We start from the raw sequence: 72089 nt of genomic DNA, 5'->3' as shown, positions 1-72089 counted from the left end.
TAAATATTATTATTTGATATTTATCTAGGTTAGAAAAAAACTATAGGAAAGAGGTTTCAATAAATATATTGGCATCTAAAGATTTGCCACATAAAGTGTTTACATTCAATCCTGTCCTAATACAGACTCATGTTTCTTCTACTTACGTCACCTTCTCACAGACAATATTTATTTAAAGCCTTCCTATAAAGAGATTTCAACGTGTATTATGTTGTAACTTACAAATCTGAATACTGCACATGAGTAAATATTGTGAAATGACTACAGAAGTTCTAAGGGGAAAAGGCACTCTCACCATCCTTGGGGTGCCCAGTTAGCTGATTTATAGTACCCTAGAAGCTGAATTGCCTGCAGCTGGGGTTCTGAATTCAGCATCCGCCAGTGGCCATGGAGTCAGTTCTGACTTATGGTGACCCCATGTGTGTCACAGTAGAACTGTGCGCCATAGGGGTTTCAATGGCTAATTTTTCAGAAGTAGATTGCCAGGCCTTTTTTCCTAGTCACCCCTGAGTGGACTTAAACCTCCAACATTTCAGTTAGCAGTTAACTATTTGCACTACCCAGGGACTCCTAATTCGGCATCACAGCCTTGACTTCTCAGCATCCCTACAGCGAAGCCTCTTCTGAAGAGTGAACTCAGAGCAGCCAAGTTCCCAGACGATGTATAAACTAGATTCTATTTTACTAACTTATAGTGAGAAGTATTACTGCCAAAGGGAGCAGCTCATCCTTGCTCTAGAAATTTTATGGAAATTCGGCCTAGGGTTCCTTGGCGAGCACCAAATCAGAAAGACAGGGTTTAAAAGATGAAAAGAATGTCTCATGGAATATTCTGATGTGTCTGTGTCAAGGTTGGGTCTATCATCAAGTCTGGACAGGCCAGTTTCGCAGCTCTGGCACTCTCTCCCCTAGAAAGTGCTTGGAATGAACATCGTCAGCGACTACTTTTTTCTACTTTCCCATAACTGATCAACATTCTACCATATTTTCTTTACATGTATAACTACTTTCAAACTATAGAGTCAAACATCAATGGTCCAGATACAATTTTATACTTCGAAGGTGATTTTGCATTTCTCTGCCTTGACAGATTAACTAAGGAGCCCTGGTGGCATAGCGGTTAAGAGCTTAGCTGCTAACCGAAAGGTCAGTAGTTAGAACCCACCAGCCACTGCACAGGAGAAAGGTGTGGCAGTCTGCTTTTGTAAGATTACAGCCGTGGAAACCCTAGGGGGCAGTTCTACTCTGTCTAATAGAGTTGCTAGGAGGAGGAATGAACTCCACAGCAACAGGTTTGGTTTTTGGTTTTAACAGACTAATTCGTTGATATTAGCATTTACTCTAAGGTGGGGGTTAAAGGGATTTCTCTTAGGAATACAAATACATCAAACCCATCAAATGTATACCTATAGGCAACACACCTGGGGTTACCATGAGTAGAAATCTACACCATGGCAACTGTTTTTTTGTTGTTTTGTTTTTCAGGTAACAAAATATAGCCCAGAGTATTTTTGCAGAAACACACCAAGGATGATGCATTTAGAAGCTAGGGCACTCTGAGAAAGACTAACTCCTGGTTCCACCATATACCACTTGTGTGAGCATTGGTCCTATTATTCTATCAGATTCTAGTTCCATCATCTATACACTGACAATAGCATCTCCTCACAGGTTGTGTGGGGAAGACCTGAGTGACCTGTAAAGAGCCCAGGGCATAAGAGGCTATGACACATTCCTCACTTGGTTTTTCTCTCATTATCCTCTCTCCCCTCCAAAAAATAAACCGTTGTGTCATTTCCCATTGTATCGCTAACAAATCAAGCAACTTTATGCAGCCATTAGGTTTGCCCCTCATTTGCATGCCCACAACCTTCCTCTCCAATAATTGCTGGGACATCTTGACAGGCGGCGGCAAAACCACCTTCAGCTTTAACCATCTCCTCTCACGTATATTATCCTTTCTCAGGATTTGCTTTCTTAATCTGTCCTATGTCAATTTGCACTTGGTGACACCTTGCTCGATTTCATTCCTTTCTATGTGCCTTGCTGTTCCAATAGTTTAACTTCTTGAGTGTAAAGATTTTGCTTTCTACTTCTTTAAAACTGACCCCTTCACTCACCTAAACTCCCACTCCCAACCCTAGTTAATGCTACAGTGGCATCACTTTTGTGGTGACTGGCTAATGAGAAATTATTTTAGCACTACAGAAGGAGGAAGTCTACAGAGGAGCTGTTAGATATATCAAAGGAGCAGAAAAAAAGAGGGGAATCAAAGAAAATGAGGACATTGCTTAGCTTTCTCTCCTCCTCAAAAAGGCAAATGGTTTATTTGCTTCAATCTCATAGGAAATAGAGGTACCTTCCCTGTAGTTACTTTCTACGATTACTAATAAGTACTAGCAAAGAAAAGTCAGAAATGCAAGTATTAAAGCAGAGATAACAGAAACACTTGAAGAAAAAAGGCTCAATAAATCAATAGGTACTTAGCGTTACGCAGAAATTAAGAAATGCAAATGCGAACAATTTTCTCAACCCTGATGGCACAGTGGTTAAGAGCTATGGCTGCTAACTAAAAGGTCAGCAGTTTAAATCTACCAGGCGCTCCTTGGAAACTGTATGGGGTAGTTCTACTCTGTCCTATAGGGTTGCTATGAGTCGGAAGAGACTCGACGGCAACAGGTTTGATCTTATGCTACTACCTCAAAACATCTACTATAAAAGAAGTTATATTAAAAAAAAAAAAAATCAGTCTACAGTGCTATCTAAAACTGAATATATGTGGACTGGAAGTATAAATAATTAAACCTATGCACAACCTCGGAGTAAATCCTCTGTTAACAGAAGTAAAGCTGAAGAACTTCATTATACACAAAAGGTAAAGTTCTGCACTGATTAAAACTGGCTTTAAAGAGAAAAAGCAAGTTTAGTAAAAGGTTATTATCTCAGTTTTTCCGACTCTCATGAAAAGCTTCGAAGAACTTTTTCCCTCCTACCATTTCCCAAAGGAGAGCCATTTATTCCAGGAATGTGCTTCTACCAGGATGGAGAACTGCAGCTTTGTTAAAAGTGAATTACACGTAAGAATGAGTGTTTAAACTGTGGCCAGGTTTGGAAGGAATTAGTAGAATCCAAATCAGAACAAAATTGAATCATAAGAGACAAATAGGAAAACAGATCCCATCTGGATGTGTGGTAGTCAGAATTGTACTATAACTAAAATTGGAAAAATAGATTCAAGATTTATATCTCCCCATTTAATTGCAGCCCCATTAAAACTTTATAATTCCAGTGGATGTGATAAAATTAATATTGTACAACCTATATAAGATTTTGATGAGCATGACCTGATGCATATAGGAGAATTTTTTCTTCAAAAATATTTCAGAAGATTTACCAAAGTAGCTACGTCAATACTAGATATCAAGATTATTTTTAAATGTTTTATTATAAGTTAAAAAAAAAAAAAACTTCCTGAGAAACACATTTAATTTCTTAATACTTCCTTCCTAAAAAGCACCAGGACCAACATTTCCTATTAACGTTAAAGTGCAATTATATTGATGTTTTGAAACCTCTAAGGGGCTTCATGACATTGAGATAATTCTTTAAACTTGGGAGTCACAAAACATAGAGAGTAAATTTCTTATCTGTAAGAATACCACAATACCCTTCAATTAAGAGGAGTTTATGAAGAAATTTCTGTGGCATGAAGAGTGCTAAACCTCATGGAACTTATTTGAAAAATAAAGTAGAGGAAATCCTTGGGCTTGAAAAATGCTTATCATTAAGTGTCTTTTGAAGAATGAGTTTTAGTTAACACTTAAGGAATATCAGACAGATGGATAGGAGAGAATGGCAGCAGGTTATGAGACTTCTGGAATAAGCTTTGATAGGTTAAAGTAGCTCAGAGTAATCATTGCCTTGGGGTTGCTCCAAGATTGAAGTACATAGATGCCTTTGCCATAAATGAGGTGATATTGGTCAGAAGTCTTTGGAAAAAGCAAGGTGTCTGTATATACACGTTTTGTATGCTTGAATGACTAGAGACTACTGTCTTGAATGAATCTCGTTGGGGCTTATGTGTTGCTGTGTTGCTTGAAGCTATGCCACCAGTATTCAACTACCAGCAGGGTTACCCACAAGGGACAGCATTCAGCTGAGCTTCCACACTAAGGCTAGGAAGAAAGAACTGGCGGTCTACTTCTGAAAAGAATTAGCAAGTGAAAACCTTATGAGTAGCAGCAAAACATTATCTGATATAGTGCTAGAAGATGAGCTCCCCAGGTTGGAAGGCACTCAAAATATGACTGGGGGGAGAGCTGCCTCCTCAAAGTAAAGTGAAGCTTAATGATACAGGTGGAGTCAAGCCTTTGGGACCTTCATTTGCTGATATGCACGACTCAAAATGAGAAGAAACACATGCAAACATCAGTTAATAATCAGAACAGGTGGAACAGACCATCAATTGCCCATATACAAGTTCAAGTTGAAACTGAAGAAAGTTAGAACAAGTTCACAAGAGCCAAAATATGACCTTAAGTATATCCCACCTGAATTTAGAGACCACCTCAAGAATAGATTTGATGCCTTGGCCACAAACGACCAAAGAACAAACAAGTTGTGGAATGACATCAAGGATATCATACATGAAGAAAGCAAGAGATCATTAAAAGGACAGGAGAGAAAGAAAAGACCAAAATGGATGTCGAAAGAGACTCTAAAACTTGTTCTTGAACGTTGAGTAGCTAAAGCAAAAGGGAGAAACAAAAGAGCTGAACAGAAGATTTTGAAGGGCAACTTGAGAAGACAAAGTAAAGTATTATAATGACATGTGCAAAGAGCTGGAGATAGAAAACCAAAGGGGAAGAACACACTCAGCACTTCTCAAGCTGAAAGAACTGAAGAAAAAATTCAAGCTTTGGGTTGCAATGGTACAGGATTCTACAAGGAAAATATTAAATGACGCAGGAAGCATCAAAGGAAGATGGAAGGAATACACAGTCAGTTTACCAAAAAGAATTGGTTGACGTTCAACCAATTCAGGAGGTAGCATATGATCAGGAACCGATGGTACTGAAGGAAGAAGTCCAAGCTGCACTGAAACCAAAAAACCTACTGCCGTCAAGTCAATTCCGACTCATACCTACCATGCCATGTCCCAGACCCCAGACAGATTTCTGGTGTATTCACGGTGTTGGTCCTTTGAGGCCTTCCAGCTGGCGGGCAGTAGCTAGAGAAACAGTAAACCTTTATCTGTTTATACAGTAGGCAGTAATGTCATCTTTTTTCTAAATAAATCATGATCCTAAAAATTTGGGAAGCACTGCTGTATGTCTTACTACATTTCAGATTGGCTTATTGAAAACATTCACAAATTCTATTTCCTACACATGAATACACATATCTCAGTTTAAACATCGATTTGTGCGATAGTGATTTTCAAGGATTTTAGTGATAGAAGTCATTTTTCATATACCCAGGATAAGCAACTTCATCAACGTAAGGTAGAAATATAATCATTAAAAAAAAAACAATTAATTTTTTTATGGTTGTTGTTAAAAATAAACCCCCAAACATATATCAATTTCTACATGTACAGTTCCATGACATTAATTACATTCTTCAATTTGTGCAACCATTTTCACTGTCTTTTTCTGAATTGTTCCTCCACGATTAACATAAACTCACTGTCCTCTAAGCTTCTTGTCTAACCTTTTGAGTTGCAGATGTCATTTTGATTTCATATAGATAGTTCTTCAAAGGAGCATGATGTTCAAGGCAGACATTCTTTAGTCACTAAACTAAACTATTGTTTGGTTTAAAGAAGACTTCTGGGGGTAATTTGGTTTAAGGTTTAAGGATTAAAGATTATCTCAGGGCAATAGTTTCAGGGGTTCATGCAGCCTCCGTGGCTCTAGCAAATCTGGATTCTATGAGAATTTTAAATTCTGTTCTACATTTTTCTCCCTTTTAATCTGAATTCTTCTATAGAATCTTTGATAAAAAAAAGTCAGTAGCAGTAGAAATATAATCATTTTTCAAAAACATTTTCAATTAATTTCTTAAACTAACACATCCTTGTTATTAGCAAGTCCATTATCGCCCTCCCCATTTATACATTTTCTGAGAATCCTTAGGCCTTATTGTTGTTGTTGTTAGGCACCATGGAGTCAGTTCTGACTCATACAGACTCTAGGCATAACAGAACAAAACGCTGGGCCATCCTCACAATTGTTACTATGCTTGAGCCCATTGTTGCAGCCACCCTGTCAATCCATCTTGTTCAGGGTCTTCCTCTTTTTCACTGACCCGCTCTTCAGGGACTGATCCCATCTGACAAAGGCTTAGGCCTTAAAAAAATTGAGTTCATAATTTTTTTTTAATTTTTAGTGCATTGAGAAATAGACATCAGACTGTTGTTGCTGATGTTTTTGCTACTACACTATATTGACTTCAAGACTGACTCTACACTGTGTCATTAACTTGAATTGCCCCCATGATTATAGGCCCTGTATGGGCTACAGACCCCACGTGTCTGTCAGTTTGTTGTACTCTGGGGGCTCGTGTGTTGCCGTGATGCTGGAAGCTATGCCACCAGTATTCAGATATCAGCAGGGTCACCCATGGAGGACAGGTTTCAGCTGAGCTTCAAGACTAAGACTAGGAAGAAGGACCTGGCAGTCTACTTCTGAAAAGCATTAAAACATCCAGTGCCGTTGAGTTGATTCCGACTCATAGTGGCCCTATAGGACAGAGTAGAAAAGCATTAGCCAGTGAAAACCTTATGAATAGCAGCAGAACATTGTCTGATATAGTCCTGGAGGATGAGCCCCCCAGGTTGGAAGGCACTCAAGAGATGACTGGGGAAGAGCTGCCTCCTCAAAGTAGAGTCGACCTTAATGAGGTGGATGCAGTAAAGCTTTCGGGACCTTCATTTGCTGATGTGGCATGACTCAAAATGAGAAGAAACAGCTGCAAACATCCATTAATAATCGGAACCTGGAATGTACGAAGTATAAATTTAGGAAAATTGGTAATTGTCAAAAATGAAATGGAACACATAAACATCAATATCCCAGGCATTAGTGAGCTGAAATGGACTGGTATTGGCCATTTGGAATCGGACAATCATATAGTCTACTATGCTGGGGGTGACAACTTGAAGAGGAATGGTGTTGCATTCATCATCAAAAAGAATGTTTCAAGATCTATCCTGAAGTACAACGCTGTCAGTGATAGGATAATATCCATACGTCTACAAGGAAGACCAGTTAACATGACTGTTATTCAAATATACTCACCAACCACTAGGGCCAAAGATGAAGAAATAGAAGATTTTTATCAGCTGCACATCCTGAAATTGATCAAACATGCAATCAAGATGCATTGATAATTACTGGTGATTGGAATGCAAAAGTTGGAAACAAAGAAGAAGGATCAGTAGTTGGAAAATATGGCCTTGGTGATAGAAACAATGCTGGAGATCAAATGGTAGAATTTTGCAAGACCAACGACTTCTTCATTGCAAATACCTTCTTTCACCAATATAAATGGTGACTATATTTTTTTTTTATACACATGGACCTTGTCAGACAGAACACACAGAAATCAAATTGACTACATCTGTGGAAAGAGACGATGGAAAAGCTCAATATCATCAGCCAGAACAAGGCCGGGGCCCACTGTGGAACAGACCATCAATCGCTCATAAGCAATTTCAAGCTGAAACTAAAGAAGATCAGAACAAGTCCACAAAAGCCAAAATATGACTTTGAGTAAATCCCACCTGAATTTAGAGACCACATCAAGAATAGATTTGACGCATTGAACACTAGTGACCGCAGACCAGACGAGATGTGGAAGGACATCATTCATGAAGAAAGCAAGAGGTCAGTGAAAAGACAGGAAAGAAAGAAAAGACCAAGATGGATGTCAGAGGAGACTCTGAAACTTGCTCTTGAGTGTCGAGCAGCTAAAGCAAAAGGAAGAATTGATGAAGTAAAAGAGCTGAATAGATTTCAAAGGGCCTCTCGAGAAGACAAAGTAAAGTATTATAATGACATGTGCAAAGAGCTGCAGATGGAAAACCAAAAGGGAGGAACACGCTCGGCGTTTCTCAAGCTGAAAGAACTGAAGAAAAAATTCAAGCCTCGAGTTGCAATAGTGAAGGATTCCATGGGGAAAATATTGAATGACACAGGAAGCATCAAAGGAAGATGGAAGGAATACACAGAGTCATTATACCAAAAAGAATTAGTCGATATTCAACCATTTCAAGAGGAGGCATATGATCAGGAACCGAAGGTACTGAAGGAAGAAGTCCAAGCTGCTCTGAAGATATTGGTGAAAAACAAGGCTCCAGAAATTGATGGAATATCAATTGAGATGCTTCAACAAACAGATGCAGTGCTGGAGGTGCTCACTCGTCTATGCCAAGATATATGGAAGACAGCTTCCTGACCAACTGATTGGAAGAGATCCATATTTAGGCCTATTCCCAAGAAAGGTGATCCAACCGATTGTGGAAATTATAGAACAATATCATTAATATCGCATTCAAGCAAAATTTTGCTGAAGATCATTCAAAAATGGCTGCAGCAGTATATCAACAGGGACCTGCCAGAAATTCAGGCTGGTTTCAGAAGAGGACGTGGAACCAGGGATATCATTGCTGATGTCAGATGGATCCTGGCTGAAAGCAGAGAATACCAGAAAGATGTTTACCTGTGTTTTATTGACTATGCAAAGGCATTCGACTGTGTGGATCATAACAAACTATGGATAACACTGGGAAGAATGGGAATTCCAGAACACTGAATTGTGCTCATGAGAAACCTTTACATAGATCAAGAGGCAGTTGTTCGGACAGAACAAGCGGATACTGATCGGTTTAAAGTCAGGAAAGGTGTGCGTCAGGGTTGTATTCTTTCACCATACCTATTTAATATGTATGCTGAATAAATAATCCAAGAAGCTGGACTATATGAAGAAGGATGGGGCATCAGGATTAGAGGAAGACTCATTAACAACCTGTGTTATGCAGATGACACAACCTTGCTTGCTGAAAGTGAAGAGGACTTGAAGCACTTACTAATGAAGATCAAAGACCACAGCCTTCAGTATGGATTACACCTCAACGTAAAGAAAACAAAAACCCTCACAACTGGACCAATGAGCAACATCATGATAAACGGAGAAAAGATTGAAGTTGTCAAGGATTTCATTTTACTTGGATCCACAATCAACAGCCATGGAAGCAGCAGCCAAGAAATCAAAAGATGCATTGCATTGGGCAAACCTGCTCTAAAGGACCTCTTCAAGTGTTGAAGAGCAAAGGTATCACCCTGAAGACTAACGTGCGCCTGACTCAAGCCATGGTACTTTCAATCACATCATATGCATGTGAAAGCTGGACAATGAATAAGGAAGACCGAAGAAGAGTTGACTCCTTTGAATTGTGGTGTTGGGGAAGAATATTGAATATACCATGGACTGCCAAAAGAACAAACAAATCTGTCTTGGAAGAAGTGCGGCCAGAGTGCTCCTTAGAGGCAAGGATGGCGAGACTGCGTCTTACACACTTTGGACATGTTGTCAGGAGGAATCAGTCCCTGGAGAAGGACATCATGCTTGACAGAGTACAGGGTCAGCAGAAAAGAGGAAGACCCTCAACGAGGTGGATTGACACAGTGGCTGCAACAATGAGGTCAAGCATAACAACTATTCTGAGGATGGCGCAGGACCGGGCAGTGTTTCGTTCTGTTGTGCATAGGGTCGCTATAAGTTGGAACCAACTCGACGGCACCTAACAACAACATGGGCTCCTGTGATTAGTTCTACTTGGGCACCATAGATGTCAGGACTCTTGGTTTATGCTCACATGTTTAGTTTTGTTACCCAAAGCACCATATAATGCCAATGTGGCTGGCTGCTAAGAAGATTCCAACTTTTTAAAATTTGTATGTAGCTCCCAAATCATTACTACCCATTCTCTTCTTTTCCTTTGGATGAGTTTCCTTTTTGGAGAAACCCTGTGTCGTTTTTTGCCTTCTGACCTTGATAAGTACCACCACGGCCCACCCAAAAAAGTTTCTGGACATCATGTGAATATGAATATGTGTGGTCAATTCCATGTTGGAGGAACCATACCAAAACCTATTGCCATTGAGTCTATTTCAACTCATAGCGACCCTAGAGGACAGAGTAGAACTGCCCTGTAAGGTTTGCAAGGAGCAGCTGGTGGATTCGAACTGCCAACCTTTTTTGGTTAGCAGCCATAGCTCTTAACCACTGAACCACCAAGGTTCCATAGATAAAGGTAATGTCTAGACGTTGTTCTTAACTTGAAGATTCTTATCCTTAACTTACTGGCAACTGCACTGATACTGGCAGTTACCCTAAAACCCTATGAAACAACTTAGACAGGAATTCAACACCTTGAATGGAATTTTTTGCCAGTGGGCTAGATCTCATGTCTGTCAGAGAATTCTTAAAGGAAAATGATTCAGCTTGGTGTATAAACATGATTTTTTTTTTGTCAACCCTCCTGGGCTTTAAATGACAAGACTTAAAGTCAAACTTAGATTGCACACTGAAGGCAAAATGTGCCTCCCTGCATCCCCTCCATCTCTACCTCCTAATAGATTTGTTTTAAGCTGAGTTTACCTTTCTTGATTTAAACAACAAGAGACAATAAAAACAAGCTAATATTTTAAATGTTTCCCAACCATTCCTCAAATCATTTTGACAGGATGTGGTCTCCAAGTTGTAGAAGGCAACAACTTGACCAAATGCTTTGTAACCACATAACACGGTTATCATTTTTCCAGTTTTCAAATTTGAGTATTTAATGCCATTTTTTTTTTTTTCACCAACCTCACTTAGTCAATTTCATATTTTAAGTTCTGTTTTGCAACAACCCACTTCCTGGTATCAAATTCATTATGACTTGGTTTGGCTGGTACAGCAGTACCACAAATAACAGTGGCTTAGACAAGGTAAGATCACTATGAGCTGTACTCAAATCGAATCCAATGAGTTTTTTTGGTTTTAAACCAGATAATTTATCTCTTTTGCATATAAAAGAACTCTAAAAGGCAGGTAAGTATCCAAGGGCAAGTAAAGCAGCTTCATGGTTAAATGAAGTGTTCTCTCTTTTTCTGATTCTGTCATCTTTAGCACATTACTTACATTCTTAGGATTGTCTTGGGCTAGAGCTCCAGGCAAAACATTCATATTCTAAGTAGCAAGGAAAAAAAAAGGGGGGACGAAAAAGGAACCCAATCTTTTTAAGGAGACTTTACAGAAATACAATATACGACACTTCTACTGAATACTCACTAGATATAAACTAGTCACATGGCCACACTCAGATACAAAGGAGGCTGGGAAATACCGTCTTTAATCTGGGTGGCACCATGACAGCTAAGAACATCAGGCTATTTTTCTTTGCTTATTTGTTTACAAAGGAGGAAGAGGAAAATCAATGTCTGAGATATTTCTTATAAATTGTTTCTCATGGATGTTTTTGTGAAACCTTATAATTTTTGATAGAAGAATTAAGTTAATTTTATGTGTCTGCATTTTGTATAAAACATGTTTATTTTTTATGCTTAGCTATTGTGATGGTTAGGATTGTGTCATCTTGGCTGGGCCACGATTCTCAGTGTTTTGACAGTTGTATAAGTTCTGATCGCTTCCCTGCTGAAATTTGATATGTGATCACCCCCACAATGGAATCTGCTGAGTGGTACTGGAGGGAGCAGGGCCTGTGGGAGCTCAATGCACCCTTGGCCTTCGTCTCTCCACCCTCCACCACTTACTTCCTGCCTGCTTGCCTTGCCAAGGCTTTTGGCTTGTTCTGGATCCCGTAGCTGCCTCTTGTTCATCTGACCTCCAGATCTTGGGACTTGAGCTAACAGCTTACCTGCCAATCTTGGGTTCACCAGCCCCTGTGGCTATGTGAATCAAGAGAAGCAGACTTGGGACTGCTCCATGGACTTGGGGTGTTCCAACCTCTACAGTCACATGAGCTATTTCCTTAAAATAAGTCTTCTCTCTCTACATATATATTTATACGCTTTACTTCTCTAGAGAACCCAGTCTAAGACATTTGGTACTGAGAGTGGTTCTAGGGAAACAAAATTGTAAGAATGAGTTTCTAAATTGGTTCTCAAGTGTGATTAGTCTTAAAGATGATAATGGCTCTGCTTCAAGTAGTAAAGAGGGCAATGCTAATCCACGGCATGAAGTGGCAATTCACATATGCAAAATATCACCACCGATAGATCAGGTATTGGCAAAAGGCAGGGCTCTTAATGATTGCATATATGATACCTTTCTACAGTTTTTTCATAATGAGAAGTATAAGGAAGCTAGATGGTTGGTCCTACTTTCGCTAGACAAACCAGTGAAAGAAAGAGATGCACTCAGGGCTTCAGAGTCAAAGCTCAATAGCTGCATAAAAAACTTCAAAGTTTCCACTTGTACTTTGAAACAAAGCCTTTTTTCCTGTAGTAACAGAGCGGATATTGCCGAAAGCCAAACCCAGAGTCTTATTGTAAAAGTGGCTGAATTACAATGCCAGCTCAATTGCCAACATCCAGAGGTGTCTGAAGTTAAAGTGAGAGCATTAATTGGGAAGAAATAGGATCCTGAAACTTGGAATGGGGACCTATGGGCAGACAATCAGGAAGCTGGAGACACTGAGCACCTAAATTCCGTTGAATCACTCCTGTTAACAGAACCACTTCTATCTGAAGAGATCACTTCATGTTTGCCTGCTACACCACCCTGCCTAGGAAAACCATTAGCCTCTCCACTCTCATCTAATAAGATCAGCCCTAGTCCAGCTGCCTCTAAAGAGCCCTTGTCTGAGTCATTGCCTGAGGCAGATGCTTTACAAAACAAGGTTGAGTGTTCTGAAAACAATTCCACTCTACTGATTCTGGCATCTAGACTTATAAGTTGACTTAAGTCCCAGGGAGCCCCAAAAGGTGAAGTACAAAGTGTGACCCAGGAGGAGTTACATTACACTCCAAAAGAACTGCTTGAATTTTCTATTACATACAAAGAGAAACCTGCAGAATATGTTTGGGATCATTGTTCAAGGAACATAAAGATGGATCAGTCTGAATTTATTGATATGGATCCACTAAGCATAGATTCTTCGTTCAGTGTTTCAGCTAGGGAAGTTAGGAAAGGATCTAATAGTTTACTTGGTTGGGTTCCTGAAGCATGGATTATGCAGTGGCCTACACTGAATTAAGTTGAAGTACCAGACCTGCATTAGTATACAGTAGAAGAAGGTATACAAAGGCTTAGGGAAATGGGTTTGCTAGAGCGGATTTAACAGGTTAGACCCACAGACCCACACATGGAACCCCCAGAGGACACACCTTTTACCACAACTGTGAGGAACATATTTGTGAAGGGAGCTCCAGCATCCTTGAAGACTACTGTGATTGCTATTTTATGTAAATCAGATTTGACAGTGGGAACTGCCCTAACCAAATTAAGATGCCTAAATACAATGGGGTTGATTGGACCCCATGGCGGTAGTGGCCAAGTGGCAGCACTCAATCAGCAAAGACAAGGTGGGCGTGGTTACAGCAATGGACAGCAGAGTCAAAACAGTAATCAGAATAACCTGACTCATATGGACTTATGGCATTGGCTACTTCGTCAAGGTGTCCTTAGAAGTGAAATAGATAGAAAAGCTACTAAATTTTTACCTGATCTGTACACATGGGTGAATTCTAGGTCGGGTGAACAACAGTCTAACTCAAATCACCACAATAGACAGTCATCCCCCCTCAGTCAATTCACAGACTTGGGCGAGTTTAAAAACCTACAACCCCTTGAAATGAAGGGCTTCAAAACACTGCCAAAAATTTATACCGTTAATCTTTCTCCCAGCCTTCCCTAAAGGGATCTATGGCCTTTTACTAGAGTGACTGTTCATTGGGGAAAAGGAAATAATCAGACTTTTGGGAGATTACTGGATACTGCCTCTGAACTGACACTAATTCCAGGAGACTCAAAATGTCACTGTGGCCCTTCAGTCGGGGGGAGGGTATATGGAGGTCAGCTAATTAATGGAGTCTTGGCTCATGTCTGCCTCACAGTAGGTCCAGTGATTCACTGAACCCACCCTAAAGTGATTTCCCTATTTCCAGAATACTTTTTAATTGGAATAGATATACTGAGCAACTGGCAGAACTCCCACATTGGATACCCGAAATATGGAGTAGGGGCTATTATGGTAGGAAAAGCCAAGTGGAAGCCATTAGAACTGTTCCTAACCAGGAAAATAGTAAACCAGAAGCAAGACCATATTCCTGGAGGAATTGCAGAGATCACTGCCTCCATCAAGGACTTGAAGGATGCAGGGGTGGTGATCTCCATCACAAATGCATTCAACTCGTCTATTTGGCCTGCGCAAAAAACAGACAGATCTTGCACAGTAAAAAACTTAACCAGGCGATGACTCTATCTGCAGCTGCTGTTCCAGATGTAGTTTCATTGCTTGAGCAAGTTAATACATCTCCTGGTACCTGGTATCCAGCTATTGATCTGATCAATGCCTTTTTCTCCATACCTGTTTCAAAAGACCTCCAGAAGCAGTTTGCCTTCAGCTGACAAGGCCAGTAATACACTTTCACTTGCCTGCTTCAGGGCTACATCAACTATCTAGTCCTATGACATAATTTAGTCTGCAGGGAACTTGATCACCTTTCCTTTCCACAATATGTCACACTGGTCCATTACATTGATGACATTATGCTGATTGGACCTACCCAGTGCCATCGAGTCAATTCTGACTCACAGCGACCCTATATGCCTAGTACAGAAGAAGTGTCAATGATTCTGGACTTGCTGGTAAACCATTTGCTTGCTAGATGGTGGAAAATTGATCCTACAAAAATTCGGGCACCCTCTACCTCAGTGAAATTTCTAGGGGTCCAGTGGTATGCAGCGTATTGAGATATTCCTCCTAAAGTGTAGGATAAGCTATTGGATCTGGCTGCTCCCACAGCTAAAAAGGAGGCACAACACATAGCAGGCCTCTTTGGATTTTGGAAGCAACATATTCATTTGTGTGTTCTACTCCAGCCTATTTATCAAGTGACTCAAAAACTTTTAGTTTTGAGTGGGACCCAGAACAAAAGAAGGCTCTGCAACAGATTGAGGTTGCTGTGCAAGCCACTCTGCCAATTGGGCCATATGATCCAGCTGATCCAATGGTGCTTGACTTATCCATGGCAGAAAGAGCCGCTCTTTGGAGTCTTTTGTTACCGTTCTTAGGTGCTGTTGAGTTGGTTCCAACTCATAGCGACCCTGTGCACAACAGAATGAAACACTGACCAGTCCTGTGCCATCCTTACAATCGTTGTTATGCTTGAGTTCATTGTTGCAGTCACTGTGTCAATCTACCTCATTGAGGGTCTTCATCTTTTCCGCTGACCCTGTACTCTGCCAAGCATGATGTCCTTCTCCAGGGACTGATCCTTTCTGACAACATGTCTGAAGTATGTAAGACGCAGTCTCACCATCCTTGCTTCTAAGGAGCATTCTGGTTGTACTTCTCTCAAGAAAGATTTCTTTGTTCTTTTGGCAGTCCACGGTATATTTAATATTCTTCGCCAACACCACAATTCAAAGGCATCAATTCTTCAGACTTCCTTATTCATTGCCCAGCTTTCACATGCATATGCTGCGATTGAAAATACCATGGCTTGGGGCAGGTGCACCTTAGTCTTTAAGGTGACATCTTTGCTTTTCAACACTTTAAAGAGATCCTTTGCAGCAAATTTACCCAATGCAATGCATCTTTTGATTTCTTAACCCCTGCTTCCATGGGTGTTGATTGTGGATCCAAGTAAAATGAAATCCTTGACATCAATCTTTTCTCCGGTTATCATAATGTTGTTCATTGGTCCATTTGTGAGGATTTTTGTTTTCTTTATGTTGAGGTGCAATCCATACTAAAGGCTGTGGTCTTTGATCTTCATTAGTAAGTGATTCAAGTCTTTTTCACTTTCAGCAAGAACGGTTGTATCATCTGCATAAAGCAGGTTGTTAGTGAGTCTTCCTTCAATCCTGAAGCCCCATTCTTCTTCATATAGTACAGCTTCTCAGATTCTTTGCTCAGCATAAAGATTGGATGGGTATGGTGAAGGAATACAACCCTGACACACACCTTTCCTGACTTTAAACCAATCAGTATCCCCTTGTTCTGTCCGAACAACTGCCTCTTGATCTATGTAAAGGTTCCTCATGAGCACAACTAAGTGTTCTGGAATTCCCATTTCTTGCAATATTATCCATAATTTGTTATGATGCACACAGTCGAATGCCTTTGCATAGTCAATAAAACACAGGTAAACATACTCCTGGTATTCTCTGCTTTCAGCCAGCACCCATCTGACATCAGCAATGATATCCCTGGTTCCACATCCTCTTCTGAAACCAGCCTGAATTTCTGGAAGTTCCCTGTCCACATACTGCTGCAGCTGTTTTTGAATGATCTTCAGCAAAATTTTGCTTGAGTGTGATATTAATGATATTGTTGGATAATTTCTGCAGTTGATTGGATCACCTTTCTTGAGAATAGGCATAAATATGGATCTCTTCCAGTCAGTTGGCCAGGAAACTGTCTTCTATATTTCTTGGAATAGATGAGTGAGCACCTCCAGCGCTGCATCTGTTTTTTGAAACATCTCAATTCATATTTCGTCAATTCCTGGAGCCTTGTTTTTTGCCAGTGCCTTCAGGGCAGCTTGGACTTCTTCCTTCAGTACCATTGGTTCCTGATCATATGCTACCTCTTGAAATGGTTGAACATCGACTAATTCTTTTTGATATAATGACCCTGTGTATTCCTTCCATCTCCTTTTAATGCTTCCTGCATCATTTAATATTCTCCCCATAGAATCCTTCACTATTGCAACTCAAGGCTTGAATTTTTTCTTCAGTTCTTTCAGCTTGAGAAACGCTGAGCATGTTCTTCCTTTTTGGTTTTCTATCTCCAGCTCTTTACACATGCCATTATAACACTTTACTTTGTCTTCTGGAGTTGCCTTTTGAAACCTTCCATTTAACTCTTTCACTTCAGCATTTCTTCCTTTTGCTTTAGCTGCTTGACTCTTGGAGCAAGTTTCAGAGTCTCCTCTGACATTCACTTTGGTCTTTTCAATGACCTTTTGCTTTCTTCATGCATGATGTTCTTGATGTCATGCCACAACTCCTCTGGTCTTTGGTTGCTAGTGTTCAGTACATCAAATCTATTCTTCAAATGGTCTCTAAAATCAGGTAGGATATACTCGAGGTCATATTTTGGCTCTCATGGACTTGCTCTGATTTTCTTCAGTTTCAGCTTGAACTTGCATATGAGCAATTGATAGTCTCTTTCACAGTCGACCCCTGGTGTTGTTCTGACTGATGATATTGAGCTTTTCCATCGTCTCTTTCCACAGATGTAGTCAATTTGATTCCAGTGTTTTCCATCTGGTGAGGTCCATGTGTATAGTCACCATTTATGTTGGCAAAAGAAGGTATTTGCAATGAAGAAATTGCTGGTCTTGCAAAATTCTATCATTCAATCTGTGGCATTGTTTCTATCACCAAGGCCACATTTTCCAACTACCGATCTGTCTTCTTTGTTTCCGACTTTTGCGTTCCAATCGCCAGTAATTATCAATGCATCTTGATTGCATGTTCAATCAATTTCAGACTGCAACAGCTGATAAAAATCTTCTATTTCTTCATCTTTGTCCTTAGTGGTTGGTGCATAAATTTGAATAATAGTCATATTAACTGGTCTTCCTTGTAGGCATAGGGATATTATCCTATCACTGACAGCATTGTACTTCAGGATAGATCTTGAAATGTTCTTTTTGACGATGAACGAAACACCATTCCTTTTCAAGTTGTCATTCCCAACTTAGTAGGCTATATGAGTGTCCAGTTCAAAATGACCAATACCAGTCCATTTTAGCTCACTAATGACTTTTTTTTTTAATGACTAGGATATTAATATCTTTGTGTTCCATTTCATTTTTGACAATTTCCAATTTTTCTAGATTCATACTTCATACATTCCAGGTTCTGATTATTTACTAATGGATGTTTGCAGCTGTTTCTTCTCATTATGAGTCATGCCACATTAGCAAATGAAGGTCCTGAAAGCTTTACTCCTTCCACATCATGAAGGTTGACTCTACTTTGAGGAGGCAGCTCTTCCCCAGTCATCTTTTGAGTGCCTTCCAACCTGGGGGCTCATCTTCCAGCACTATATCAGACAATGTTCCACTGCTATTCATAAGGCTTTCACCAGCTAATGCTTTTCAGAAGTAGACTGCTGGATCCTTCTTTCTAGCCTGTCTTAGTCTGGAAGCTCAGCTGAAACCTGTCCTCCATGGGTGACCCTGCTGGTATCTGAATACTGGTGGGATAGCTTCCAGCATCACACCAACATGCAAGCCCCCCCTCAAACTGACAGACAGAGTCTTCGGCAAGCCCCTATTTGTGAATCACAGCACAGACCCATAGGATTTTGGAGCAAAGCACTGCCAGCCTCTGCAGATAACTACTCTCCTTTTGAGAAACAGGTTTTGGCTTGCTACTGTGCCTTAGTAGAGTATGAATGCTTAACCGTTGGACATTAAGTCACCATGTGTCCTGAACTTCCTGTAATGAACAGGGTGTTTTCTGACCTACAGAGTCATAAAGTTGGACATGCACAGCAGCACTCCATCATTAAATGGAAGTGGTATATATGAGATTGGGTCCAAGCAGGACCTGAAGTTACAAATAAGTGGCCCAGATTCCCATGGTCTCCACTCCTGTCACATTACTGTCCATCTCCCAGTCTGCACCTATGGCCTAATGGGGAGTTCCTTATGATCTGTTGATTAAAGAAGAGAAAACTCATGCCTGATTTATAGATGGTTCTAGGCAACATGCAAGCACCACTAGAAAGTGGACAGTGGCAGCACTACAGCCCCTTTCTGGGACAAACCTGAAGGGCAATGGTGAAGGGAAATCCTCCCACTGGGAAGAATTTCAGGCAGTGCACTTTGCTTGGAAGGAGAATTGGCCAGACGTGCATTTGTGTACTGATTCATGGGCTACGGCCAATGGTTCAGCTGGATCGTCAGGGACTTGGAAGGAACATGATTGGAAAATTAAAGACAAGGATTTATGGGGAAGAGGTATGCAGATAGACTTCTCTGAATGGGCCAAAGGAACGAAGATATTTGTGTCTCATGTGAATGCTCACAAAAAGGCAACCTCAGCAGACGATGATTTTAACAATCAAGTGGCTAAAATGATGTGTTCTATGGAAACCAGTCATCCTCTTTAGCAAGCTACTCCCATCATCACTCAATGTATTCATGAACAAAGTTGCCATTGTAGCTGAGATGGAGGTTATACACAGGCCCAGCAACACGGACTTCCACTCACCAAGGCTGACTTGGCTACAGCCACTGCTGAGTGCCCAATCTGCCAGCAGCTGAGACTAACACTGAGTCCCTGATATGGCACCATTCCTCAAGGTGATCAGCTAACAACCTGGTAGCAAGTTGATTACATTGGACCACTTTCATCATGAAAAGGGCAGTGTTTTGTCCTTACTGGAACAGGCACTTACTCTGGGTATGGATTTGCCTCCCCTGCAAAAGATGCTTCTGCTAGAACTACCATCTGTGGACTTACGGAATGTCTTATCTACCATAATGTTATCCTGTACAGCATTGCCTCTGATCAAGAGACTCACTTCACAGCAAATATAGTGTGGCAGTGGGCCCATGCTCATTGAATTCACTGGTTTTACCATGCTTCCCATCATCCTGAAATAGCTGGCTTGACAGAACGATAGAACAGCTCCTAAAGACACAATTATGGTGTCAGCTAGGTGGAAATACCTTGCGGGGTTGGGAGAATGCTCTCCAGGAGGTTATATATGGTATATGTTCTAAACCAGCATCTAAAACATGGTGCTGTTTGTCCCATAGCCGGGATTCATGCGTCCAGAAATCAAGGGATGAAAATGAGAGTGGCATCACTCACTATTACTCCTAGTGACTCAACTGTAAGATTTTTGCTTCCTGTCCCTGTGACCTTATGCTCTGCAGATCTAGAGGTCTTAGTTCCACAGGGAGGAGTGCTCCCACCTGGAGACACATCACTGATTCCATTGAACTGGAAACTAAGAATGCCACCTGGCCACTTTGGGCTCCTTATGCCTCCGGATCAACAGACAAAGAAGGGAGTTACCACTCTGACTGGTGCGATTGATCCTGATTACCAAGAGGAACTTGGATTGATATTACATAATGGAGGTAAAGAAGAGTATGTCTGAAATACAGGAGATCCCTTAGGGCATCTCTTAGTACTACCATGCCCTGTGATTAAAGTTAATGGAAAACTATAGCAACCAAATTCCAACATGACTACTAACGGCCCAGACCCATCAGGAATGAAGGTTTGGGTCACCCCACGAGGCAAAAAACCACAAACAGATGAGGTGCTTGCTGAGGGCAAAGGGAAGATGGAATGGGTGGTGGAAGAAGGTAGTTCTAAATACCAGTTATGGCCACATGACCAGTTGCAGGAAAGAGGACTCTAATAGTTATGAGTCTTTCTGCTTTGTGTGTGTGCATCAGATATTTTTGTTTCCTTTACATATAAAATATAAGATGTAAACAGGCTAGTGCATTTTTGGTTGTACTTGTGTTGGTTGCATCATGGTAGGCACAAGTACGACCTATTGAGAGATTATGTATTATTTGGGGAGATGTGTGCAGGTGCCAAGTTGACAACAGGTGGACCTTGATGGTTAAGATTGTGTGTCAACTTGGCTAGGCCGTGATTCTCAGTGTTTTGGAAGTGAATAATGTGATAACCTCCTTGTTGAAATTTGATATGTGACCACCCCCATGATGGAATGTGCTGAGTAATACCAGTGGGGGTAGGGCCTGTGGTGGCTCACCATACCCTCAGCCTTCATCCCTCTACCCTCCACCACCTGCTCCCTGCCTGCTCACCTTGCCAAGTCTTTTGGCTTGTTCTGGATCCTGCAGCTTCCTCTTGTTCGTCTGACCTCTGGTTCTTGGAACTTGAGCTAGCAGCTTACCTGCCAATCCTGGGTTCACCAGCCCCTGCGGCCATGTGAATCAGCAGAAGCCTCTATTGGGAATGGGCTTAGGATGTTCCAGACTCTACAATTGCATGAGCTGTTTCCTTGATATAAATCTATATCTATACATATATAATAGATAGGCTTTATTGGTTTTGCTTCTCTAGAGGACCCAGCCTAAGACAGCTATCAAAACATTAGCAAATGGTTTGTTTCTGTTTGCCTTTGTTTTTCATTTGTACACAGTACAGAAACATCTGAAAATTCAGATCTTTTCTGAAAATTAAACACATATATATACATGTATATGTATAATTGACATGGAGTATAATATGCCCTCATCTATGATAAAAAATTCTACCACCACAAGAATTTATTTGCCATCATTTACTGGAGAGAATAATATTTTATTGTTAAGAAAATACTGGCCACACTTATAACTAATAGAAAAAAAGGAATTATTCCAAAAATACATATTCCTGAGATGAATCTTTGGTGGAAATTTAAACTGAAGGAAATTTATAAGTTTACAAAATAAATAAACAAGTCAATTTTCACATGCCTATAAATTTCTTGAATTCAGTTAGTACTAGACATAACATATTGCAAAAAAGGCAGCTTATTTTGCTGTTTACAGCCCAGAAAGTACTGGATATCTCCCAGGAAATTCCAGTCTTAGGAGGACTCCGACAAACATGAAAAACTGAGTGGTTCAGATTTAAGCACAGATTGGAATCAGAATGTGGACAGTATTCCAAGTCCAATGTGTCTGATTTTTAAGATTCAGCCTTCATTCACACAGGCTTCTATAGTGAGACAATGATGAATAAAATCTGAAGATAAAGTCAATATGTCAATACATATGATCTTAATTACAAGAACAATAAAATTTTAAATTTACCACTTTAACATAGCCTATCATTTCTTCTGATTCAGATAATAATTGCATACAGTTGTGTTTTTTTCTTTAATGCTGACTCATAGGATACAAAGTTGCTGTAAAGAAATGCTTAAAATCTTGAGTGATATAAATGTTATAAGATCATTTATGTCTACCAAAAATGCACTTACTTTCATAAAACGAGTTGTTCTTATGTGTGTTTAAAATAGGCTTTGGTAATCATCCATGTGTTTTTTTAGTAAAATTTTCATTGCAATATACAGTAAGTACATTTATTTAATAAGGGTACTTGTGATCCTAAAAGCAAGTAATACTCATGGAACCATATATTAGTGGCATAGTTCTTTAACATCAAGTTCAACATTCATGTAAAGTATTGCCCTTTCTCCTTTTCACTCTATGCCCTTAGTTCTCTTAATTTCTTTCTCTAGTAAAATATCCTGCACATGGAAGGTATTCAGTAAATGAGGTTAAGTAATAGGTAGGTCAGTGGTAATATTAGAATTACCTTTTCACAAAGAGATGCATTAAGAAGCAATGTAGGTCAGTCCTGCTGAGCCTGAGTAACTGGTTCCAACACTGGCAAATGGTTCATTTTGACTAATCTTAATGATCACTTATTACCAACACATGCAATTTTAACCACTGGAGTCAATATCTGACATAAAAATGACAAAATGATTAAATCAGTGTTGCTACACTTCAATAATTGCATAGAGACAAGCCCTTTTTAAGGTTTCCAAAGATTACAAAATCCCTATGTGCCCAGTAGTTAGAATAACCTGTTAACAAGTAAAAATTACCATCAACCTGGATTTCCCTTAGTGTTACCCATTGATCTTTGTAGGGGAAATTACTTATTACTTTGTGGGGGGAATTATTTATTTTATTTGACAATTTATGTATATGATCCTACAGAATCTGTGATAGCATGAGAAGAATTATCTTGAGACCATCAAGAACTGTTTCATTAATTTTCCAGTAAATAATATTTTTACCCTTTTCGTTATTCTCTTTCAACACAGCAAGATGTATTTTTCCTTGTCTTTGGTATTTGATAGATGTATACCCAATTTAATTTTTTGATTAACTGTCAGAAAGAAATACAATACGGACAGAGAAACAAAAATGGACAGAAAAAAATATAGATACATTACATACATATTATTAAATGTTTATTTTTTTAATATAAAAAATTTAAACAGCCTGAATGTAGAAATGAGGAGGCCTGGATTCTCGTTCTAACTTGGTTCTTTCTTTCTGGGTAACATTGGATAAGGCAGTTACTTTCCTAAGCAATCATTTTCTTGTCTATAAAATGGGAATGATGGTGCCTATGTCAAATTACATAAAACAATTTATATCAAACACTTTTAAAGTATAAAGAAACATGTAGTAAAATGTTACTTTATTAAAAACCAAGTCAAATATGAAATGCCAGACTCATCAAAGAGATAAATTAGAACATCATTTTTGGCATTTCAAAGTGATTATTTGCTTTATAAACAAATTTGCCCCAGGTTTCCTGTTTTCACCATTTAAAAGAGAGGATAAAAGAGGAGAAGCCAGAAAATTCTGGATATCTCTGGAGATAAATTATTATTCAATTTCTTGGCTCCTGGAATAAAATGCTTAGGAAAAGTCTTTCTTTCAATTATTCAGATTATATTAAGAAGAAGGTCTCAATTTACTACCAACAAGAATTTCATACCACTCTACCTAACCATGAAGGCATATACATGCCCTGTCAGTGTGATTATTGTATCCCAAGAATTGGATAATTCCAGAGGTCACCATTTGCACTTAGTCTACGTGAATGGCGACTACTACGGTTGTGCCCTGTCCAGCCTACACAGCCACACAGCATAGCCCTGATCTAGGCACGTTGAGTCTGTTTCTAATACATTAGGACTGAGTAAAATGATCCTAGGATAAATTATCACCCCGAAACCAAACCCACTGCCCTCCAGTCGATTCCGACTCATAGTGACCCTACAGAACAGAGTAGAACTGCCCCATAGAGTTTCCAAGGAGCGCCTGGCAGATTCGAACCGCTGACATCTTGGTTAGCAGCCATAGCACTTAATCACTACACCACCAGGGTTTCCAAGGTTCTCATAATATGTGTGAAACTACAAATCCTAAATCTAAGAGGGCAGAACGTTTCCTACTTTAAGGCTCCTCCCTAAAGTATTTTTGCCGAGTCCCTGGGTGATGCAAATTGTGAATGTGCTTGGCTGCTAAATGATAAGTTGAGGGTTCAAGTTCATCCAAAGACACCTCAGAAGACAAGCCTGGCGATCTACTTCTGAAAAATCAGTCACTGAAAACCCTGTGGAGCTCAGTTCTACTGGGATCACTCGGAGTCGGAATCAAATTTAGCGAACTTGTGTAATGCATTTCTAAATAGAAGCCCACTAATTTGGCGTTGGTAGAATTTATCAGAAGTACAGATACTATACAAAGTAAGGGCTACAACTGTTTCTATTACCTGTCTACTTCAGAGATATAATAAATGGGCATTTATTTTCAATACCAGAACTTCAATTTTTGCATGCATTTGCCATCAATTTAAGCTCTCTGTAAAATTAAGACTATGTTTTTACCATTTATCTACTTTGAATATTAAAAAAAGCTGGTAGCTCTGGGGTAGATGGAAACATGTATGTTTTAAATGTGTGTTTCGTATGTTTTAAGATCACAGATTCCTCCACTACCTCAGGCAGGTTTTCTTTTAGGTGTTTTTCGCCTTTGGAATAATTTGTGTACTGTTGGTGGCTAGAATGAAAAAACAATAAAACATTGCCCTCAAACAGTGTGATTTTACAGGCTAATTATTTTTCAAAAAATAACATCCAAGCCAAATTCAGAATTTAGGTGTTCCACACAGTGGTTCTGAGGGGAAAAGACCTGGCAATCTGCTCCCATAAGGATCACAGTTTGGAAAATCCTTTGGGTAGTTCTACTCTGTCACATGGGATTGCTAGACGTCAGAATCAACTCTAGGGCACCTAACAGCATTAGAACTCATAAACACTTTATTTGTGATACCAGCAAGTTTCATCTTTGATTTCCCTTCCACAAATCACTGTTTAAAAAAAACAAAAACAAAACAGCAAATCTAGTGCTGCTATAACAAATACCACAAGTGGACAGCTTTAACGGAGAGAAGTGTCTTCTCTCACAGTCCGGTAGTAGGCTAGAAGTCCACATTCAGGGTGCAACTCAGGGAAGGCTTTTTCTGTCTGTAGGCTCTGGAGCAAAGTCCTTGTCATCACTCTTGCCTCAGTCTGGGAGAGTCCCAGCCCAGGAATCTCGGGTCCAAAAGACGCACTCTGCTCCAGGCACTGCTTTCTTGGTGGCATGAGGTGCCCCGTCTTTCTGCTTGCTTCTCTCTTGTATATTTCAAAAGAGATTGGCTTAAGACACTGCCTAATCTTGGAGACCTCATCAGTGTAACTGCTGCTAATCCATTTTATGAGATCATAGTGATAGGATTTCCAACACATAGAGAAATCACATCGGAAGATAAAATGGTAGAAAATAATACAATCATACAAGGGAATCATGACCCAGTTGAGTTGATTGATATTTTTGGGGGGACACGATTCAATCCGTGACACCCTCCCACCCCCATAGTTTTATTCCCAATATTAGCTTTCCACCTATTGCTATCCTGGGAGATAAGTCAAAAAGGTTGGCAAGTAGGATATATTGACACTGCTTGCATAAAGATACTTGTGTGCGCAGTGCTGTTTTCTACCTGGGACTGCACACACACAACACACATATTCACATAGGCAAACACACTGACACAGACACACACACAAACACACATACACACACTTCTAAGTAGGTCACTGAATATTACTATCATTCTTCTGGAAATAATCCTCAGAAATGGATGAACAAAAGAAGTAGACTACTAGTTTCTCAAGCTATTTCCCTGTTTTTTTCCTATTTTTTCTTTCCTTCTCTCCTTTTTTTTTTTCTTTCCTGGAGAGGTTTCTGAAGTTCAACAGTGATTTCTTTAATTAAGAGGAAAAAAAAAAAAAACCAAAGAACAAGAAGGAATAGTAAACAGTTCCCTCCACTGCCTAAGGGGTTAGTTACAAAATCAACATTTCATAGACTGGGCCACATCTCCTATAATGAGACAGCTCTTGCTAGCGAGACTGCAACTGAAGTCCCCCATTAAGGGCATTCACTTGGAAAAATTAAGTGACCCACTTGTGTTGACTAAAGAGATCCTTGCAGAGGTTTTTTGCCACCACCTACAGCATTTTTGACAATCTGCCTTGTGCTTACCACTGCCTTTCCTCAAGGCTCTGCTGCATTTTGTTTTAATGGTTCAGCCTCCCCACTGGAGATTCACGGTCTAAGCTCTTCATGTTAAGCCTCTATATAAAATAAAATCCCTTAACCCAGAGAGAAGGAAAGGTGAGAAGGGTATTCAGTTTGATTTTTCATGGGACATACAGAGCCAGGAAATTAGTGCTACATTTTTCCTTCTCCAAACCAAAACACACTGACTAAAGAAGATTGTTAATATTTGCAAATTTTCCCTTGAGCTCATTGGAGGATAGAAGTTATAGAAAACCTAAAAAAGAAGTAATGATCAAAATGGCTTGGAATAAAAAAATCAATGCTGTAGTAATAATAACCTCAGAAATGTTAGCATCAGAGCCAGGGATGCAGGAAGAGCTCACACTAGCATATTTTTCAATCTAATGGCATGTTACATATCAAAAATATCGTGATCTATCAAAATTAAGTCACTAGCTATGTAATAAACACAAAATATTAATGAATATGAATATTATTCATAATCTGTTGCCATTGAGTCAATTCTGACTCATAGGGACCCTACAGGACGGAGTAGAATGGCTCCATAGCGTTTCCAAAGAGTGGATGGTAGATTCGAACTACCGACCTTTTGGTTAGCAACCATAGCTCTTAACCGCAATGCTACCAAGGCTCTAAATATTATTCATAATAAATATGAAATGCTATTTCTGTTAAAGCCATGGAAAACTCTGGTGGAATAGTGGTTAAGTGTTACAGCTGCTGACCAAAAGGATAGCAGTTAGAATCCACCAGGTGTTCCTTGGAAACTCTATGGGGCAGTTCTATTCTGTCCTAGACGGTCACTATGAGTTGGAATTGACTCAACTGCAACGGGGTTTATTAAAGCCATGAGGAGGTAGAAGTAAGGAAATAATGTGGTGAAAGTCATTGGAAAAAAAGTGAATTTTAGCTCAGTGTTTCCAAGCAAGAAAAACTCAACAAAGATCATTCTTTCATAACATTAAAGATGAAATGAGATAAAAATCTAAACCATCCATTTATATGCCTTTCAAGCTACAATTAGGGGCTATTAATTTATAAGGGTGTTTGTTCACTTGTCAGCCAGCCCAGCAGTAAATAATGAAACATGGAATTCACGTCTAGTTCTCTTTTATTCTAGAATTGTTTCTTTGCCCCACTTGCAAAATGCGCTTTTCTTCCTACTATATTAAATCATTGATTTCTGCTCTCTGCTTTGACCATTGTATTCAGAACCAAAGAAAAATACATTTGCCTATTCAAAATGTGGAAACATATGCACTTTCAAATGTCACTTTAAAAAAAACAAATTGTGAGCCAAACACCTAGGGAGTGAGTTAGGAATTCACAGACACAGAGCATCTACTCATTCCTGGAATGGCTGGGTTTGCGCTGTTAGTAGTTCACGTCGGCTTGCCATTGCTTGCTTTCTGCCTTCAGCTTTCATACCTCCCTTCTCCTTTCCAACTCTCCAAACCCGAAACCCAATCCAGGTTTCACAAGCCTGTATAACTGCCACCCCCCCCACCCCTTTAGGAATTGTCTCTGAAAATGTCCGTTTTAAATTGTCTTCCTTCTCTGAATATCGCCCTTTGTAGGAGTTGATTATCTCTTTTATGGAGCCCTGGTGGTGCATGATTATGAACTCAGCTACTAACCAAAGGTTCGCAGTTCAAATCCAACAGTCACTCCTTGGAAACCCTATGGGGCAGTTCTACTCTGTCCTATAGGGTTGCTATAAGTTGGAATCAACTCAACTGAAACTTTTTTTTTGTTTGTTTTAAATCTCTTTTATGTATATTTGCCTTGTCATCTACCCCAGAACCCAACCCACTGCCTTTTAAATCTCTTTTATGTATATTAGCCTTGTCATCCACCCACTCATGCCATAAATATTTATTGAGTGCCTACTATGTGTGCCAGCGTATACAGCAGTAAATGTTACAGATAAAATTGCCCGCTCTCACGGGAGTTTACTTTTTGTTGGGAGTTACAGTCAATAAGCAACATAAGTAAATTAAATACAAAGCGTGTCAGGTAGTTATAGTGCTATGAAGAAAAGCTAAAGCAGAGAGATACAGAAATCTTGTAGTGAAAATACATGTGAGTGGTATACATGTGAGTAGACTTCTTATACATCTCATTTTATAAGGAAGCTGAAAACTTCCTTATCAACTGGCCTAAAAAAAAAAGCTCTTACAAACCACTGCTGTGTAGTTATTAACACAGTAAAGGACACAATTCAGGTCTCGATAAATACTCAGTAATTAGCTATTTTCATTCTCTGCCATTGTCTTGCTTTATAAATATAAATAGGCTATTCTTTCCCTCTGACTCTTATTCTCTGATGAACAGGCAAACAAAAGACATTAACTCTGCCGAAAAAACAACTGAAGTGTTTGGAAGTATGAAGTCTTGAATTTTAAATTCATCTCTATTACTCATTAAACGGTGTGACCTTGGCTAAATCAATTTTTCTAACGATCTCTTTTGTCACTTGCAAACAGAAATAATTATACCTACTTCACAGCATAAGGGTCAATGAAGTCAGGCACGTGACAATATTTGTAAGCTATTCTATGTTATTAATATTATCCAGTGGGAATTTTGGAGGAGCAACAACAACAAAACCTTCCAGCATGCCCAGTTGAAAGGGACACATATGAAAAAGGAAGTTTAGGCTGTAAGAGCTGAGGTAGGATACTCATAACAATTTCACAAGGCAGTATTTTGAAACTCGCCCTAAGTCTTCAACCAATAAAAGTCCAAGTTGTCACTGACTAGAAGACATCCATCTCCAGAAGCTGTACAGTATCTGTTTCTTACAGTTTATCCTCAGAGAAAAGCGATCACACATATAGAGAGATTCCAAGAAAAACCAAGTTAATCAGTTCTAAAGCAGTTACCAGGAACTTGAGGCAAGCCACAGACTTAGTTTCAATAACTAACTGAATACATGCTTCACTCTGGTCTGATCCTAGATATTTTTATGGCTTAGAGTTAACTCTGCAGGGTAAATAGCTTGCTATTTCCTCAAATATGGTCCCTGCTCCATATACAATCTCAATCCCATTTTTAAGTCTCCTTGTGTTCTACCTCAGCACTTGAAAAGTAGTGTGTCCCCAGAAGCTGTGGAAAAAGATCTAGGGTGTCTGTTGCAAATCAACGAGCTGTCTATCTCTTTTGGTGGCTCTTTGTTTTATGTCTAACTGGAGAATATAAAAATGCAAAGGGGTATGAGACATCAAAAAGGTATATTTGATTTACTCAACCGTTTTTGAAAAGAACCAATATTGAATTGTTTGGATTCTATTCAGAGGGTCACACAGAAATAAAAATTTGAAACTAAATATATGGATGAAAGCGACTTTAAAGGGAACAAGAGAAGTCTTGTGTTTGTAGGGAGGTCCAAAGGAAGGATCTTCTCAGTGACTTTTCTTATGGCATCAAAAAAGCAGGTTTTCATGAGAACACAATCCTTGCAGCCCAGCTCTGGAGTCAGAGGTGACACGGCTATCACAAATCCTTTTGGTATTCTCAGTGATAACTATTTGATCCCTGCCGCCCCCTCCTCACCAAGACAGTTTCTTTATGAGCTAAAATCTGTGCTTCGGTGGACCCTTGGAATAGTGAGTGTTCAGTGAACCGCAGAGTCACCCTAGGAATAATTATTCCAGATGTTGGGAATCAGAGGTTAGACTAGTTTTGTTTGCATTACTAACAGACACCTTTCTCCTTAAATCAGAAAGACTCATGGGCCTGCAGGAAGGGACACACAACCTCCAAGGTGTTTACCGTCCACGGTCAGTAACAGCATCTCATTCCACTTGCAGTTGTAACTGCAGAGATGTTCTTGGACATGTGTTCCCAGCCCTGAGTAATCTCCATAAACTCAGCCGTAAATCTAACTACAGCTAAACGTGAGGGTTTCTGTTTTGTTATTATATATCTTAATCCTCGGTGTGGAACATCACTCATTCCACAAGAAAAAGGAGAAGAAAGGCACTGAACAATAAAATCAGCAATGTGTCTCCCCAAATCATGAAATAGTCAAGCATGAATTCCCCTGAAAGTAAGTGCAACCAGAATGTTGAAAAAAAGCCTCTCTGAAGCCCTCTCATAAAACCTGTGGTCTCCTCAGGGCTGCCTCTGTTTAGCAGTCAGGTCTTTGCTGGTGAAAAGGTTGTAAAAGCAAAGGAATGTGTATCCGTGGGTGTGATGGTTTAGTAGCCTCTAAGCCAGTAAGAAGAAGGAGATGATAAAAGTTCATATTGGCCTTTTTGTTAAAAATACTGCTATCTAAAATTATTTTTTTCTCTGTAAAATTGTATACATAGACACCAGTCTTATAACCAGTATTTATTATCCAGTGATAGGATACAACATCATTAAAATAATAGAAAGTTATAATACTCAACCACTTGGACTTACATGAAAGCTACTTAAGTCAGGAAAACATAGAACCAAAATTGTTGACCAAAGCTGATAGAAATGATTGGTTCTATCACTAAGTCTGGCGTTGGTATGTGTGGGTACAGACAGTAAGTCAGAAAGGAAGTTCCAGAATAAACGAGGAGGATAGAAAGCCTGTTGTGTATAAATGTGTCCCAAACTAGCAGCGAAATGATTAGAATAGAAAAGAGGTCAAAGCAAAAGACAGAGGAGACAACAGAATTTTTTTTTTTAAATAAAAAGGAAGCCAGAAAGCAGAAGGGTAAGTAATAACCGACCTAGTTGAAACCCAGCCCACTTAAAAGGGAGCCCTAGAAATGAACCAATTCACATGAGGACCTTGGAAAGCCTTGGAATACGAAAGCATCAACTACCTATGAAAAGAAGGTGTACAGCTAAAAGTCCATAGGCCTTCGTGAAAGTTTATTTAACAAATGGAACAGATAGAGACCTACCCCCTAGCTGCTGAGAGATAGCCTCTTTTCCACTCCAGGCAGAAGATTGGAATTTCACTTTTTAACAAGGCTTAGAACCAGTTAGTTCCAGTTGGAACCTCTGATATGCATAGGTTGCTGTTGCTGCTATGTGCCATTGAGTCGATTCCTACTCATAGCGACACCATGTGACAGAGTAGAACCGACCCATTCAGTTTTCTTGGCTGTAATCTTTACCAGAGCAGATCAGCAGTCTTTCTCCTGGAGAGCCACTGGGTGGGTTCGAACCAACCTTTGGGTTAGCAGCTAAGCACTTAACCTTTGCACCACCAGGGCTCCTTGTAGTCATGAGTGGAACTTATTAAATTCTGGGGTAAGAGGGCTGGGCATTTTCATCGCGGGTCCCCAAATGGCAGCACGTGTGGTGCCCTTTCTCTCCAGAGTAATTCTCCCCTTTCTGCTGGTCAGGCCTAAACCTGGTGCCATTTGACTCATAGGCAATGGGTTTGGGTTTTTTTGTTTGTTTGTTTTTTGTTTTTTTATTCCTCTAGATTCTTGCCAAGCAAGGAGGCTAGGGTAATGTTAACAATGTCAATTTTCGCTTACTCCTCCTCTTTTGAAAATTCGTCCCAGCCCTCAGCTGCGCCTAGTTTTCTTGCATCCAGGGCCTTTGGTTCATTCTGGTTTGAACCCCTGATGAATACAGAGCTCCCAGTCAGCTTCTTAGTGCTTCATTAATAAATTAATAAATACAAATTCCAAGATATTAGATAAAAGACACCACAAAACAAACAGAATAAACAAACTTGGAGGACCTGAAGACAAGGGAGAAAGGGATGTTAAAAACTATCAGTAGTATCTTTATAATAAGAAGGAAATATTATACTAATATGATGAAAGTATTGCTTTTAAAAAAATCAGGGACCAAAAGGAGCTATTGGAAACTAAAAATATGATACACAAAATAAAAATTCAGTAGAAGGGCCAGAAGGTAAATTTGAGGAACCCCTTAAAGTAGGCATTCCTGGTGGAGGGCACAGCCTGTACAAATATACAGGGGCAGGAAAGGGAAGGACACATTCAGGAAGCCTCCAGCAATGTGAGATGGTAGAGTGCAGGGGACATGAGTGGCAGTGGCCAGAGATGAGGTAGGTGGGACTACATCAAAATGGGCCTTGGAATCTTGTAATCTTCAGAAAGGAGTTAGGACATTTTCCTGTAGGTAGTAGGGAGGTGTCAGCAGATTTAAGGCAAGGAATAGCAGCCAATGTCCATTTTGGAGAAGTACCTCTGACAGTTTATGGAGAGTGAAGATAAAGGCTGAGACAGGAGGCAGTGAGGCCATTTAGGAGTTGATTACAGAAGTCCCAGCAGAAATGAACAAGTGACAGCCAATATAATGGTAACGTGGATGTGGAAGAATGAGGACATTGGGAGCTACTAACTGGGTAAACCAGAGCTAAGAAGAGACATGCAGGTAGAGTCTAATTGTCACTAAATGAAATTGGGAACCCCATTTACTGAACACCTAAAATACATCAGTCCATGATCTAGGCTCTCATATAGTATTTCCATAAATCTTTTCAATTACCCTATGAGATACATATTGCCTTAGTTAAGGGAAAACCACTGTGACTTGCAGGTATTAAATAACCTGACAAGAGAACACAACTATTAAATGTAGGTCTCTCTGAATGGATCTCAGGTTTTTTAGGACAGATCCCATTGAGACAAAACAGTACTTCACATATAAAGTGGAGAAAATAATAACTACCGCATACACCTGTGGGGAGAAGACAATGAGAGTGCACATACATTTTTTCTTAACCTAAAAGAGAGTTACATAATGTTGGTAGTTAAAGTAACTTTGCCTTAGACCCAACTGGACACAAACCTCTTTATTTACCACATCTACTCACTTCTGTGCTCTTAGACTTGACAAATATTTAGTTTTTACATAAGCTACAATTTCATGCAGTTGTACAACTGTGACATCATCCTGTCCTGAAAAAAAAAAAAATGGCTCATTTGTTCCAATTTAATCTAAGTTCCCTGAAAACCAGGAGAAGCTTTTACACTCTTCTCATGGGGTCTGTCTAACACTTGTTCTGCTCAAATATATTTGTTGTTATTAGTTGTTGTAGAGTTAGCTCCGACTCATGGCAACCTTATGTATAGCTGTACAAAACCTTGAGCAGTCCTGCACCATCCTCACAGTCATTGCTATGTCTGAGCCCATTGTTGCAGCCGCTGTGTCAATTATCTCCTTGAAGGACTTCATCTTTTTTGCTGACCCTCTACTTTACCAAGCGTGATGTCCTTCTCCAGGGACTGATCCCTCCTGATAACATGTCCAAAGTACATGACATGAAGTCTCATCATCCTCACTTCTAAGGGCATTCAGACTGTACTTCTTCCAAGACAGATTTGTTCATTCTTCTGGAACTCCACGGTATAATCGATATTCTTTGCCAATGTATTAATCAAAGGCATCAGTTCTTCTTCAGTCTTCCTTATTCATTGTCCAGCTTTTGCATGCATATAAGGCAAATGAAAATACCAGGGTTGGGGTCAGGCACACCTTAGTCCTCAAAGAGACATCTTTGCTTTTGAACTCTTTAAAGAGGTCTTTTGCAGCAGATTTCCCAGTGCACCATGTCGTTTGATTTCTTGACTGCTGCTTCCATGAGTGTTGGTTGTGGATACAAGTGAATGTTTTTTCTGTTTATCATGATTTTTTTATTGGTCCAGTTGTGAGGATTTTTGTTTTCTTTGTGTTGAGGTACAATCCATACTGAAGGCTGTGGTCTTTGATCTTCATCAGTAAGTGCTTCAAGTCCTCTTCACTTTCAGCAAGCAAGGTTGTGTCATCTGCACATTAAAAAAAAAAAAAAAATTGCAGGTTGTTAATGTGTCTTCCTCCAATTCTGATGCCCCATTCTTCTTCATATACAGCCCAGCTTCTTGGGTTATTTGCTCAGCATACAGTTTGAATAAGTATGGTGAAAGAATACAACCCTGACGCACACATTTCCTGACTTTAAACCACACAGTATCCCCTTGTTCTGTTTGAAAGATGGCCTCTTAATTTATGTACAGGTTCCTCATGAGCACACCTGTGTGTTCTGCAGTTCTCATTCGTTGCAATGGTATCCATAATTTGTCATATCCACACAGTCGAATGCCTATGCATAGTCAACAAAACACAGGTAAACATCTTTCTGGTATTCTCTGCTTCCAGCCAAGATCCATCTGACATCAGCAATGACATCCCTCAGTTCATGTCCTCTTCTGAATCTGACTTGAAGTTCTGGCAGTCCCTGCTGATGTACTGCTGCAACTGCTTTTGAATGATCATCGGCAAAGCTTTACTCGCATATGGTGTTAATGACATTGTTCAACAATTTCGACATTCTGTTGAATCACCTTTTTTTGTAATGGGTACAAATATGGATCTCTTTTTGACCAGGTAGCTGTCTTCAAAATTTCTTGGCATAGACAAGTAAGCATCTCCAGGGCTCCATCTGTTTGTTGAAGCCTCTCAATAGGTATTCCATCAATTCCCGGAGCCTTGATTTTTGTCATTCCCTTCAGTGCAGCTTGGACTTTTTCCTTCAGTACTGTTGTTTATCATATGTTACCTCCTGAAATGGTTCCAAGTCTACTAATATTTTTCAGTACAGTGACTCAGTGTATTCCTTCCATCTTCTTTTGATACTTCCTGTGTCATTCAATATTTTTCCCATAGAATCCTTCAATATTGCAACTCAAGCCTAGGCTTACAGATTTTCTGTGTGTATTAGGCAATAAAAACCTTATAGCTGAAATAGATACTGACTGTGGTAGTTAAGGTTGTAAGTCAACTTGCCTGGGCCATAATTCTCAATGGTTTGACAGGTATGTAATGATCTAGTTTAGCAGTTAAGTAATGACGTAATCTGGCAGTTGTGTAATGATGTAGTCATCCTCCATTTTGTGATTTGATGTAGTCATCCCCCATTTTGTAATCTTATGTGAGCAATCAAGCAGTTGAAAATTGGGTTTCCCTGGAGGTGTGGTTTGCATCCAATATATATGGATGTTCTAGCAAGTTCACTCTCTTTGGATCTTGCATTTGACTCATCATCCACTGATCACAGGTTCTTGGAATGTCAGCCAGCAGCCTGCTCTCCAATCTGTAGATTTTTGGATTTGCCATCTCCCACAACCCTGTGAACCAGCACCTTACCATCTGACCTGCCAATGTTGGAATTTGCCAGTCCTGACAGCATGACCCAGCAGCTGGCTCTCTTGCCTGCTGATTTTGGGTCTGTCAGCACATGAGTCAGGAGAAGCCTCCAGCCTGACACCTGACCCATGGTTTTGTGACTTACCAGCCTCCACACATGGGTGAGCTGTTTCCTTGGGTTAAATTTCCATCCATCTATCTATCCGTCCTTCATCCGTCTATCTGTCTGTCTGTCTATCTATCTAATCTATCATCTATCTATCATCATCTATCTATCTATCAATCTATCGTCTATCATCTATCTATCTATCATCTATCTATTATCTATCTATCATCTATCTATCTATCTATCATCTAACATTCTTCTATCTATGTTTCACTGGTTTTGTTCCTCTATAGAACCCAGCCTAAGACATTTGGTACTGAAAAGAGTACTAGAGGTATTAAATTGTAAAGATGAGGTACAAAATCATAAAGATGAGTTTTCTGAATTTGTTCTCAAGTCTAGCTAGTCTTAAAGATGCTGATAACTCTGTCTCTGGTAGCAAAGAAAAAAAAAGGCACTGCTAATCCATGACATGAGGTGGCAATAGATATTCACAAAATATATCCACAAATGGATCAAATATTTGAGAGACAAGGCTCTGGGTGACTGCATATTTGATACTACAATCTTGTCAGAACGAAAAGTATAAGGAAACTTGTTGGTTCATTCTGCTTTTGTAGAAAAAGTGGGGAAAGAAAGAGATGAGCTCGGGACTTCAGAGTCACAGCTCAAGTGCCTCACAAAAGACCTGAAAGGCGCTACTTTTGCCCTGAAAGAAAGCCTTATTTCTTGTAGTAACAGAGCTGATATTGCCAAAAACCAAACCAACTCAGGTATTGGTGAAAGGCGAGGCTCTGGCTGATCACATGTATGATACCTTTCTACAATTTTGTCATAATGAGTATAGGGAAGCTGGTTGGTTGGTCTTATTCTCACCAGAGCACTGGTAAAAGAGATGAACTCAGGGCTTCAGAGTCAAAGCTCAAGTGCTGCATAAATGGCCTCAAACTTTCCATTTGTACCTTGAAAGAAAATCTTATTCTTTGTAGTAATAGAGCTGATATTGCCCAAAACCAGACCCAGAGTCTTATTGAAAGAGTGGCTGATTGACAACACCAACTCAATCACCAACCTTGAGAATTGTCCAACTCAATCACTAACCTTGAAAAGTGCGCAACTCAATCACCAACATTAAGAAATGTCTGATGTTAAAGTGAGGACATTGATTAGGAGGAAATGGGATCCTGAAACTTGGGATGGGGACATGTGGACAGATAATCAGGAAACCGGAGACAATGAGCCCCTAAATTCTGTTGAATCACTCATGCCAACTGAACCAGGCCTCCCACTCTCATCTGAAGAGATTACTCCATCTTTTTCTGCCAAGTCACCCTCTACAGTAAAACCATTATCGCCTCCACCCCTACCTAATGAGATGAACCAAGTTGTGTCTAAAGATCCTTTGTCTGAGTCATTGCCTGGGGCATCACCTTGCAAGACAATGCTGAATGTTCTCAAAACACATCCCAACCACCAAATTTGGTTTCTAGAATTATAGCTGTATTTAAGTCCCAGTGAGCCCCAAAAGGAGAAGTAGAAAGTGTGATCCAGAAGGAGGTATGCTATATTCCAAAAGAACTGCTTGGCTTTTCTAATATATACAAACAGAAACTTCGGGAATATATGTGGAAATGGCTATTAAGGGTATGGGACAATGGTGCAAGGAATATAAAGAGCGGTCAGTCTGAGTTTATTGATATGGCCCCACTAAGCATAGATTCTTCATTCAGTGTTTCAGCTTGAGAGGTTAGGAAAGGATCTAATAGTTTTTGGTTGGGTTGCTGAAGAATGGATTACACAGTGATCTACACTAAACTGAGTGGAAATACCAGACCTGCTTTGATATACTATAGAAGAATGAGTCCAAAGGCTTAGGGAAATTGGCATGCTAGAGTGGATTTATCAGGTTAGGCCCACAGACCCACACATGGAGTTCCCAGAGGACAACCTTTTACCACAACTGTGAGGGACAAATTTGTGAAAGTGGCCCCAGCATCCTTGAAAACTACTGTGATTTCTATTTTATGTAAGTCAGACTAGACAGTGGGAGCTGCCCTAAATGAATTATGACACCAAACTACAGTGGGGTTGAATGGATCCCATGGTGGTAGGGGTCAAGTGGTGGCACTCAATGGACAAAGACAAGGTAGGCGTGGTTACCGTAATGGACAGAGAAGTGAAAGCAATAATCAGAATATTCTGACTCGTATGGACTTATGGCATTGGCTACTTAGTCATGGTGTCCCCAGGAGTGAAATAGACAGGAAATCTACTAAATATTTACTTGATCTGTATGAATTCTAGGTCAAGTGAACAGCAGTCAAACTCAAATCACCAGAATAGAGAGTCACGGCTCCTCAATTCCAAGATTTGAGTGAGTTTAAAGATCCACAACCCCTTGAATGAAGGGGAAGCCGGGTCCTCTTGAGGAAGGACTCTAATACACTGCCAAAAACTTATACTATTAATTTCTCTCCCAGCCTTCCCCAAAAGATCTATGGCATTTTACCGATTGACCATTCATTGGGAAAAAGGAAATAATCAGACTTTTTGAGAATCACTAAATACTGGCTCTGAACTGACACTAATTCCAGGAGACCCAAAACTTCACTTTAGTTGACCAGTTTGAGTAGGGCAAATGAAGGTCAAGTTATTAATGGAATCTTAGCTCATGTCCATCTCACAGTAAGTCCAGTGGGTCCCCAAACCCATCCTGTAATGATTTCCCCATTTCCAGAATGCATAATTGGAATAAATATAATCAGCAACTGGAAGAACCCCCACACTGGATCCCTGACAAATGAAGCAAGGGCTATAATGGTAGGAAAAGCCAGGTGGAAGCCATCAAAACTACCCTTACCTAGGAAAATAGTAAATCAAAAGCTAGACTGCACAGATGGAGGGATTAGAGAGATTACTGCCACCATTAAGAACTTGAAGGAGGCAGGCGTGGTGATTCCCACCACATCCCCATTCAACTCACTTATTTGGCTTGTGCAAAAAACAGATGGATCTTGGAGAATGACAGTGGATTATTGAAAACTTAACTAGGTGGTAACTCCAATTACAGCTGCTGTTCCAGATATAGTTTCATTGCTTGAGAAAATACATCTCCTGATACCTAGTATGCAGCTATTGATTTGGCTAATGCATTATCTCCACATCTGTTTTAAAAGACCACCAGAAGCATTTTGCCTTCAGCTAGCAAGTCCAGCAATATATCCTGTTGCCTGCCTCAGGGGTATATCAACTTTCTAGCCCTATTTCATAATTTAGTCTGCAGGGACTTTGTTTGCCTTTCCCTTCCACAAGACCTCACACTGGTCCATTACATTGATGACACTATGCTGATTGGACCTAGTAAGGAAGAAGTGTCAATGACTCTGGACTTATTGGTAAAACATTTGCATTCTAGAGGGTGGGAAATTAATCCCACAAATATTCAAGCAACTTCCGCCTTACTGAACTTTCTAGAGGTCCATCAGTGTAGGGCATGTTGAGATATTCTTTCTCAAGTAAAGGATAAGTTATTGTTTCTGGCCCCTCCCATAACTAAAAAGGTGGCACAATGCCTAGTGGGAATCTTTGGATGTTGGAGGCAACATATTCCCCACATGTCTTTCAGTTTGTTGTACTGTGAGGGCTTCTGTGTGGCTGTGATGCTGGAAGCTATGCCACCGGTATTCAGATACCAGCAGGGTCACCCATGGAGGACAGGTTTCAGCTGAGCTTCCAGACTAAGACAGACTAGGAAGAAGGACCTGGCAGTCTACTGCTGAAAAGCATTAGCCAGTGAAAACCTTACGAATGGCAGTGGAACATTGTCCAATATAGTGCTGGAAGATAAGCCCCCCCAGGTTGGAAGGCACTCAGAAGATGACTGGGGAAGAGCTGCCTCCTCAAAGTAGAGTCAACCTTAATGACATGGATGGAGTAAAGCTTTCGGGATCTTCATTTGCTGATGTGGCATGGCTCAAAACGAGAAGAAACAGCTGCAAACATCCATTAATAACCAGAACCTGGGATGTATGAAGTATGAATCTAGGAAAATTGGAAATCATCAAAAATTAAATGGAACACATAAACATCGATATCCTAGGCATTAGTGACCTGAAATGGACTGGTATTGGCCATTTTGAATTGGACAATCATATAGTCTATTATGCTGGGAATGACAACTTGAAAAGGAACAATGTTGCATTCATCGTCAAGAACATTTCAAGATCTATCTTGAAGTACAGTGCTGTCAGTGATAGGATAATATCCATATGTCTACAAGGAAGACCAGTTAATATGACTATTATTCAAATTTATGCACCAACCACTGGGGCCAAGATGAAGAAATAGAAGATTTTTATCAGCTGCTGCAGTCTGAAATTGATCGAACATACAATCAAGGTGCATTGATAATAACTGGTGATTTTAATGAGAAAATTGGAAACAAAGAAGAAGGATCAGTAGTTGGAAAATATTGCCTTGGTGATAGAAACAATGACAGAGATCAAATCATAGAATTTTGCAAGACCAACGACTTCTTCATTGCAAATACCTTCTTTCACCAACATAAAAAGCGACTACACACATGGACCTCACCAGATGGACCACACAGAAATCAAATTGACTACATCTGTGGAAAGAGATGATGGAAAAGCTCGATATCATCATTCAGAATAAGGCCAGGTGCCAACTGTGGAACAGACCATCAATAGCTCATATGCCAGTTCAAGCTGAAACTGAAGAAAATCAGAGCAAGTCCACGAGAGCCAAGATATGACCTTGAGTAAATCCCACCTGAATTTAGAGACCATCTCAAGAATAGATTTGATGCATTGAACACTAGTGACCAAAGACCAGACGAGTTGTGGAATGACATCAAGGACATCATCCATGAAGAAAGCAAGAGATCACTGAAAAGACAGGAAAGAAAGAAAAGACTAAGATGGATGTCAGAGGAGACTCTGAAACTTGCTCTTGAGGGTCAAGCAGCTCAAGCAAAAGGAAGAATTGATGAAGTAAAAGAACTGAACAGAAGATTTCAAAGGGCATCTCTAGAAGACAAAGTAAAGTATTATAACGACACGTGCAAATAGCTGGAGATGGAAAACCAAAAGGGAAGAACACGCTTGGCATTTCTCAAGCTGAATGAACTGAAGAAAAAGTCAAGCCTCGAGGTGCAATGGTGAAGGATTCCGTGGGGAAAATATTAAATGACACAGGAAGCATCAAAAGAAGATGGAAGGAATAATAGAGTCATTATACCAAAAAGAATTAGTCGATATACAACCATTTCAAGAGGTGGCATATGATCAGGAAGCAAAGGCACTGAAGGAAGACGTCCAAGCTGCTCTGAAGTCGTTGGTGGAAAACAAGGCTGCAGAAACTGAGGAATATCAATTGAGATGTTTCAACAAACAGATGCCGTGCTGGAGGTGCTCACTTGACTATGCCAAGCAATATGGAAGACAGCTTCCTGGCCAGCTGACTGGAAGAGATCCATATTTATGCCTATTCCCAAGAAAGGTGATCCAATCGGAAGTGGAAATTATAGAACAATATCATTAATATCACATGCAAGCAAAATTTTGCTGAAGATCATTCAAAAATGGCTGCAGCAGTATATGGACAGGGAACTGCCAGAAATTCAGGCCGGTTTCAGAAGAAGACGTGGAACCAGGAATCTCATTGCTGATGTCAGATGGATCCTGGCTGAAAACAGAGAATACCAGAAGGATGTTTACCTGTGTTTTATTGACTATGCAAAGGCATTCGACTGTGTGGATCATAACAAACTATGGATAATGTTGTGAAGAATGGGAATTCCGGAACACTGAATTGTGCTCATGAGGAACCTTTACATAGATCAAGAGGCAGTTGTTCGGACAGAACAAGGGGATACTGATTGGTTTAAGGTCAGGAAAGGTGTGCGTCAGGGTTGTATTCTTTCACCATACCTATTTAATATGTATGCTGAACAAATACTATGAGAAGCTGGACTATATGAAGAAGAACGGGGCATCAGGATTGGAGGAAGACTCATCAACAACCTGTGTTATGCAGATGACACAACCTTGCTTGCTCAAAGTGAAGAGGACTTGAAGCACTTACTAATGAAAATCAAAGACCACAGCCTTCAGTATGGATTACACCTCAACATAAAGAAAACAAAAATCCTCACACCTGGACCAATGAGCAACATCATGATAAACAGAGAAAAGATTGAAGTTGTCAAGGATTTCATTTTACTTGGATCCACAATCAACAGCCATGGAAGCAGCAGCCAAGAAATCAAAAGATGCATTGCATTGGGCAAATCTGCTGCAGAGGACCTCTTCAAAGAGTTGAAGAGCAAAGATGTCACCCTGAAGACTAAGGTACGTCTGACCCAAGCCATGGTATTTTCAATCACATCATATGCATGTGAAAGCTGGACAATGAATAAGGAAGACTGAAGAAGAGTTGATGCCTTTGAATTGTGTTGTTGGTGAAGAATATTGAATACACCATGGACTGCCAAAAGAACAAACAAATCTGTCTTGAAGGAAGTGTGGACAGAACGCTCCTTAGAGGCAAGGATGGCAAAACTGTATCCTACATTACTTTGGACATGTTGTCAGGAGGGATCAGTCCCTGGAGAAGGACATCATGCTTGGCAGAGCACAGGGTCAGCGGAAAAGAGGAAGACCCTCAATAAGGTGGATTGACACAGTGGCTGCAACAATGAGCTCAAGCATAACAATGATTGTAAGGATGGCACAGGACCGGGCAGTGTTTTGTTCTGTTGTGCATAGGGTCACTATGAGTTGGAACCAACTCAACGCCACCTAACAACAATAACAACAAGAACTCCAGCCTATTTATCAAATGAGTTGAAAAGCTGCTAGTCTGGAGTGAGGCACAAAACAAGACAAAGCTCTCCATCAATTTCAGTCTGCCATGCAAGCTGCTCTGCCACTTGGCCATATAATCCAGCTGATCCAATGGTGCTTGAAGTTTCTGTGGCAGATAAAGCTGCTGTTTGGAGTCTTTGGCAGGCCCCTTTTGGTGAATTCTTAAGCTTCTAGAGCAAAGCCTTGCCATCTTCCGCAGATAACTTATCTCCTTTTGAGACACAGCTTTTGGCTTGTTACTGGGCCTTAGGAAAGACTGAATGCTTAACCATGGGGCCCCAACTCACCATGTGACCTGAGCTGCTCATCATGAACCGGGTATTGTCTGACCCACAGAGTCATAAAGTTGGACATGCCCAGCAGCACTCCGTCATTAAATGGAAGTGGTATATATGAGATCTGGCCCAAGCAGGACCTGAAGGCACAAATAAGTTGCATGAGGAAGTAGTGAAAATGCCCATAGTCTCCACTCCTGTAACATTATCTTCCTTCTCCCAGCATAAACCTATGGCCTCATGGGGAGTTCCTTATGATCAGTCGACTAAAGAGAAAACTTGTGCTTGGTTTACAGGTGGTTCTTCACTATACGCAGGCACAACTCAAAAGTGGACAGTGGCAGCACTATAGCCCCTTTCTGGGACCTCCCTGAAGGACAGTGACGAAGGGAAATCCTTCCAATGGGCAGAACTTCAAGCAGTGTACTTGGTTGTTCACTGTGCTTGGAAGGAGAAATGGCCACATCTGCAACTGCATATTGATTCATGGGCCATGGCCAATGGTTTGGCTGGATGGTTAGGGACTTAGAAGGAACTTGATTGGAAAATTGGAGACAAGGAAATAAGGAGAATAGACATGTGGGTAGACCTCTCTGATGGGCTAAAGAAGTGAAGGTATTTGTGTTCCATGTGAATGCTCACCAAAGGGTAACCTCAGCAGAGGAGGATTTTAACTATCAAGTGGATAGGATGGTGCATTCTTGGAAGCCACGTATCTTTCCCCAGCCGCTCCTGTCATTGATCAATGAGCTCATGATCAATGTGACCATCGTGGCAGGGATGGAGGTTATGCATGGACTCAGCCATGTGGAATTTCACTCACCAAGAGTGACTTGGCTACAACTGCTGCTGAGTGCGCAATGTGCCAGCAACAGAGACCAGCACTGAGTCCCTCATATGGCATCATTCCTCAAGGTAATCAGCCAGGAACCTGGTGGCAAGTTTATTACATTGGACCACTTCCATCATGGAAAGGGCATTTTGTTCTTACTGAAATAGACACCTACTCTGAGTATGAATTTGCCTTCCCTGCATGCAATGCTTCTGCCAAAACTACTATCTGTGGACTTACAGAGCACCTTTTCTGCCATCGTGGTACTCTACATAGCATTGTCTTGGATCAAAAGACTCACTTCACAGCAAACGAAGTGTGGCAATGGGCCCATGTTCATGGAATTCACTGGCCATACCATGTTCCCCACCATCCTGAAGTAGCTGGTGTGACAGAACAATGGAATGGCCTTCTAAAGACACAATTACAGTGCCAGTTAGGTGGCAGCATCTTACAGGTTTGGGACAATGTTCTCCAGCGGGTTGTATATGCTCTAAAACAGTGTCCAGTGTATGGTGTTGTTTCTTACATTGGCAGGATTCATAGGTTGAGGAATCAAGGGGTGGAAATGGGAATGGCACCACACACTGTTCCCCCTAGTGACCCACTCACAAAATTTTTGCTTCCTGTCCCAATGATCTTATGTTCTGTGGGTCTACATCTATTAATTCCAAAGGAAGGAATACTCCCATCTAGAGACACATCCATGATTCCATTGAACTGGAAGTTAAGAATGCCACCTAGCCACTTTGGGCTCCTTATGCCCCTGGATCAACAAGAAAGAAGGGAGTTACCATATTGACTGGTGTGATTGATAGTGTTTACCAAGGAGAAATTGGATTGACATTACATAATAGAGGTAAAGAAGAGACTGTCAGCAACGCAGGAGATCCCTTAAAGTATCTCTTAGTACTACCATGCCCTGTGATTAAAGTCAATGGAAAACTACAGCAACCCAACTCTGACATGACAACTAATGGCCGAGACCCTTCAGAAATGAAGGTTTGGTTCACCCCACCTGACAAAGAACCACAAAAATTTTGAATCTGATAATCATATAGTCTACTATGCTGGGAAAGACAAATTGAAGAGGAATGGCATTGCATTCATTGTCAAAAAGAACAACTCAAGATCTATCCTGAAATATAATGTTGTCAGTGATAGAACAAGATCCATACACCTATAAGGAAGACCAGTTAATGCTACTATTATTCACACTTATGCACCAAACACTAAAGCAAAAGTTGAAGAAATTGAAGACTTTTACCAACTTCTACTGTCTGAAATTGATGAAACATGTGATCAGGATGCATTGATAGTTACTGGCAATTGGAATGCAAAAGTTGGAAACAAAGAAGAAGAACTGGTAGTTGGAAAATATGGCCTTGGTGTTAGAAATGATGCCGGAGATCACATGACAGAATTTTGCAATGATTTCTTCATTGCAAATACCTTTTTTCTTCAACATAAATGGTGACTATATGCATGGTTTTCACCGGATGGAATACCAAGGAATCAAATCAAATACAACCGTGGAAAGAAATGATGAAAAAGCTCAGTATCATCTGTCAGATCAAGGCCAGGGGCAAACTGCAGATTAGACCATCAATTGCTCATATGCAAGTTTAAGCTGAAGAAAATTAGAACAAGTCCATAAGAGCCAAAGAACAATCTTGAGTATTTCCCACCTGAGTTTAGAGACCATCTCAAGAATAGATCTGACACATTGAACACTAATGACTGAAGACCAAACGAGTTGTGGAATGACATCAATGGCATCATACATGAAGAAACCAAGAGGTCATTAAAAAGAGAAGAAAGAAAAGACCAAAATGGATGTCATAAGAAACTCTGAAACTTGCTCTTGAATGTCAAGTAGCTAAAGCACAAGGAAGAAATGATGAAATAAAAAAACTGAACAGAAGATTTCAAAGGACAGATCAGGAAGACAAAGTATTGTAATGACATGTGCAAAGAGCTGGAGATACAAAATCAAAAGGGAAGAGCACGCTTGGCATTTCTCAAGAAGAAAGAACTGAAAAAAAAAATTCAAGCCTCAAGTTGCAATAATGAAGGATTCTATGGGCAAAATACTGAATGACACAGGAAGCATCAAAAGAAGATGGATGCAATACACAGAGTCACTGTACCGAAAAGAATTGGTTGACATTTAATCATTTCAGGAGGTAGCACATGATCAGGAACCGACGGTACTGAAGGACAAAGTTCAAGCTGCACTGAAGACCTTGGCAAAAAACAACCCTCCAAGAATTGATGGAACACCAACTGAGATGTTGCAACAAATGGATGCAGGACTGGAAGTGCTCACTCATCTATCAAGAAATTTGGAAGACAGCCGCCTTGCCAACTAACTGGAAGAAATCCATATTTATGCCTATTCCTAAGAAAGGTGATCCAATCGAATGTGGAAATTATCTAACAATATCATTAATATCCCTTGCAAGTAAAATTTTGATGACGATCACTCAAAACTGGTTGGAGCAGTGCATGGACAGGCAACTGCCAGAAACTCAAGCCAGATTCAGAAGCGGACATGGAATGAGGGATATTATACCTGATTTTAGAAGAATCCTGGCTGAAAGCAGAGAATATCAGAAAGATATTTAGCTGTGTTTTATTGGCTATGCAAAGATATTCAACTTTGTAGATCATAGCAAATTATAGATGACAATGCAAAGAATGGGAATTCTAGAACGCTTAATTTGTTCAGGAGGACCCTGAGCATAGATCAAGAGGCAGTTTTTCGAACAGAACAAGGGGATCCTGTGTGGTTTAAAGTAAGGAAAGTTGTGTGTCAAGATTGTATCCTTTCACCATACTTATTCCATCTGTATGCTGAGCAAATAATCTGAAAAACTGGACTATGTGAAGAATAGGGCATCAGGACTGGAGAAAGACTAATTAACAATCTGTGATATGTGGACGACATAACCATGCTTGCTGAAAGTGAAGTGGACTTGAAGCAGTTACTGATGAAGATCAAATACTGCTTTCTTCAGTATGGTGTACACCTCAATATAAAGAAAACAAAAATCCTTACAAGTGGACCAATCAGGAATATCATGATAAATAGAGAAAATAATGAAATTGTCAAGGATTTCGTTTTACTTGGATCTACAGTCAACATCCATGAAAGCAGCAGACAAGAAATCAAATGATGCATTGCATTAAACAAATCTGCTTCAAAAGATCTCTTTGGAGTGTTAAAAAGCAAAGGTACCACTTTCAAAACTAAGGTGATCCTGACCCAAGCCATGCTGTTTTCAATCACCTCATATGTGTTCGAAAGGTGGACAATGCATATGGAAGACAGAAGAATTGACGCCTTTGAGTTATGATGTTGGCGAAGAATATTGAATATACTATGGAGTGCCAAAAAAAAAGAACAGATCTGTCTTGAAGGAGGTACAGACACAATGCTCCTTAAAAGCAAGGATGGCGAGACTTTGTGTCACATACTTTTGACATGTTATCAAGAAGGATCAGTCCCTGAAGAAGGACATCATGGTTGGTAAGGTAAAGAGGAAGACCCTCAATGACATAGATTGCAGTGGCTGCAACAATGGGTTCGAGTATAGCAACGTTCATGATAATTGCACAGGACCGGGTGTTGCTTTGTTTTGGGGTCACTATGAGCTGGAGCTGACTCAACTGCACCTAACAATAACAACTAGAATGGGACTTATTGCATCCCAGGGTGGTAAGGTCTAAGTGACAGCATTTCATCATCAAAGACTAAATGGGTATGATTACAGTAATGGACAGTAGAGTTAAAGCAGTAACCAGAATTGTCTGATTCCTATCATCTTAAGATGTTGACTACTTAGTCATGGTGTCCCTAGGAATGAAATTAATGAGAAATCTACTAAATATTTACTTGATCTGGACAAGCAGACGAATTCTAGATCAGGTGAATGGCGGTCTAACTTGAATTGCCAGAAAAGAGAGTCATGGTTCCTCAGTCAACTCCCAAACTTAAGCCAGTTTACAGACACACAACCCCTAAATGAAAGAGATGCTAGGTCCCCTTGAGGAAGGACCCCACTGCACTGTCAAAATTTTATACTGTTAATCTTTCTCCCAGCTTTCCCCAAAGGGATCTGTGGCCTTTTATAAGAGTGACTGTTCATTACAGAAAAGGAAATAATGACTTTTGAGGGATCAATGGACAGTGGCTTTACACTGGCACTAATTCCAGGAGACTCAGAATGTCACCGTGGCCCACTAGTCTTGGTGGGGGCATATGGAGGTCAGGTTATTAATGGAGTCTTAGCTCCACTAATGGAGTCACGGGGGGTCCACTGAGTCCCTGAACCCATTCTGTAGTGATCTGTCCAGTGCCAGAATGTATAATTGGAATAGACATACTTAGCGACAGGCAGAACCCCAACACTGGATCCCTGACATGTAGGGTAAAGACCATTATGGTAGGGAAGGCCAAGTGGAAACCATTAAAACTGCCCCTATTTAGGAAAATAGTAAACCAAAACCAATATTGTATTCCTGAAGTGATTGCAGAGGCTATTGCCAAATTTAATTATTAGAAGGATGCAGGGGTGGTGATTCCCAACACATTTTCTTTCAGGTCAACTATTTGGCCTGTGCAAAAAACAGATGGATGTTAGAGAATGACAATGGGTTATCATCAACTTAACCAGGTGATAACTCCAATTGCATCTGCTGTTCCAGACATGGTTTCATTGATTGAGAAGATTAATACATCTCCTGGTACTGGGTATACAGCTATTGATCTGGCCAATGCCTTTTTCTCAATTCCAGTTTTGAAGGCTCACCAGATGTAGTTTGCCTTCAGCTGGCAAAGCCAACAATATACCTTCACAGTCGTACCTCAGAGGTATATCAACTCTCTAGCCCTATGTCATAATTTAGTCCACAGGGACCTTGATCTCCTTTCCCTTCCACAAGACATCACACTGGCCCATCACATTGTTGATATTATGTTGATTGGACCTAGTAATGAAAAAGTGTCGATGACTCTAGACTTACTGGAAGACATTTGCATGCTAGAGGGTGGGAAATGGATCTCAGGAAAATTCACGTGCCTTCCAACTCAGTGCAATTTCTAGAGGTCCAGTGGTTTGGGGCATATCAATATATTTCTTCTAAAAGGAAGCACAAGTTGTTGCACCTGACCCACCTGCAACTAAAAAGTAGGCACAGTGCCTGGTGTTCCTCTTTAGGATTTTGGAAGCAACATATCATTTAGACAAGCTACTCCAGCCTATTTATCAAGTGACTCTAAAAGTTGCTAGTTTTGAGTAGGGCCCAGAACAAGAGAAGGCTCTGCAACAGGTTCAGGCTGCTGTGCAAGTCGCTCTGCCACTTGGGCCATATGATCCATCTGATCCAATGTTTCTTGAAGTGTCAGTGGCAGATAGAGATGTTATTAATAATTTTTGGCAGACCAGTATTGGTGAATCACAGCATAGACCCTTAGGATTTTGGAACAAAGCCCTGCCATCCTCTGCATATAACCATTCTCCTTTTGAGAAAAAGCTTTTGGCTTGTTACTGGGCCTTAGGAGAGCCTGAATGCTTAACCATAGGCCACCAAGTCATAATGTAGCCTGAGCTACCAATCATGAACTAGGTCTTGTCTGACACACAGAGCCATAAATTCAGACGTGGATAGCAGCACTCCATTATTAAATGGAAGTGGTATATATGAGACTGGGCTAGAGCTGGATCTGAAGGCGTAAGTAAGTTGCACAAAGAAGGGGCCCAAATTCCAAGGTCTCCGCTCTTGTCACATTACCTTCGCTCTTCCAGTCTGCACCTATGGCTTCATGGGGAGTTTCTGTTTTACAGATGATTCTACTTGATATTTAGGCACCAGTGGAAAGTGGACAGCAGCAGCAGCACTACATGGTATCCCACATAGCATTCCTTCTTTCTTAGGCTAGGTTCTTTCGAGAAGTAAAACCAGTAAAGGGTATAAATATATATAGAGAGAGAGATTTATATCAAGGAAATGGCTCACGCAGTTGTGGAGGCTGGAATGTCACAAGTCCATGGGTCAAGATAGAGCCTTCTGATTCATGTAACCACAGGGGCTGGTGAACCCAAGCTGGGTAGGTCAAAGAGCAGGGCTCTTGCTCACAGACTGCAAAGATAGATGAATCCTAAGATTGGCAGGCAAGACTACAGGTAAGCTGCTAGCTCAAGTTCCAAGAACCGGAAATCAGATGAACATGAACCAGCTTCAGGATCCAGCATAAGCAAAAAGCCCACAAGCCTTGCCAGAATATCCACTTATATTCAATGCAGGCCATGCACCCAAGGAAACTCCCTTTCAACCGATTGGTTACTCACAGCAGATCCCATCATGGAGGTGATCACATAATATCAAATCTCATCATGGAAGTGATCAAATCATACCACCATCAAACCATGGAGAATTACGGCCCAGCCAAGTTGACACACAACCTTAACCATCACACCCTCAGAACAAGAGACTCACTTCACAGCAAATAAAATGCGGCTACACCCATGCTCGTGAATTTACTGGTCTACCACATTCCCCGTCAACATGAGCAGCTGGCATATACAGGAGGCTGTATATGCTCTAAACCAGGATCAAATATATATAGTGAGCGGTTCCATTCTAATTTCCATCCCATAATTCCTGGACCTGTGAATCCTGGATATAGGAGAAATAGCATCATATATTTGATGCTGGTTTAGAGCATATACAGCCTCCTGGAGAATGTTACCCCAACACCCCCAGATATTTCCACCTAGCTGGTGCCGTAATTGTGTCTTTACAAGGCTGTTTCATTGTCCTTTCAAGTCAGTAGAAAACTATAGAACCCAATTCTGACATGACTATTAACAGTCCAGGTCCTTCAAGAAAAAAGGTTTAGGTAACCCCACCTGGCCAAGATCCATGACCAGCTGAGGTGCTTGCTGATGGCAAAGGGAATACAGAATGGATGGTAGAGGAAGATAGTTCTAAATACAGCTGTAACCTAGGAATCAGTTGCAGAAATGAGTCGTTTAGTTGTTTTGAGTATTTCTTCATTATTTTGTTATATGAGTATTTGTATAAGAAAAGCTTAATCCATTGCCATTGGGTCGATTCCGACTCATAGCAACATTATAGGACAGAATAAAACTGCCCCATAGGGTTTCTAAGGCTGCAAATCTTTATGGACGTGTACTGCCACATCTTTCTTGTGCAGAGCAACTAGTGGCTTCGAACCACTGACCCTTCTGTTAGCAGCTGAGTGTTTATCCACTGTGCCAACAGAAAACCAGAAAGAAATCCACTGCGGCAGAGTCAAATCCGACTCATGGTGACCCTATAGAACAGAGTAGAACCTACAGGTTTTCCAAGGAAAGGCTGGTGAATTTGACTACCAACATTTTGGTTAGTAGCTGTAGCTCACTGTAGCTTTTAATCACTGTGCTACCAGAGCTCTGTACCACCAGTGCTCCTATATTTGTGTGTGTGTGTATATACATACATAAAGCAAGTATCTTTTTCTTCCCTCCTTTATTCCATTCCTTATTATGACATATAAAATGTAAAAAGGGCTAGTGCTTTTTCAGTTCTATGCATGTTAGTTATATCATGTTAGGCACAAGTATGACTTTGCAATTGTCTGTATTTAGAGACTGTGTATGGCTTAAGGAGATGTTTACAGGTGCCAAGTTGACAAGGAGTGGACTGTGATGGTTAAAGTTGTGTGTCAACATGACTGGGTCATGATTCTCAGTGGTTTGGCAGTTAACTAATAATGTAATTTGGCAGTATGTAATGATGTAATCTTCCTCCATTTTGTGATCTGATGTAGTCACCCCCCATTTTGTGATCTCATGTGAGCAGCCAATGAGTTGAAAATGGAGTTTTCTTTGGAGTTTGACTTGCATCCAATGTATGAATGTTCTAGCAATGTTTGCTCTTTCCGGATCCTGCATTTGACTTGTTGTCCTGTGATCACTGGTACTAAGGTTGAGCTAACAACCTTGTGTCTGATCTGCAGATTTTGGGATTTGTCGGCTCCCATAGCCCCATGAACCAGCAGCCTGTTTGACCTGCTGATTTGGGGTTTGTCAGCCACTACAAACACAAGAGTCAGGAGAAGCCTCCAGCCTGAAGTCTTACCCAGGTATCTGGGACTTGCCAGCCTCCACAACTGCATGACCCATTTCCTTGTATTAAATCTGTCTCGTTCTTTCTCTCTCTATGCCTGTATATGTGTATTAAAAAAAAAAAAAAGTTGCCATCTAGTCAATTTGTACTGCCCCATAAGGTTTCCAAGGAGCACCTGGTAGATTTGAACTGCTGAACTTTTGTTAGCATCTGAGCTCTTAACCACTATGCCACCAGGGTTTCTGTATATGTGTATATGTATACTTGTGTGTATATATACATATACACACACACACAAATATATGTATTTGCGTATATATATACATATACATACTTATGTATGTGTACACATATATGCCCAAAAAAAAAACCCAGTGCCATCGTACGTACATACATATGTATCTATATACACAAATATATAAGTACATACATACATATATATAAATATATAAATACACACACACACACACGTTTCACTGGTTTTGCTCCTGTAGAGAACCCATCCTAGACACTGATCCTTTGAAATAAGGTTCTTTACCGATGTCTCTGAATTATTGATATAAATTAAAACACATCTCTCTTTTCCTACCAAAAAGAAGGACAGACTGAAACACAAATAGACAAGGGTTGCTTTTTGGTAATAATCTTGTGCGGTCGTGGGTTTGGTTAATACTAGTCAGGCACACAAAATCTGTCTGAAACAAAAACTCAAACGACTTATCTTTGATCTGCTGAGACATTTCAGGGTTTTCTATTATTTCTACCTCCGTGTGACACACATTGTCTGGGAGGAGAAGCAGGAGGGGATCGGCTGGCAGTGTGATTATCTGTGCCTCACTGCTAGCCTTGGGAGAAGATATCATTTCCTCTGCCACCTTTGTGTCTCTTTGAGAATGAGATAACCTCCTTACGCTTTCTAACCAGTTGAGCAATCTGGACCCTCCAAAGATGCTGTAACTCCCTGGCATGAATTTCTCAGGCTAAACTGTTCAGTCCTTGTAGGCTAGCTACTTTGAAAGAATACTGGAGACAACAGTCGGATGAAATAAGCCTTGCTAGGATGTTTTGTGGATTGCTATTTTGGTGTTACTAGTTTTTAGTACCTTTACTTACGAATCTCTTTCTGTTCAAGATCATCTGCCTTAATTTTTCTTCATGAGTACTCTAGATTTATTGCTCCAGTAAATTTCTTTAGGGAAAAAGGAGGTAGGTATGGTGTCATGGATCGAATTACCAAAAACCAAACCACACCTGCAACCAGTGAGCCGATTCTGACTCAGGGACCCTAAAGGGCAGAGTAGAACTGCTCCACAGAGTTTCCAACGGATTCGAACTGCTGACCTTTTGGTTAGCAGCCTTAGCGCTTAACCACTACGCCACCAGGGTTTCCCAGGATTCCGATTCATAAAAAGTCCCCCAAAAATGTGTGTATCAATTTGGCTGAGCCATGATTTCCAGTATTGTGTGGTTAACCTCCATTTTTTTATTGTAATTTTATGTTAAAGAGAATTACGTTGGGATTGTAACACCCTTACCCAGGTCGCATCCCTGATCCAATGTATAGGGAGTTTCCTGGGGTGTGGCCTGCACCACCTTTCACCTTTCAAGAGATAAAAAGGAAAGGGTAGCTAGCAGACACGGGAACCTCATACCACCAAGAAAGCAGTGCCAGGGATACGGCACGTCCTTTGGTTACTGTGCAGAGAAGCTCCTTGACCGTGGGAAAATTGATGACAAGAACCTTCCTCCAGAGCCAACAGAGAGAGAAAGCCTTCCCCTGGAGCTGATATCCTAAATTTGGACTCGTAGCCTACTAGACTGTGAGAGAATAAATTTCTCTCTGTTAAAGCAATCTGCTTGTGGTATTTCTGTTATAGCAGCACTAGGTGACTAAGACAGGTGAGGTGGTACCTGTATATCGAAGGGATTGCCAGCCAGCATAAGATCACCTAACTTCTTGGACCTTCCTTCAAAACAAAACATTCTGGAGGATTCCACCGGATTGCTATTGCTAATCCCAGGCTGGAAACATCAGAGGAAACTAAAAGGGAGTGTGCATTCCAATATAATTGGAAGGGTCAAGAGTGAAGACAGAATTCTGCAAAAGTGGGAAGAGAGCAGAGCCACAGCTCTCTCAGAAGCATTATTAGGAGAAATATGTGAAAAGCCACATTGTCCTTACACCTATGCCAGAAACCGCCCAAATCCAGGCATTCAGCAAGACAAACAGTCATATTATGACAGATAGAATTGCATTCCTAACTAGATTCTGTTGTTATCATGACTGGATTATTATGCTTAATTATTCATTACCATTTTTCTCCATTATTGCTATTATTGATAATACCACTTTTTTTTTTTTTTTTAACCCTGTATTAAAGCCACTTCCCTTCATCAGTCACTGCTTATTTTCTGTACTTTTGTCTCCATGGTGCCAGGGACGTAATTGTTTTCCATTTTTCAGCAAGCAGCAAGAATGAGAGAGCAGGAAGACACTAGCAAAGGAAAGCTCTCCCTAGTGCCTTGCACATCATACATGATGATGCTAGTCTCACATGTGTTGCATTTTCATCTGACCTTCTCAGCACACTTAGTGTGTGGCATGCGTTTCAGGAAAGAACTTAACCTGCAGGAGGACTTACCCCAGCAGGACCCATTAAGCTGTTACAAGTCATAAAATGCCTGTGCCCAATGGTGAGCCATAAAACCTAAAATATAAAGTTGTTGCATATATGCCACTGCTCTGGAAATTCTCTCCCTCTCTATTCCTCTAGAGTCTTATTTGTTTACTATCATATGGAAAAGTTTTTCTTTTTTTTTTTTATGATAAGTGCCTACGAAATCTATTTAAAATGTAAAAATGAGCACAATCATGTGGTTCAAAATCTTTGTTTTACAGATGAAAATATGGAGTCTTACCAAATCTGTTGCCATCAAGTCTATTCCGACTCATAGCAACCCTATAGGACAGAGTAGAACTCCGCCATAGAGGTTCCAAGGAGCAGCTGGTGGATTTGAACTGCTAACATTTTGGTTAGCGGCCATAGCACTTAACCACTGTGCCACCAGGTTTCCATGGAGTCTTAGAGTGGTTAAATAATCAACTCAAGATCACACAGTGAGATAGGAATAGACACAGGCAGAGAAACCCAGGACCCTGGATCCCAATCAGATTTTCTTCCCCAAACCATAACCCTGCACAATATGATTTTCCAAAACTGACGAAGACGAAAATGGTTTACAAAATGACATAAAATGTCACTAAAGCCTATTCTTGTCAAGGATGAAAAATAGTTTTACTTGAATTGGCTTTTCTCCCAAAATATCTGATCGCCAAATAATATCTATTTTATAATATTATTTATGTATTTTATATTATAATATTTTATATTATTATTCATATTTGTTAAACTTCTCATTACTATAATTTACATCCAGCAAATTGTGTTAACCCCCATATTAACTGTTGTGATAATTAATTTTAGGTGTCAATTTGGCTAGGCTATGGTGCCTAGTTGCTTGGGCAAACACCAGTTTAGATGTTGCTATGAAGATATTTACATATGATTAACATTGAAATCAGTTGGCCTTAAGTAAACTTGACAGATTACCCTCCATAATGTGAATGAGTCTCATTCAATGAGTTGAAGGCCTTAAGACCAAATACTAAGGTTTCTACTGGGAGAAAAATTCTACCTCAAGACTGAAAATAGACATCCTGCTGGAGTTTCCTGCCAACTACTTGACCTACTGATTTCAGACACAAGATTGCTGGAGCCTCAAACCTGTCGTCTGACCTGAAGGCGAGAATGGAGACAGCACAGTGAAGTCCACAGTGAAGATGAGAATACTTCTGCTTCATGTGCAGCACAACTGATGTCCTATTATTGTGGAGCAAGTGTGGTAGATCGAATCAACAGCTCCAAACCTTTAGCGTTTCTTCCGTCACTGCCTTTTGCCAGGTAGCTTTGCAGTTCCTCCCACAAAAGGGGATAAGTACCTTCCGGCCTCTTGACTTTGGTCTTCTCCATGTGTCTTGCTTTGATCCATGGGATATGGGCAGAAGCAACAGTAAGCCAGTTTCAAGCTTTGACCATAAGAGATCTCCTGTGTTTCCTCTAACTCTATCGTGCTGATGTTATTGCCATGAGGAGAGCTTTGTCTGGGTTACAACTGTCCGTTCAGCCTGGGGCCCAGCATAACTATATGGCCAACCCAGAGGAAAAAGCCAAGCCTAGCCAGGTCCACAGCTTCAAGTGCAAGCCCCAGTGAAGCCCAGCCAACCCGTACTGATGACTTACAGATGGAAGAGAAATAAGTGTGAGCTATCGTCGTATGCAGCTGGGATTTTGTGGCTGTTCGTTATACAGCAATAGTCAAATAATACAGAGTTTTTTTATTTCTTTGTTTTTGCTTCTCCTAGAGTAGACCAAATCAAGGATAGAACCACTTTATTACTTAACTGCTTTTCTCTGATTGACATAAAAGTCTGTCAGATGCCCTTTCTTGTAAAGATTCTTCTAAATTCTCACCAAGTGCTACTATCTCCTCAGCCTTTATTTAAGGAAAACAGGATGCCCCATTTTCATAGATATTTCTGAGAATAATGAGTACAGCATTATCTTCGAACTACAGCACTCCTGGGAGGAGAAAAGGTCGGTAGAAATCAAATTACACCGATTTTGTAAGTGTGCAATTAAATCTGTTTTGTGACAAGTGGAATCATTTATCTACTCCACAAAAACTTAAGAAGGATGGATAGGTAAAAGATTAGAATGTGTGGTAAAAAGGAGACGAATTTGGTTGAAATTTTTAGTGTGGATTACTGGGAGCATAGGGATGACATTAACAGAAAAGTTAAAAAAAAAATAAAAAGTAAAACAAATTGCAGAAATAATTCTGATGAGAAAAGGAGAAGACCCAGCCAAGGCCTTGAGGTACTACGGTATTTAATGGTTTGGTAGAGAAGGAAGAGCCTGCAAAGGAAACACAAATGGAACCACCAGAGATGTAGGACAAAAACAGAGGAGTTGTGGAAGACGAGGAAACAGAGTGTTTCCAGAAGTATGAAGATGTCCACATTGTCCAACACTGTGCAGAGATCTCGCAAGATGACGGTAAAACGAGGGTAAAATATACGCCTTTAGTTTATATCAAAGTGTATTAAAAAAAAAAACAAAACTCGGTGCTGTCAAGTGTATGTGGTGTGTGTATGTGAGGGGTTAAAGAATTAAATCAAATATTCAAGAGGGAAGGTAAAAGTGTAAATATAAAAAAAAATGTTGTGGGAGGAGGGACTAAATAATTGATTATTTTTAAATAGGGTATGAGCTGGTCAATTTATCTACTGCATAGCCCTTAGTGGCTATGCATTGATAAAATATGGGCAAAAAAACTCAACGAGAACAACTACAGTGACGGGGACTGTGTTCTTCAGTTGTATTTTTCTGTGTCTGTGGAGGGGAAATATTTTAAATGAATAAAAAGGTGAATCTGGTAATCCATATAGAAAGGATCTTCCTTCTCCGTGGTGAAGGGATTATTAAGGGATTATCTGTCACGTATCAGTTTCTTTTTTCGAAGTTTTATATATGACTCTCATTTAATACTCATGTTGTTGTCATTGTTGTTAGGTGCTGTCAATTTGGTTCCAACTCATAGCGACCCTATACATGACAGAACAAAACACTCCCTGGTCCAGTGCCATCCTCACAACCTTCGCTATGCTTGAGGCCATTGTTGCAGCCACTGTATCAATCCATCTCATTAAGGGTCTTCCTCTTTTTTTTTGCTGGCCTTGTACTTTACCAAGCATGATGTTCTTCTCTAGGGAGACGTCCTTCTCCAAAGTACATGAGATGAAGGCTCGCCATACTCACTTCTAAGGAGCATTCTGACAGTACTTCTCCCGAGACAGATTTGTTCCTTCTTCTGACAGCCTGTGGTGTATTCAGTATTCTTTGCCATCACCGTAACTCAAAGGCATCAATTCTTCTTCAGTTTTCCTTATTGATTGTCCACTTTTGCACGAATATGAGGAGACTGAAAATACCATGGCTTGGGTCAGGTGCACCTTAGTCCTCATGGTGATATCTTTGCTTTCTAACACTTTAAGGAGGTCTTTTGCAGCACATTTTGTTAAGAACCAGGCATGTTTCCATGTGCATTACATATATTAACTCATTAATAACTGGTATTATTATTGGTATTATTACCCTCTTTTAAAAATGAGAACAGTAAAAGCTTTCAGTAGGGTTAGGTAATTTGCTCAGAGTCACAAACTAATAAACAGTACATCTGTGATTCAAACTCCTGAGTCCAAAGTCCATGATAGTTCTACTAATCATGCTATTCAGTTTAAATGAGGAAGAGAAGCAAAGCAAAAATAGGAAGTGAAACCAGAGATAACTCTCAAAATGTTTAAATTTAGTTAATGAACAAGTTAAATTGTAGTTCATATATGCACATACACTGTGCTACGAATAGCTTTGTACTAATAGTGACTAAATAGCAGAAGATTCTGCTGAAGTCAGTATTGCAAGAAAAATGAAAGAGAAAGGCTATGACCCTAAGACCATGGTCCAGAGTGAGAAACCGCTCCATCTTTCATTTTAGTTAAATGATGGAGATTACTCAATGCACTGAGAACACTCAATCTTACCTCCTTTTGTCATCTTTTTCCCCAGAGCACTGACATATGTCTGCTTAGTTTTCATCCTTAGAAACACTCACTGAATATTAGCAGTTTTCCAGTTGCCCTTGAGTCAATTTCAACTCATGACAACCTGTGTATATCAGAGTAGAACTGGGCTCCACAGAATTTTTCAACAGCTGATTTTTTGGAAGTAGACCACTAGGCCATTTCTTCTGAGGTACTCTAGGTCGACTCGAACCTCCAATCTTTTGGTTAGCAGCTGAGCATGAGTACAAAATGGGACTACTACCCATGGACTCCTATGTTAGCTCTAAGGCCATATAAAAGCTGGTCGTGGGCTGGATTTGATCTCCAAGCCATAAGGTTCCTACTCCTGAACTATGACATTACAGTTTTTTTTATCACATTAATTGCAAGATACATCCAGATTTCCAAGATGTTAAAATGTAGAATATGCACATCTTAGATTGAAATCGTTATAGTTAGTTCAGTATTACAGAGCACTAGGTTTTTGGGATTGCCCTGGGATTTTTTTATTTTTATGTATTTGTGTAATGCTTTGTCATCTAGTCTTTAGCCATCAATAGTGATCACTGGTGAGCACAGATTCTGTCCCTGCTGGGAAATAGTGAGCACCAGATGTATAATAGAGACATTTGAGAAAGCATTTTGTCTTTTTTTTAAGCTAAGATTTGTTTTTACATTTTTAAATGGCTGAAAAAATTCAAAAGAAAAATAATATTTTGTAACATAGAAAAATTATGCAACATTTAAATTTCAGTGCCCATAAATAAAATCTTATTGAAATGCAGCCACGACCATTTGTTCATGTATCTTCTATGGCTGCTTTTTGACTCTGACAGCAGAGTTGAGTAGTTGTAACAGAGTCTGTATGGACTGTAAAGCCTAAAATATTTACTCTCTGGTCCACTACAGAAAATACTTGCCAGCTCTTGTCATGGCTTAATTGATATCACTTTATATTTCTTAGTGGTAAATAAGATAATGAGGTATTTTATAATTAATTGTTTCTTACAGTCAATGAAATGTGGTAGACCATCAATAAGAGCTCCTTTGCTTAAAGCTAATTTTTCTTTTACTCAGGGAACAGCAGTAGGTGGTTTACCCATCTGAGACAAAAAAAAAAAAAAAAAAGAAAAGAAATAATAATTGGGTCTGACTGATTTCAAGTCCTCACCCTTTTTATTTTAGTACAGCAATGTTACTGGGAAATTAGTTTCTCTAGCTATCATCAAAGCATGATAACTGATTTCATTTGTTCCAGTTCCTTAGGATTCTTATTCAAATGTACATATTTTTCAACATGTTAAAGTGGAAAAAATTGACTTTGCAATCAAAAAGATGTAGACGTGAATCCCAGCCTTATACCTGCTGGGTTAAGGGACTGACTAGTTAATTTCTCTGAGCCTCATTTCCCTTTTCTACAATACGGAACTAATATCTTAACACCTATTTCATGAAGCTGTTGAGAGGATTAAGAGAGGTATATAGGATAATATACAGAAAATTTCCTAGCATAGTACCTGCTTCTTATTTGGTGTTCAATTTATATTTGTTCTCTATCTACCTTAATTAAAAAAAAAAAAAAAACTTTTTTTACCCATCCATAATCCATTATAATACATTCATAATATGCCATTAAACAAGTGTATCATAGCTAATCTATTCATTTTCATATAGTTTACAACTTTAGGTTGTTCAAAAATTTTTGTTAACAAATCAGAGAAATTCAATACTAGTTAGGAAATTGATAATTCTGCAAAGAGCATCTTTGTGTACTCAACAGTTTCTGATAAGACTAAAAACAAGACTCCTGGTGGATAAAGAGGGCCAACTCATTGTCCCCGGTATCTCTTTGAAATAACCTTTTTTAAAATAGGAGGTTGGAGAATGTTCCTCATAAACTCTTGGGAACAAAATTTGGAGTTATCAATTGGAGTTCAAACGTATATAGGAAAATCTTCCAGATTTTCTAGTGTCTCACTACACACTAAATGGCAGTGGTAGGACTCCTGAGGGGGAAAACTTTTTTTTTTTTCCACATGAAATAAATCTGGCATAAGAAACGGATTTCTGCAGTGAAATCTCAAGTTTGGGAGAAACTGGAAATTATGAGCAGTATGTCAACTTAGGAGTCCCTGGGTGGGGCAAATGGTCAATGCACTTGACTGCTCACTGAAAGGCTGGAGCTTTGAGTCTACTCAGGAGTGCCTCCCAAGAAATGGCTGGTGATCTATTTTAAAAAAAACCAGCCACTGAATGCCGTATGGAGCACAGCGCTATTCTGACACACAGTGTTGTGGCCATGAGTTAGAACCGACGCAACAGCGACTGGTTTTACTGGTTTCATGTCATCTTAATCCAAACCAACTCAGGCTAGTTTATCAAGGGAATAAAAAACTAAACTAAAGGAAATTTCTCACATAATGAAAGCCTTAGCCACCATGCCTTTGGACATGACTCTCTGAGTGTAACACCAGGGGGAAAGAGCGTTTGCCTTTATTGATTGCAGACACAGCAGAACAGGTACAACTCAAGATGGATGGCTCAGTGGATGCCATCAGTAAGAATTTACACTTTGGAGCAACAAAAACCAAAGTCATTGTTGAAAACCAGGAAAAGAAGAACAAAGGATTTTCAAACTTAAGTTACGTATACTACTTAGGACATTTCTGATTGTATGGGAGAAAAACCCCTTAAAGAAAAAGGTGAATTCATTGTCTCACAAGGCCAAACTGTGACAAGGACAGGGAAAGCAGGAAGTGGGGCCCATATCCATTTAGGACCCCTCCTGGCTTTGCTCTTTATAACTTGTTTCATTTTCTCAAACTTTCTCTCTTCATGTTTCCTCTCAAGAATAGATTTGACTCGTTAAACACTAATGACCAGAGACCAGACAAGTTGTAGAATGACATCAAGGACATCATACATGAAGAAAGCAAGAGGTCATTAAAAAGACAGGAGAGAAAGAAAAGACCTATATGAATGTCAGAAGAGACTGTGAAAACTTGCTCTTGAACGTCGAGTAGCTAAAGCAAAAGGAAGAAATGATGACGCAAAACAGCTGAAGGGAGATTTCAAAGGGCGGCCCGAGAAGACAAAGTGTTATGATGACGTGTGCTAAGACCTGGAGATAGAAAACCAAAAAGGAAGAACATGCTCAGCATTTCTCAAGATGAAAGAACTAGAGAAAAAATTTAAGCCTCAAGTTGTCATAGTGAAGGATTTTATGGGGAAAATATTAAATGACATGGGAAGCACCAAAAGACTGAAGGATACACAGAGTCACTATACCAAAAAGGAATGGTCGACGCTCAGCCATTTCAAGAGGTAACATATGATCAGGAACTGACTGTACTGAAGGAAGAAGTCCAAGTTGCACTGGAGGCATTGGCAAAAAAACAAGGCTCTGGGAATTGATGGAATACCAACTGAGATGTTCCAACACACAGAGGCAGTGCTGGAAGTGCTCACTCATCTATGCCAAGAAATTTGGAAGACAGCTACCTTGCCAACTGACTGGAAAAGATTCATGTTTATGCCTATTCCGAAGAAAGATGATCCATCTGAATGTGGAAATTATCAAACAATATCATTAATATCACATGCAAGTAAAATTTTGCTGAAGATCATTCAAAAGCGGCTGCAGCAGTATATGGACAGGGAACTGCCAGAAATTCAAGCTGGATTTAGAAGAGAACGTGGAACCAGGGATATCGTTGCTGATGTCAGATGGATGCTGGCTGAAAGCAGAGAATACCAGAAGGAGGTTTACCTGTTTTATTGACTATGCAAAGGCATTCGACAGTGTGGATCATAACAAATTATGGATACCACTGCAGAGAATGGGAATTCCAGAACATTTAATTGTGCTCATTGGAAACCCTGGTGGCATAGTGGTTAAGTGCTACGGCCGCTAACCAAAGGGTCAGCAGTTCGAATCTGCCAGGCAGTCCTTGGAAACCCTATGGGACAGTTCTACTCTGTCCTATAGGGTCGCTATGAGTCGGAATCGACTCGACGGCACTGAGTTTTTTGTGGGTTTATGAGGAATCTGTACATGGATCAAGAGGCAGTTGTTCGGACAGAACATGGGGATACTGCATAGTTTAAAGTCAGGAAAGGTGTGCATCAGGGTTGTATCCTTTCATCATACCTATTCAATTTTTATACTGAGAAAATAATCAGAGAAGCTGGACTATATGAAGAAGAACGGGGCATCAGAATTGGGGGAAGACTCATTACAAACCTGCGTTTTGCAGATGACCCAACCTTGCTTGCGGAAGAAGTCTTGAAGGACTTACTGATGAAGAACAAAGACCACAGCCCTCACTACGGATTACGCCTCAACATAAACGAAACAAAAACCTCACAACTGGACCAAAAAGTCACATCATGATAAACGAAGAAAAGATTGAGGTTGTCAAGGATTTCATTTTACTTGGATCCACAATCAACTCCCTTGGAAGCAGCAGTCAAAAATCAAAAGATCCATTGCATTGAGCAAATCGGCTACAAAAGACCCCTTTAAAGTGTTCAAAAGCAAAGATGTCACCTTGAAGACTAGGATAAGCCTGACCAAACCATGGTGTTTTCAGTGACCTCACATGCATTCAAAAGCTGGACAGTGAATAAGGAAGACTGAAGAAGAATTGATGCCTTTGAATCGTGGTGTTGGTGAAGAATATTGAGTATACCATGGACTGCCAAAAAAATGAACGAGTCTGTCTTGGAAGAAGCGCAGCCAGAATTCTCCTTAGAATCAATAATAGCAAGACTATGTCTCACATACTTTGGACATATTATCAGGAGGGATCAGGCCCTGGAGAAGGACTTCATGCTCGGTAGAGCACAGGGTCAGTGAAAAAGGGGAAGACCCTCAACAAGATGGATTGACACAGTGGCTGTAACAATGGACTCAAACATAACAATTGTGAGGATGGAGCAGGACCAGGCAATGTTTTGTTCTGTTGTGCCTAGGGTTGCTATGAGTCAGAACTGACTGGACGGCACCTAATAACAACAACAGGTAGTTTTTTTTTCCTTTGGCTCAGTTTGGGAAAGTCTCAGAAAGTCTCTGATCAGATGGCCTAGATCACAATCTCAGCTCCTGGACCAATCCATCTGTTAAGGGTGAAGTTCTCTGACTGACCCAGCAGGGGTTATGTTAAAAAAGGGGAAAAAAAAAAAAACAGTTGTCGTCAAGTTGATTTTGACTCATGGTGGCTCCATGTGTGTTAGAGATCTGGGCACTGCTGCGCTCCATAGGATTTTCAGTGGTTCACATTTTTTTTGGAAGAGGATTGACAGGCCTTCCTTCTGAGGTGTCTCTGGGGGAACTTGAACCTCCAACTTTTCAGCTAACAGCTGGGCTCGTTAACCAACTGCACCACCCAGGGATCCCAGAGGTCACATGCTCACCCTTAAGCCAGTATCTGTTTCTAGATGGCAGAGTGGTGGAGCATCCATGTGGGCCTAAAGCATGGTTTAGTGAGGAGCAGCTGATGGGGTACAAAGATGTCCCACAAAAGGGAAGGAAGCAAAGACATAGCCATGGGGGAGTCCAAAACCAGTCATCACCCTCCCTCCCCATAGTTTCTGTGTACTATACTAGGTCTGATGTAAAGGAAGAAAAAAGTCCAGGATATAAAAAAGTTATGATGATGGGAAACTGCTTCACAGATCATATCATGGTAAAATGGCAAGTGTAAAATATCTACTGTATTTAGTGGCAATCTATGCCCTTATTTCTCTTTGAGGTTGGGGAAAAAAACTTACTATAACCATCACACACATATATATTTCACTTATACAAATTTCAGAAAAGAAATTTAATAGTCAAACAATTTGTTGTTGTCATGAGTTAGATTTCTGATATCCATCAATGGATACTCTAGTAGTCATTAATGAGAAGGAAGGACCCTGTCTTAAATAAGGAGCAGCCAACATTATTGAATGACCAAAAAAACAAAAATGAAATGTGCTAGGATCAGGCAGGGGAGGCTCAAGAGTGCCAAGGTCTCTATTTGCATTAAGGGGACTTGCTTTTTGGCGTATCAGGCACACCTTAGAAGGGCATCTAAACTTCTGGCCAATATGAAACTGATTTCCACACTTTCTGCCCCTCTGAGCCATCCAGTCAGAGGCTTCCCTGAGACTTCCCCAATCTGAGCCAGAGAAAAAAGCACCTAGAAGCCCAGAAGCCACTGCAAACCCTGAGGATAGAAAGCTTGAGAAAATGAAGAAATTCTGGGATTTGAACTTCTGGCCAAGATACAATTGATTTCCACACAGCCTGCTTCTCTTAGCTCTTAAGCTATAAAGGAGTTAAAGTTTTTGTCAGCATAAGAAGGGCCCAACGCACAAGCATTTTAAACAAGACTCATTTCTTAACTGCTCAGAGGCATTTTTTTTCTGCTTTCTTATTTTCTTCTGTAGCTCGTTAATTTCTTTTAATGTATTTTTATCTAATCCTCTTTATTCTTAGTTTCAATGCCTTAATTTTTTCCTGCTTAGTGATTAATTTCTGGTAATCCTTATTTTTATCTATTTTTACGTATTAGCCTTGTTTTTATCTGATGGGTTTAAGTATTTTATCTTATTCTTTAATCATCTACACTTTTATAATTTTAATGATCCATCCTTTTACGTTTTAGTTTAAATCTCATTTGTTTAATCATATTTTAAGTTGCAACATTTTATATTATTGGAATTTTCATTCTCTTATATCAACTTTTACTTTATTCTCTTTTCTCTCATTCTCAAGTTTTATGTTTGATTTTCTTCTGTAAATCTCAACTGCCTTATTTTTTCCTTACTTTTCCTTCTCTCTTTATTAAAAATATATTCTTATAATTCCTGAAAAGATGGATGTTAAAGTGGTGATGCTGCTGATGATGAAATTATACTACTAGCACCACTACCCACCACTCGTCCTTCACTTTGTCGTACTATGGTGGCTCGGGTGTCACCGTGATGCTGAAAGTCATGCCACTGGCATTTCAAATACCAGCAGGATTATCCATGGTGGACAGGTTTCAGTGGAGCTTTCAGACTAAAACAGACTAGGAAGAAGGACCCGGTGATCTACTTCTGAAAAAAATTGACCAGTGGGAACCTTATAAATAGCAGTGGATCATTGCCTGACATAGTGCCAGAAGATGAGCCCCTTGGGTTGGAAGGCACTAAAAATATGACTGGCCAAAAACTGCCTTCTCAAAGAAGAGTCAACTTTGATGTGGATGAAGCCTCCATTTTCTCATGTGGCACAACTCAAAAGGGGTAGAGAGAGCTGCAAACATCCATCAGAAATTGGAACATGGAATGTACAAAGTATGAATTAAGGAAAATTGGAAGTTGTCAAAAATGAAATGGAATCTTTGAGAAATGATATCCTAGGTATTAGAGAGCTAAAATGGACTTGATCTGGGCTACTATGCTGGGGATGACAAATTGAAGAGGAACAGTGTTGCATTTATTGTCAAAAAGAACATTTCAGGATCTATCCTGAAGTGTAATGCTGTCAGAGACAGGATAATATCCATACACCTACAAGGAAGACTAGTTAATATGATTATTATTCAAATTTAGGCACAAAACACTAAAGCCACAGATGAAGAAATTGAAGATTTTTACCAGCTTTCACAGTCTCAAATTGATCAAATATGCAGTCAAGATGCATTGATAATTACTAGTGATTAGAATGCAGAGCTGGAAACAAAGAAGGATCAGTAGTTGGGAAATTTGGCCATGGTGATGGAAACGACTCTGGAGATCACATGATAGAATTTTGCAATACCGAGTTATTCGTTGGAAATATCTTTTTTCAACAATATAAACAGAGACTATACATGTGGACCTCTCTGGAAGGAATATATAGAAATCAAAGTGACCACATATGTTTGTATGGATTACACCTCAACATAAGGAAAGCAAGAATCCTCACAATCAGACCAATAAGGAACATCATGGTAAATGGAGAAAAGATTGAATTGTCAAGGATTTTATTTTACTTGGTTCCACAATCAATGCCCATGGAAGTAGTAGTCAAGAAATCAAATGATGTATTGCATTAAGCAAATCTACCACAAAAGACCTCTTTAAAGTGTTAAAAAGCAGAGACGTCACTTTGAGGACTAAGGTTCACCTGACCCAAACCATGGTATTTTCAATCACCTCATATGTATGTGAAAGCTGGATGATGAATAAGGAAGACTGAAGAATTGATGCATTTGAATTATGGTGTTGGCAAAGAATATTGAACATACCGTGGACTGCCAGAAGAAAGCACAAATCTGCCTTGAAAGAAGTTCAGCCAGAATGCTCCTTGGAAGCAAGGATGGCGATATTTTGTCTCAGGTACTTTGGACTTGTTATCAGGAGGGGCTAGTCTCTGGAGAAGGACATCATGCTTAGCAAAATGGAGGGTCAGTGAAAAAGAGGAAGACCTTCAACAAGGTGGGTCAACACAATGGCTGCAACAATGGGCTCAAACATAGCAACGGTTATGAGGATAGTTTAGGACTGGGCAATGTTTCTTTCATTATACATAGGGTCACTGAGTCAGAATGGACTTCATGGCACCCAGCAACAACAACAGCACATAAGTAGATACTTGTAAAACCCTTAGAACCATGCCTGGCATATAGTAACTACTTGTAGTAACTGGTATAAGTTAATTTAGTAAAAACGTGTACATTTCTGAGTTCATTCCTCACTTTTACTGATGTGTCTTCTTGGGGTTCAGTGAATCCAGGTTCCCTTTCCTAACTGTGAGGATTAAGGAAAAACTAATCAAGGCAGGAGTCGTTCAAATAGGTTTGTCATTGGTGGTATTTTTTTTTTTGTAATGTTTTTGTAGTTGGGTCACCTGGCCTGTCTGGAAAACTCTTACAGCTTTTCAGAGTCCATATTGTTCAAATCAGACACTTCTGTCTTTTCTATCTCTTGGGCCTAGGTAGGTGCCTAAGACTAGCTTTCTTTAAAGATCTGACCATCTCCTTAAAGCCAGTCAAGGATGATGTTTGGGGAAACTAGTGAATCTGAAGAAGAAATGAATGACCACACATCTCCTTCATTGGAATTTTCAGGTCTAGGTGAACCTTCTCCAAGTAAGACAGTGGTTTTGACTGGTTTATTAACTACCTAGTAATACTGACAATTATGTTTCTTTAGATTTAGTGAATTTGCCTGGGAAATTTCTCTCAAAAGCAAAGCTTTGTACTGTTTTCTTTTGTTTTTCTCCTGGCACGCAATACCTGGCATCTTAGAGACTTTGGTATTGTGGTAAAGCTATTTCTTTGAAAGAGCCCTGAATTTTAGAACAGCCATCAATCCATAATCAGAGTTTTTAGCTCATTTATTTTTCTGGTCAGTTTGTCTTAATATTTATATTTGTCTTAACATGTACCTTAGTTAAGGCTCACTCTGTGTGGACATAAGATAAAAATAGCTCTTTCATATTCATTTATCCTACTACCTATGGCACAATTATTTATTCTTGGATATGAATACCAAAACTGCTAGTCGTTCATATGATGAAATACCAAGGCCATTAGAGAATGGGTGGGTTGCTTCTCCATAAGTCATCTTTTAGAGAACAATATATCTATGAAAATGCTTTTTAAATTGCTGAAATTAATTATAAACAATGTTAGCAGGGCCGAGTGGTAGCACATGAAATAAAACCAGAGCATATTTGACCTATATTTATAACATTGGGAGCAAGGATCATGAGCAATATCACAAAGAACCCCTCTGGGCTGATTGCCATTTTTGGGATACCTATTTGGAACATAAGAGCTGGGCTGCCGACCGAAAGGTTGGCAGTTTGAATCTACCATGCTCCCCTTGGAAACCCTCTGGGGCAGCTCTACTCTGTCCTATAGGGTCACTGTGAGTCGGAATCGACTCAACGGCACATAACAACAACAACATTCCAAAATGGTGCAATGAGGTTATTTTATCCACATTTTGACTCCTGGAGTAAAAGAGAAAATTTTACAGCGGAATGGTTGCTCTTCAAGCAATGTTTAAAACTATGATTTGGCACCATAAGACAGAGGTTTCTTCTGTTAATATCGGATAAACTGTTCATAACTCAAAGAAGATCTTATCTTTGCATAGCATCTTAAGGAAATAACTGTGATTGATTAAGAAAAAAGTTCTAATATATCATTTAGGGTATTACATAGACAGCCTGAGAACTTGGGTGTTCAAGAGTGAAGAGTCCACATTAATAGTTCAACCAGTCTGCATGAGAAAATTGAAGGGCTTTATTTTTGTTCCTGAGAGGTAATGGGAGAGAAGAGCCAGAAAAATTAGGGGAGGTAGGAGTATGTCAGAGGGAGTAACCAGGAAAAATGCTCTCAGGATATATAGTAGCTTGGCTGAAATGCCTGCTATAGTTTAACCTCCACGAGGGCGGGGATCTTTGTCAGGTTTGTTCACTAATAAACCTCCAAGCACGTTGACCTCTGCCTGGCACAATGCTGGCATTCAATAAATGTTTGTTGTACAAAGAATGAATGAATGAATAGGAATCATTAGTGTTCAACTTGAAATAACTGTGTTGTTGGAATGTAAACTCCTCTTTAATTTAAAAAAAAATTGTAAAAATTTAGTATACACACAAAATGCTTCTTAATGAATTGGGGAGTTTTTTTGAGGGTGAATCTGGTGTAATGGGGAAGAATAGAGGCAACATATGTGGAAAAACAGGATAGGTTTTTTTTTAACTTGTCTTTTTATGTAGTGAGGTCATACAATACTTGCCTTTTTCTGATTTGCTTATTTAGCTCAGCATAACGCTTTCAAGTTCCAGCCATACTGTAGCATGTATCAAGATTTCATTTCTCCTACTGACTGAGTACTATTCCATTGTATGTATGTACCACATTTTGTTTATCCATTCATCTGTTGATGGGCATTTAAGTTGATTCCACCTTTTGTCTATTGTGAATAGAGGTGCAATGAATACTCGTGTACAAGTCTCTTTTTGAATCTCTGCTTTCAAGTCTTCAGGGTATATACCTAGGAGTGGAATTGCTAAGTCCTATGGCACTTTTTTTTTTTTTTATGGCACTTATTTTTAGTTTTTTGAAGAACTACCACACTGTTTTCCACAACAGCTGTACCATTTTGCATTCCCACCAACAATGGATAAGAGTTCCAATTTCCCCACATTCTCACCAACATTTGTTTATCTTAACCATCCTAGTGGGAGTGAAATGGTATCTTCTTGTGGTTTTGATATACATCTCTCTGGTGGCTAAGGACATTGAGTATCTTTTCATGCGTTTGGTGGCTCTTTGATTGTCCTCTTTAGAGAAATGTGTATTCAAGTCCTTTGCCCATTTTATGATTGGATTATTTGTCTTTTTTTGTTAACTTGTTGAAGTTTTATATATATTTTGGTTATTAGTTTCTTGTCGGATATATGGTTTCTGAAGATACTCTCCTAGTCAGTAGAGTGTCTTTTCACTTTTATGGTAAAGTCTTTTGATGAACAAATGTTTTCAATTTTTATGAGGTCCCATTTATTTATTTTGTCTTTTGCTGTTTGTGTTTTCATTATTATATTAAATAATTCATTGTTGAAAGCTAAGCCCGAAAACATTGTCCCTTCTTGTTCTTCTTGGAATTTTGTGGCTTTAGTTCGCACATTTAGGGCCTTAATCCATTTTGAATTTGTTTTTGTGAATGATGTGAGGCATGGATCCTGTTTCATTTTTCTGCATGTGAAAGCCAATTTTCCTAGCACCAATTATTGAAAGGACTCTTCTTTCTCCCTCAAATGAACTTAGCACCCTTGTTAAAAATCAGTTGACCATAGCTGTGAGTACAGAATGACTCTTTAACTGAGCTAATTCAGTGGAGACAGGAGCCCTGAGTCTGGGATAAAAAAAAATGGGATAGTAGTGGGAAATAAACTCCAGTGCATGCACAGAAAGAGTGAAGATGGTTTTAGACTTCCATGGGACATAAAATGGGGATTCAAGCTGATCTTCTCTAGATAATGTTGCCATTGTTGTTAGTGTCATTGAGTTGATTCCCACTCATAAGGAACTCACGTGACAGAGTACAACTGCCCCATAGAGCTTTCTTGGCTGCAATCTTTACAGAAGCAGATTTCCAAGTCTTTCTCCTGCAGAGTCACAGTGTGGGTTCAAACCACCAACCTTTGGTTAACAGTCAAACACTTAACTGTTTAAGCCACCAAGGCTCCTTTCTCCAGATACAAAGGGACCTGAAGTTCTCCCATAGTATTCAGTTTATATCCACAAATATTCCCCCACATCTGGGGCTTTGCCTCCAGGTATTTGACCAGGACTTCAAAGAACAACAGGAAACAAATGAACAATAACAAAACAAAAAAACCACCACTAACAAAAACCTTTGATAAGGTTAGTGTGGTGGCTATGGGGAAGGTTTAGAAGTTGATTGCACCCTCCCCCATCCCCATAGAACACTGCGTTTAAGCCACTGTAGTTCAGTGAGGATATATTTTGTCTTTTTTAAGCCCTGGATGAAAAGAGTCCTCCTACGAATTGGCTGTTCCATTGTATTCAGATAATTGAACTCAACTCTATTTGTCCCTGCCAGAAGAACACCCTTGTTTTTCAAACACCAAGGCCCTCCTCAGTTCTTGCACTTCTTGCTTCTCTCTGGGGTTCCCAACAGGGAGCTGAGGTTGAGGGTGAAGAATGGGATGGGGTAGCGTAGGAGAGAATCATCTACCATATGATTGAAGTTCTGCAATCCTGGCTCAGGCTAACGATTTGCCCACCTCTGTTGATGCTGCCCATACATCTTCCTACATTTGCTCTTTAAAAGAGGTGCCACTAGATAAGAAAGTCTTAGGCCTTAATGATACTGTTCTGACTTATCACTCAGCAAAGTGGCTTGAAATCTAGTTTTACAAGTATTTAATGTTCCCTATGGTCCTTTCTTTCCCAAGGCACAAAGTGTCCTTTCCAGGGCACATAGATGGGGGAAACTGGGACAATATGTTTCCATTCGTACACAGTTTATTAACAACACGAGCATTTTCCAAACATTGCTCACTTAAAACACAAACTGGGCTTTATTTCATTCTTCATCTCATTTTTATATCTTTATTTTGGGGGGATCTGTTCCTCTAACCATTTATTGCTATCTAACTGTGCTGAATATATTTATAAGTGTTCTTTCATTACTTTTAGAACGAGACAGTATAAAATTACATAAACATATACAAACAGCCATATGCTCGTGCTAAATGAGGCCAGGCCCTAAACTAAATCACTAGGGAAAAGGACACCATCTTCACTCCCATTTTATCACAGCTTCCTCATATGGTCTTGACTAACTTGCTTCCCCCTTTGTTTTCGTTTACTTTGGCAAAAAGGGGTATGATAGCAGTTAACCTATCTCTGGGGTGTGTTCAGGTTTAATGAATAAATGTGTGTAATGCCTTTGGAGTGCCCCACATGAGATGTGCAGTAACTGTACGTTATTAGCACTGCTATTACAGCACCACCTTGGGACCCTCAGCCTTTAAGCTGGCTCAAGATAGGAGTTCTCAGAAATAATAACAACTCTTTTCCCAGCGTGCCTTTCTCCCTGAAACCTCAGAGAACTTAAAGGCATTACCTTATTAGTGTAAAGCTCAGCACAAGGAGTTGGATAGGAATGACTACTGAATTTCCCATTTT

Source organism: Elephas maximus, chromosome 1 (genome assembly GCF_024166365.1).
Source record: "Elephas maximus indicus isolate mEleMax1 chromosome 1, mEleMax1 primary haplotype, whole genome shotgun sequence".
NCBI classification, from domain to species: Eukaryota; Metazoa; Chordata; class Mammalia; order Proboscidea; family Elephantidae; genus Elephas; species Elephas maximus.
This window is presented reverse-complemented; position numbering follows the sequence as displayed.